The sequence below is a fragment of the Dipodomys spectabilis genome, unplaced genomic scaffold (assembly GCF_019054845.1).
Source record: "Dipodomys spectabilis isolate Male_0828 unplaced genomic scaffold, ASM1905484v1 ptg000009l, whole genome shotgun sequence".
NCBI lineage: Eukaryota > Metazoa > Chordata > Mammalia > Rodentia > Heteromyidae > Dipodomys > Dipodomys spectabilis.
In genome coordinates, this window is record NW_024870686.1 from 30,191,674 (window position 1) to 30,263,762 (window position 72,089).

The 72,089-nt window shown below is 37.7% G+C and overlaps 1 protein-coding gene across 1 annotated transcript; it reads left to right on the plus strand.

Annotated features, from left to right (window-relative positions):
* The first annotated feature begins 911 nt into the window (after positions 1 to 911).
* On the plus strand, positions 912 to 31,373 carry Naf1 (nuclear assembly factor 1 ribonucleoprotein). Its single transcript, XM_042700800.1, has 9 exons — positions 912 to 1,585; positions 1,884 to 2,037; positions 4,487 to 4,661; positions 17,067 to 17,160; positions 18,684 to 18,766; positions 22,305 to 22,465; positions 24,144 to 24,195; positions 26,963 to 27,065; positions 30,534 to 31,373. Exons 1-9 carry the CDS (start codon positions 1,054 to 1,056, stop codon positions 30,968 to 30,970), a joined length of 1,791 nt encoding a protein of 596 aa, XP_042556734.1. The 5' UTR covers positions 912 to 1,053; the 3' UTR covers positions 30,971 to 31,373.
* The last annotated feature ends 40,716 nt before the right edge of the window (positions 31,374 to 72,089 follow it).

The following is a 72,089-nucleotide window of genomic DNA, read 5'->3' on the forward strand; positions in this document are numbered from 1 at the left end:
AAGGATGTTTCCAAGTACTATATCATTTCATATATGGGAATCAAACATCCTCAAATTTTATCTGCTAGAATGGAGAACCAATCTATCTTGAATTTTTAAGGAGGTCTGCTTTACACTTGACTTGAATTTTCTGAGGGCCTACTACTATGGATGGCCTACATTAAATCTCCACTGAATACTTTATAACTATCCTTAGCACAGTTCTCTATGGCTATGCATATTTATTCAGTTGTACCAGATTATTATTACTCAAAGCTACAATGTCAACTTCTAATGCCAAGACCCACTAGGAAACCAGAACATTCTGATCCCTTCCTCATTCACAAGAACTCTTCGCTTGCCCTCATTACAATGTAGAGCGAAGGCTTCCCAGGTTGAATTAGTACTTTCTAGGGTCAACCGGCCCTTCTCTTGAACCAGTGTTAACTATGATGGACAAAGCATCCTCAAGCAGCTACGTCTGTCCATCATGACTGCTGTCTTTATTTTGAGAGAGATTTGGGGGAAGGGAAGATGGGGCAGTGACAGTTATCTTCTGAGACGATGCTCAATGCGCTTTCCGCCTATTGTTCTATCTATCCGTTTCAAACTTAATTTCACCTTAATGAAATGACTGGAAGTTCACTTTTCAAGATCTCCTGAGTCAAGATGCTACTCTACAGAACCTAGCAGTCTCCGGTTAGATCCCTCATCCCTTCATATAAACGTGCTTTCAAAAGCATTTGCTCAGACCCAAACTCAGACCTCATTCCATTCCTTCCCTAAACCTGGGATCAATCCTGCAGCTAGTAGGCCCCGCGGGCCCCGCCCCCGTGCGCGGCGCGGCGCGTGACGTCACACGTTCTCCCGGAAGTGCCGTGCGTGACGCCGGGGGGCGTGTCCCGGCCGCCCCGCGTGTGTTTACCGGTGAAAGGCGGGAGCTTCGGCGCTGGCCTCGGAGCGTTCGTCCCCGAGGTGTGCTTACCGCGTCGGGCCCGGCCGGGAGCCCGTCCGTCTGTCCGTCCGCCTGCCCGCCCAGGACGTGAGGCCCTGCTCGGTGTCGGGCGCGGCGCCATGGAGGTGGTGGAGGCCGCGGCCGCTCAGTTGGAAACTCTGAATTTCAGTAGCTCCGGCTTCAGGGTCGGCCCGGGCCCGGCGGATCCGAGCCCGGCGGGTCCGTGTCCGGACGCCGCCCCCGAGCCCGAGTCCGGGCCGCCGCCGCCGCCGCCGCCGCCGGAGAGCCCCCCGGACGAGCCGGCCGTGGAGGCGCCGCCCTCCGGGGAGCCGCCGCCCGCCGCCGGGAGCCCCGCGCCGCCGCCGGAGCCGCCACGCGTCCTCCCCGGCCCGGACCCCGCACGGCCGGCGCTCGCCCCGCAGCCCCCGGACACCTCGGACTCGGACTCGGACTCAGACAGGTCTGGTGCCTTCGGGTGCGGGGCCCTGGGACGCGGGGTGGAGCGGGGCCCGGGACGGTGGGAGGTGGCGGAGGCCCGCTGCACGTGCGGTCACGTCGCTGGGACCTTCCGCGTCCCTCCTGCCAATCGCCTCTATCAATTTTCCCTTCCCTCCGACGGTGCTAAGCCCGGAGAGGTCTGTGTGCAGAGTGGTAACTTTTAGCTACAATGTGATGGGTTATTTCTCCACTTAGCCCTGTTGTCACAATTTTGGAACATTGTGTCAGATCCTAATTACCATCTTGCCATCAGATCTCCCTCCCCCCTCCCACCCCCGCCCTTTTCTTTTTCTCCCTATGATTGAGGTAGAGGGAAAGAACTTTGCGTTTCGAAGTTCTCCACTGTCACGTTGATTCACAAATCCTGGTAGGGCGCACTCGTTCATGAGATTATCTAGCTGTTTAGCAGTTTGTGAAATTTCCCCTCCCCTTTTCCTTGTGGTGTGAAAAGATTTCCAGCATCTGGGACGTTACAGAGTCTCGCTGAACATGGTCTACAAACACTTTGAGTATGCTGTCTGTGTGGGGTGTGAGGAATGTTCCCAACAGATAGACAGAGAGGAGGTGAGGACTTTGCTTTTTAGGAAAATCATCATTTTTAAGTGGTAATGAAGAAGGGTGAAGGATTTTAGTAGAGGGAGTGTGAATAGACTAGGAGGGAAATAAGCCAAATGTATACGTGGTTAGTTCTGAGATTATAGTTACCATGTGGGTTTTGTAGAGTACAGGTCGCCGGAAAAAGTGAAGTCTGTGGTAGATTGTTTGGGGAGAAGGATTGAAAGTATACTGAGATAAACCATCGAGGTAGTTAAACCAGCCTTTAAGTTGTTCTACATGACTTTTTGGCACTTAGTGGTTGGATGATAGAAGAAGGTACCAAATTTTTGCAAATAATTGTACATTCAAACCATTTGTGTTTTTACTTGTTGGTAAGGTAGTACAGCACAGGTTTCAGGGAATTATGATATAGTACTAGGCAATATATAGTAACAGTTTAAGAGCGTTGTGGGAGTCTGGGAAGGAGGAAATTTGATGAGCAAGTGGTTGCTTTGGAGGAGGTAATGCTTAAGGCAAACATATAAAAAGGAATAGGAATTGTCTAGGGCCAAAGCATTTCAGATCAAGAAAAACACATGTGGCATGTGGAGGTCCATGTACACTGGGTTTCTAAAGTCCTGAGAGTTTGTATGCTAGATTAGACTGTTGGGAGGTAGTAGGAGGTAGAATTGTGAAGGTTACCAGGGCTCTATGGCTTTTAAGTTAATGGAAAAGCCTTAAACTTTTCTGTCTTTGACTATTTTTTTTTAAAGTAGGAATAGTACAAACCCATATAGCCACCACCTTAATTTAACAGTTTTGAAATTCAGTGCAATATGTCTTAAACTCATGTACAGACATCAAGTTACTTTGTCTTTAATTAGAGCATATATTATTGATGAGGACATTCTTTTGTATAAATACACTATCAAAATCATACACAAATATTGCACTATCACATATATAATTAATACCTTTACCTGTTCAGCCGTTTTATTTCTTGGTGCTGGTACGCCAGCTTGAACTCAGGGGCTTGCTCTCTCACTTGACTTTCTTGCTCAATAAACAATTCTTTTAAAGCAAGAGTGTGAACTGATCAGGGTGGAAGGTCATGAAAAGATGAAGGAAGTAAGAAGAAGAGCCGATCACTGAAGGGAGAGGTTATCAGTTGAGTACATAGACAACTGTTTCCGAAAAGAAAGTAAGAAATAAGAGCCTAAAATAGTGGAAATAAGATGAAGACATTGAACAGTCTGATTACCAGGCTGGAGTTTGGACTTTACATTCATCCAATAGTGATTCCAGGGTTTTAAGTACCATGACTAGATTAAATACTAAGCAGGGAAATAAAAGGGGGATGGGAAAGCATGTTCGTAAAGAAAATGCATTTTTTTCTTTTGTTTTTAACTTGTTAGTCATGTGAGGTATACACAGATCAATCATAAGGATTGATCTATGGAGGCAGACAGACATATAGACATATAGTGATACCAGGGCTGAAAGTTCTAGAGTTATGTGCCTGAAGATGGTGATTGAAATTATTGGAATGAATGCAGTTATCCAAATAACAGTGACAGAGAAGAGAGAATCACTGTGCATACATAGTACCCTTGAAAACAGCAGAGGAGCTTGGTGTTGATGGGGGCTTACTCGTTTAATTCTAGCTATTCAGGAGGTTGAGATTTGAATGATCTTAGTTTAAAGCTAGCCCTAGGGAAAAAAAAGTCTGTGAAACTCCCTTCTTCAAAATCACCATCAAAAAGCTGGAAGTGGAGGTGTGGCTCATAAGATAGGGACAGCACCCAGGCCCTGAGTTCAAGCCCCAGTACTGACAAGAACACAACAAAAGCCATGCTGGAAGAGTGTGGCTTGAGGGTTAGAACACCAGCCAAACATGCAAACCAAAGGATTGTGATTTGCAAGTTCCAGCTATGGTTCTTCAGGGGGATAAATGCACATAAAATAAGCTGGAATAGGAGAGCCAGTCAAAAGTGGCTTAACACCTAAGAAGTTTTCAGAGGGGCCATCCTTCAGGAGTTTCCAAGTTGTCTGAAGACTGAGAAGAAACTTTTGGCAAGCAAGTGGTCTCCTCATTGGTGACAAAGAGAGTGGACTTGCTCACTGATTGTCACATGCTTAATTATACTCAAAATGTCTGACATGTGACATGATAGCAATAGTGGATTTCTGTTAGACTGCTTTAAACATAAAGACCACTTCCCTGCAGCAGTCATTTTTTGAATTAGAATAGCAGTAGTTAATAAGGTAGACAGTTCCTATTTGAATCATTTTATTTTAATATCATTGTAATACTTGACCAATGTTTTTTTCTTCTGCAGTGAAACAGATTCAGATAGTTCCAGTTCCTCTTCTTCCTCATCATCTTCCTCATCATCATCTTCTTCCTCCTGTGTATCACTTCCTCCCGTGTTATCAGATGGAGATAGACAGTTCCTATTTGAATCATTTTATTTTAATATCATTGTAATACTTGACCAATGTTTTTTTCTTCTGCAGTGAAACAGATTCAGATAGTTCCAGTTCCTCTTCTTCCTCATCATCTTCCTCATCATCATCTTCTTCCTCCTGTGTATCACTTCCTCCCGTGTTATCAGATGGAGACGATGATTTACAGGTTGAGAAGGAAAATAAGAATTTTCCTCTTAAAACAAAAGATGAGTTGCTTCTTAATGTAAGTACCTAGATTTGTTAAGTTTATTTTTCATGTTTTAAAATGTACTGTTGTGGTACTGATTGATTATATCTGCCTCTCTGCCTCACTCATTTGATATGTCTTCTTCTCAGTTTATGCAGAATATTTTGCCATGCCTTTTCTTTCTTACTCTTGCTGATTTCTAAGGTTGCTTAAAACCCTGGCATTTGATAATGGTTTTTATTGGGGGATTAACTTCAGTTTGGTACTTTATTTTTTAATCTTTCTTAGAAGACTATTGTGGAAGCAATTGTAGCAACCTGGAATGTGCCAGGTACAGTAAACAAGATTAGACCAGTTTGAATTTCCATGCTACATTCTAGAAAGACATGGATAAATAAAGCAGAGATTAAATTTAATTATTACAAGTGGTATTGAAGTGTGTGAATGTGTATTTGGCCCATGAGAAGATTTGATTTTGCTATTATTTACTTTTTTTTTTTTTTTTTGGGGTCTGGTCATGGGGCCTGAACTCTGGGCCTGGGCGCTGTCCCTCAGCTCTTCAGCTCAAGGCTAGCAGTCTACCACTTGAGCCACAGCGCCACTTCCGGCGTTTTTCTTTTTGCTTATGGGGTGCTGAGGAATCGAACCCAGGGCCTCAGGCATGCAAGGCAAGCGCTCTACCACTGAGCCACCTTCCCAGCCCGATTTTGCTATTATTTACTTTTATAACTTGGAAAAGTGAGATGATGTGTTCCTTTTTGAGCTATTTTTATGACATCTTTGGGAAAGAGAAGTTCCCCATCCTTTATATACCACTCAGCAGCTAAAGAGAGATGGAGTTACAGTGAGCTAGCTCTCTGGTCCATCTAAGTCAGAGCCATGATGAATGGATCTGGAATAATACTAGCACTACTTCAGAGTTTTATCTTTGAAGTTCCAGGGTGAAAACATTTTTGTTCTGAATATCAAGAGTGGTATGGCTGCAAGTATTTGGTGAATTTAGGCCTCTGTGTTCTTTGGTAGGATTGGCATTTTGGGTTACTAATGAACATTTGTAAAAGTCAAGGGTAGGACTTTGTGCTACCTTACCTGGAGTCTGGCATACAGCCTTGAACCAGTCTATTGTGGATTCACATTGCTTGGTCATGAGTCACTGGTGTTAGCGTGGGTGAGTGGGAGAGCATGTGTAGGAAAGCAGAAGCTTGACAGAGCGCACACAGGCCAGGAGCATGCTGACAGGAAGCGAGGGTGAATATGTGTATTTTGAGGAGGGTGGGGCTGAGTCTGTGTCATGTGAACTACCTGGGATGTGGTCTCCATCACAGGATAAAGGAGGCTTACATCAATTCCAAAAGATGCCCAGTCAGCAGAAGATTGTCTTTTACCTTATAGAGGCAAATACTGGGAAGCGCTTATCTTGTCTCGCGTATGGTTGTGAAGAGCAGACTCAGATTACTCAAGGGAACAGCTTTGTTCCCTTGGAGTAGGAGAGCCAGTCAAAATGTGTCTAATGCCTAAGAAGTTTTCGGAGTAGAGCAGTCTCTACTCAGCCTGGCTTTTGTGGTGCATTTGTCAGTACTGGGGCTTGAACTCAGGGCCTGGGTGCTGTCTCTTAGCTGTTGAAAGCTTTGTTACTCAAGGATGCAGAAGGCCTTATTACAGATTTTTGCCACTTGGGAATTTAGGCAGTCCTTAGGACTGCCACCTTGTTTATTTCATATGCTTCTTGGATGTTTCACCTGTAGATTCATCCTTTGCAGATATCTTTCTGGATTTCTGTGTCCTAGCTCTGACTATGACCTTTTCATGTGCAGCTTTCCCATGAACTTTGGGGACAGTATTCTTACTTAGCTTGTTTTTTTCTTTTTAGAAAGCGATGATACACTCTTCCTGGGAAGTGTCCCATTTTGCTACAACTAGTTCTAGATGTATGCTTTGGGCTATTTTGTTCAGGACTCTCATTCTTCATGTGGACTCCTAGGAACAGAGGTTGCATGTCTTAGTTGGTATGAAGCTGCCATTTCTATGCAATCTATAGTTTAATTACTTAGTGACATTTTGAAGAAAATTCGTGAACCATTCTATCTGTGTGATCTTTGCTAAAAGGCATATATAAATTAAAATGCTCCAGACAATTTATGGCACTCTTTCTCTCTCTCTCTCTTTCTTTCTTTCTCTCTTTCTCTCTTTCTTTCTTTTTTTCTTTCTTTCTTTCTCTTTCTCTCTCTCTCTTTCTTTCATTCATTCATTTAAGTTTATGGAAGTTTTATAGTTTGTGCTGAACCTTTAGTTATTCCTTGAACATTGACGTTCTCAGTTTAACACAGCTTTATGTCGTGTCTTTTCTGGAGTGTTTTCTATTACTATCTAGTCTGCTGAGCTTCATCACTACATCCCTTTATTCTGCTTGTCAGCAGGAATGTCACTCCTCTGGATCAGCCTCATTAAATCTCTCCCATTGTTTATAGCTTAGTTGTAGGCATCTGTGTGTTGGATGGACATCCCTATTCTGAAAATCTAGAATCCAAAACTTTTCTTAATGCAAATGCGAAAATTCTACTCTGTGAAACTTGCTTTCATCCACAAAGTAGTTAAAACTAATATATAAGGTCACTTATATAAAGTTCACTTATGAAGCAAATGAACTTCATGTTTAGGCAAATACTTCAACAAAAAATCACAAATACTTCTGTTGCCAAGGATTTCTAACTAGAGTCACGTAGCCTGTACTAACAGTACAAATACAGGGGAACTATAGTGAAGTAACTTAGAGGGAACCTTTAGAATTAAACCTTAGCATGAAATTTTAAATCAGCTTATAACCAAATCTTACCATCTCGAGATTTGGTTTTAATCCCATTAGTAGTGTTGCACACCTGTAATCCCAGTACTTAGGAGGTCTCAAGCTACAGGCCATTTTGGGATAGGCCTCAGTAGCACTTTGGCGAGAGCTTTCTCCAAACAGAAAAAAGGAAGGAGGTGGTGAGGGAAGAGGGGATTGTTACTGTACCATAGATGAACTGAAAAAGGAGTCTTCACAAGTATATCTTAAACATAATGGGATAGAACAGTCCCTTTAACCAAGAACCCTGCTGTAACACTGGAAAGGCTTCTATAACCCCACATAGTAACTAATACATCATACAGCTTCTAGCTACACTTGGCCACTGGGTTGATTCCGTGTTTCCATGAGCTGGAAAGTTACTTTCTTTTTGCCGATTCTTTTGATTTATTTCTACTCTGAACTGATTTATACTCTCAAATCTTTGTTAAAAATAAATCAAATAGGTTTGAGTATTTAGAATCACAAGAACATTGGGGCTAGACTGGGAAGGTGGCTCGGTGGTAGAGCGCTTGCCTTGCATATGTGAGGCCCTGGGTTCAATTCCTTAGCACCACATAAGCAGAAAAAAGATGGAAGTGTCACTGTGGCTCAAGCAGTAGGGCACTAGCCATGAGCTGAAGAGTTAAGGGACAGCGTCCAGGCCCAGAGTTCAGCCCCCATGACTGACAAAAAAAGAAAAGAAAAAAGAGCATCGGGGCTATGATATTCTAAACTCTTAACCAGAGTATGTTTTATCAATCAATGCTTATTGCTTTCTTTTCTATATACCTAACTGTAACATTTTAAAATTTTGGAGATAAAAGTGAATAGAGCAAATAGTGATTATAATATGCCACAGCATGACCAAAGGAAAAATTAATGTGAATGAACAATACATGAGAACATTTTGTGTTATAAAAGAAGTGCACTGTATAGTTGAGTGTGCTACTTGATATGTAGTACTCTCTAGTCATGATATTGGTAATGCATACACATCCTAAACATCTTCCTGTGACTGTATGGAAAATCCTTGGCTATCTCAAGTGGTAAGAAGTTGCAGTGAAGTATTTCATACTTGTTCAGTCTCACAGCACCTATGACTTGTTGTTTCCAAATTCTAACTTGCTTGTAAGTTTTGTCCTGAATGTATATTTCTCTTAACTTAAGCTTTTTATGACTATAGGTACATTTTAAATTACTGCCTTCTATTCTAAATATAAAAAGCACCTACTGACATTCAACTCAGAATGCCTTATATTCAAACAGTGGGCTATACTGGAAAGGAGATACCTTTTTCATTAGTACTTGGTGCTCTTCAATACATAGATTTTTGTTGTTTCTGCTGTTTGAGCTCAGGGCTTTAGTGCTTGTTAGGTAAGTACTCTATCACTTAATACCTGCCCGACCTCTTTTGCTTTAGTTATTTTTGAGATAGAGTCTTAAGTTTTTGCCTGAGCCACTGTTGAACCATGGTCCCCAAACCTATACCATTTACAGGACTACAGGCATGTGCCACCATCTGGCTGCTGATGACCTGCCATTTATCTCAGAGTCCCACATCTGGTGTACCTGGCTAATACTCAAGACCTCTTTGAAAAAAGTTAAAGTTTTATATTTTACTGCACAAAATTATTTCCATAAAGTTTATATGAAAGATGAATTGTGGTTAAGGATGTAGCTCAGTGGTAGAGTACTTGCTTGGCATTGCAGAATGCTCTAGGTTTAATTTCTAACAAAAAAAATACTGAAGACACAAATAAATAATTGTTTTAGGTATCATTCAAATAAATGCTATTTCAGTACTATTTTATATTCCTCTATGTGTGTGTGTGTGTGTGTGTGTGTGTGTGTATTGTTGGTGCCAGAATTTGAACTTAGGACCTCATACTTGTCTTCTTGTTTGGTTGGTTCTTTGCCACTTGATCCATGTATCCATCCTAGCTTTTTGTTGGTTTTACTAGCCCCAGACTGCCATCCTTTGGACCTCAGCCTCCTGAGTAGCAAGGATTCTAGTCATAAGCCAATAGATACATCTATATACCAGTATTTAGCTAATTTAGCTGTGTGGGTATTTGAACCCAGCCTTGTACTTTCTAGGCTGGCTCTTTACTACTTGAGCAGGACTCTAGCTTTCCAGTCCATATTTGTGAGTTTTTCTGAGTGCTGTAGAAAATAAAGGGCTGGAAATGTGGCTCAGTGGTAGAGTGCTTGCCTAGCATGCATGAAGTCCTGGGTTCAATTCCTCAGTACCACATATACAGAAAACACCAGAAGTGGCGCTGTGGCTCAAGTGATAAGAGTGCTAGTCTTGAGCAAAAGAAGCTCAGGGACAGTGCCCAGGCCCTGCATTCAAGCCCCAGGACAGGAAAAAAAAAAAAAAAAAGACCAGTGTCTGATAGAGAAGAACATGGATGAGTGTAAATATGCTTATGCTGAAAAAGACATGACAGTGTTGATGGTAGAATATCAGTAGCATATTGTACGTGATGTGAGAAGCTGTAGGATTGAATAAGAGGGGGGTAACTTGAACTGTCATGGTCACAGAAGGCATCCGGACTTAAATTGAGAAAGGGAGCTGAGAAAAAGATGATAGATTAAGAGCATGTGCACTTTCCCAAAAGAATTGTGATTTTTGTCATGTGACAGTAATAGTCTTAATGTCAGTCACATGATAGGAGCTCAGGGAAAGAGTGTTCACGTATCATCCGTAGAGCTATTTTTACCAACTCTAAAATCAACATTTTCTTCATCTTTTAACATTTCAGAAAAGTTAAGACTTAAAGCTAATAATTATAGGCATATTATAGTTAGTTGACAGTGATTTTTCTCTTAGCAATATATAAAATCAGTTAGAGTAAAATAGAATGAAGACATACTTAACTAGAAAAGGAAAATGGAAGACATTCCAAAGGATTGGCTTTTTTAGAGAAAATATTTAATGGGCTACTCAGTTATTATACAGCAGAGTAATTAATGAGGGCATTACTGTTAATTGGTAATAGCTAAAGAAATTGCTGAGTTCCATGGAAATTTGTAAATTAACTCTCCCTGGAGAAATTCATGAATTAGAAGCTAATATTGAATGTGGTCATAGTTGACACAAAGTGTACAGACCTAATCCACTCTTTTTTCTAATATGTTTTGCCAGAAAAAATAAAAATTGCAATCATGGCTCTCAGTACTCCAGGGATTGGAACCTGCTTTCCAACTATATCTGAAAAGTGAAGGCTCACCTAATAGCATCAGGTAACTGGCTGCTAGTCATGTCCTCTGTGCTTTGGTAATATTAGAGAAGTGGTTAGCTTTCTCAGTTCTCCCCAACCAGGGAGCAAAAAAGAGTGGTTTTTGGTGCCATTTTGATCCCTGTCCCTTTCAAAAGTGGAGGGACACTTTTATCATAACTCCTATTTTGTTCTGGGAGTTTTAGACACTCATCTTTTGATTCATGTGTCTATAATTTTAATAGGATGAATTTTTAAATTTAATATGCTACTTTTTAAATATTTTGCTTAACTGAGTAGTCTTGTAGGCCAAATAGCTATTTAGAGAATCAGAATATAATAATATTGACAACAACTGTTCATGAATATTTTAGTAGTGCAGTTAAATATAGTGCATTTTTAATGCCCTAGTATCTTTCTAGAGAATCATAGCAATTAATTTTGTTGTAGTCTGAGATACATTTCTACATTAGCTGTTAGCTGTGTTTACCTGAATTTCAACGTGTTTGGGATTGTGTTGTTAGCCACTTGTATTATTTAGGATTTGTATTATTGTTTTATTCAGCTTCCTCATTACTTGTGGATAAGAAGCTGGTAATAAACAAAGTGACTTTTGTGAGAACATGCAAATGAGGAGAAACAGAATCAGGACTGCTGAGATTCCAGAGTGTGCTCTGCTTTTATTAGCAGCATGTATAACAGTATTGAATTCTGATCATTTTAACCTTCTGATTATTTAGTTTTTAAATAATAATGAATAATAATGTGCATTTTGTCATGGTAAAGGATGTGCATCTAATCTAATGTGTTTATTCTGTATTGCTTCTCAGAAAAATTATGACTTAGAATTGTGGAATGTGGTAGAAAATAAATAATTGAATATCTTTAGTATGTTGATGTTTTGTAGAATGTGTGTGAAATGCTGTGATGTGGCTGGCGATTTATATTCTCATGTGTTCTTTTCTTTGACTGATGTCAATCCTTGCCTACTCTTCAGTGTTATCTTGAGAAATAATGAATAAACCTGTCCAGAAAACCTTTTTTGGTCCTCTTTGATTCTGAGCCAGTAATCACTTTATAACCCTAATGTTACTTACCTCTAGTTATAGATAATGTACATCTAAGATAAGTTTTCAATTCCATTTTAATTGTGGGAAACATAATGAAAATAGAAATTAACTATGTCCTCTTCCTAAATGATAAATTTAGGTAAGCAGTAAGATGTTATAGTAACACAGTACATGCCATTAAAATGTAGTTTTAAAATTTTGGCTGGATGTAGATTGATGCTGCTAATAACGGGAGTGTTTTGTAAAGTATGTTTGATGTTAGAGAATGTGAAGTGTTGTCCAAGACATCTTTCTGCTATCTCCCTGCTGTCTCAGTACTGGAGCTACTGAGTACTTTGTGTCAGGTTGAGGATATATAGGCTGAGGATACATGTAGTTCAGCAGTAGACCACTTGCCTGGCTTGCACAAGGCCTTGGGTTTGGTCCCCAGCACTATAAAAAATTTAAAAAAAAGAATAAAACAAAAAAAGTGTCAAGTGTGGCTGCACATTGAATTTTAAGATATATTTAGTTTTGATCAATTAAATTTAAGTGTATATAGTCATGTACAGTTAAGTGTCTTAGTATTCGATCTGTAAACAAAAAGGATCTTTCCTATCCACTCATCTTTCCACGGTGGTAGTAGGGTAATCCAAGCTCATACATTAATCTTCTTAACTTGTATTAAATACCCTTCTTTTCTTCTTACTGGGTGCTGAAGGTCTCTGTATCCCAGTTCTCCCTCGTTATCTTTACATTAAACATTTCAGTTTGTCAGGATGTCTCTTCTAGCTCTTATGTAGTGTCAAAACAGTAATATCCATAAGTATGTATGTTCTGGCCTTTTTCCTCCATTACTGGTATTTGTGTTTTACCTATGCAAACCCTTTTTGCAGATGAAAAGCAAAGTAATTTTTTACTTCATTTAAAGAAGATTGTATAACTGAGGATATATTCTTATTATCTTATCAGAGACAGCTGCTGTGTTATCATGCAGCCAAATGTTAAGCTAATCATCGTAATAATGTTTGCTGCTGCAAGCCACTGGTATCTATGCGTCAATCCTAGGCAGTAAAGCTCCTTTGGAATTCCCCCTATTCCTCCATTTTCACCCCCAGTGCTGGAGTTTGAACATAGCTAGCTAGAGCTGGCACTGGACCACCTGAGCCATACCTTCAGCTCTTCTTGGCCTGTGCTGATCTGGTACCAAAATCCTTCAGATCTCAGTCTTCTGAGTAGCTAGGAATAGAGGCATGAGCCACTGCCTCCTGGCAGAAGCCTTCTTTTTATTTTAATTTTTGAAGAGATTGTATTTAAGGTGTTTTGGGGTTTTTTTTTTTCATTCCTGGAGGATTCTATATTGAATTATAGTTCATTTTCTGCTTTCTCTTATAAAAACATTCAGCTTCTGAGATTTGATTTGCTTGGACTGATAATATAAGTTAGTTCATTTAATAAATATATAATGAGTACCTGCCATGTGCTAGCCATCTTTCTAACTGTTACAGAAATAAGCACAGTTGAGTAGACCTTGATTCTTGTTAGACCTGTTGTGTGTTCAGGAGAAACAGAAAGCAAGTAAATAAATCACAGACAGTATTGTATTGTGTGGAAGGAAAAGTATCAGGGTGATTTAGTAAAGCAGAGATAGAACTGGCAGTGGTGCTGCTCTTTTAGATTTCTTATCAGAAAAGTGGTGACATTGGCATCCAAACATCAAGACCTGATCTTAGATAGTGCTCATTCTAATGTGGCAATCCAAAGATTTTTTTTTCTTTTGACTTTTTTAGACATCTGTCTCCTTGAAACCTTCTAAAGTTCTGCTTCTTTGAACACATGTCTTGGGTAAGATCTTACTGATTGATTTTGGAGCATTTTTTGTTTTTCATCCTCCTCTCCTCATGCTATGTAAAAGAAAAAAGTAAGATCTGTTTTCTCTGATTCAGTCTCCCAAATGTCTGCCATTCTCAAAGTAAATATATACTTTGTGGCCTAACTGGACATTGAAAGGCAAATTTGTATCAAGCTCTTCTAATAAGGAATTGTACAAGGCTGATTTCATTTACTTACCACTTGCATATATCCTTTTTTGTATACCTCTTAGTTCTACAGAATATTTGGAATCGAAATGTTGTACTATCACTAGGCAGCATCATGCCTTTGATATTTTTTGGAATCCATAGAGAACTGTATACTCGTTGCTTCAGGCTTCTAGTATTGCTAGACTGGAACTGGAAGTATGATAGTAGTCACAGGCAGTGGTGTCTGTTTATGTTTTATCCTTAGGGTTTGTTCTATAGGAAACCCGAAATCTTTCCCCGTTTGTAGTCCAAACTTTTCATTCTTTTAATTCACAGATGAAACAAGTGGCAGTCAAAATTAAGGGGGCCTGGCAGACTCTTTCTGACATTATAGATGTCAGTTTCTGTCTTACCTCAAATATTCTGGCTTTGTGTATCTTTTTTTCTTTCTCTTACAAGTACTCCTCAGAGGAGAACATCAGGATCTCATCTGACCCTAGTGTTTAAAGTATTCTAATCACACATCACACCCACTGTTATCACAACTGCCCAACTCTTTGAAATACCAACCAATATCATTTGGAAAGAAAGGCTATGATGTACTAATGTTGTAAAGGAGTGTGGCGTATTTTTGGAAATAGTTACATTATGATAAAGAAATTAGTAGAAATTTCAGTATGATGTTTACTTATGTTCAAATGATGCCCCATAAAGAGTCTGTTTATAATAGCAATACAAGTATTACATAACTAGAGATTTATAATAGCTAGTAACATGTAAAATAGCTTAGAAAAGACCTAAGCACTTATGTAAGATCTTATAAAAAAAATAATGGTCAGTACTAATAGCACCAAAGGGACAAAAGGATTCAAAAGTTTTTCTACTAAAACATGTGAAAACAGTTTTTTAAAAAAATCCCAAAGTGCCTAAATATTGATAGAGTCAGTAGAGCAACTAGTTCTTCCCAAATACTGAATTTCATTATGAAAGCCACAGTTGCTAAAAGACTTTAGTATTGACACTTAACACAGATCACTGTATTTCAAATCAGTGGGGACGGAAGGGTCTCAAGTTATTCTACAACCTTGCCAGTTGTAGAATTACTTCCTAGTAATTTCTATAAGGATGAAGCCAATATCCACTCCTCTTTAATAGGATGAAATTATGAATGGAGCAAATATATCAATATTCAGAAGGAACCAGAAAAGTGAAAAACTCACTAGTGGATTTTAAAATTGAGCTCAGGAATGGCTATGGTTTGTGAAATAATTAAATTCTGAAAACAAATGACTAGGGAATGTGCCAGGATGTCTATTTCCTAATACCGAAGTTTAAAGCAAGATTCTATTTTATACCTATTTTGTGACAGAGTGGTACAATTATCCTCTAAGATATTAAAGCTCTTCTCTCTGCAATCCCCTAGCATATTTTCTCAATCGTATTTTAAAGGGTTTTTCCATGTCTGAGATACTACACACAGCACTTTGAATCCTCCAGAAACTTGGAAGAAAGGGCATTTGGTATTTAATATGTCAAAGTGGCAAATGGTTGTCCTCTCCCTAAATACACTTAGAAGAATTCTGAGAGATAAAATTATATTTCCCGGCACCATGAAAGCTTTGACCATAAATAGGAATGTTGCTGACTTTTCTCTTCATTTATTTGGTTGTGACCCTTAGAGTATCTCTTAAGTAGTCATTAATGAAATAAAAATAGCATGTCAGCGGGGCCATTGGCTCACCACTGAAGCACTAGCTAGTTGGGAGAGTGAGATCAGGAGACTGTGTGATTCAAGGCCAACACAGGCAAAAGGCTCACTAGGCCCATCTCACCCAGTAACTGGGTGTGGTGGTTGAGTCTGTCATCCCAGGAAGCAAAACAGAAGAGGATCAATTGAAGACTGGCTGGCCTAGGGAAAAAGTGAAACTATCTGGAAAGTAATCAGAGAAACAAAAGGTCTAGAGGTGTTGACCAAGCAGTGGAGCACCTGGATAAGGAAGCCTTGGCTTCAAGCCCCAGAATCACATACACACACAAACATACATGCATACCCTATTTCAAGTATAGCTTGCTTCTGGGAGGCACTAGCATAATAATGCAAGGCTTCATGCTTGCCAGGCAGGTATTCTGCTGCTTGAGCTGTACTTCTAGCTGCCTTGTTAATCTAGTTATTTTTGAGGTAATGCTGTGCATTTTCCCTGAACAGCCTGCATTTACCTGGTCTAGGACCTAGATCCTCCCATCTCTGATCTCCACCCGAGTAAGTTAGAATTTGAGGTTAGAGCAACCATTGCCTGGCTAGATGTCCTCTACTTTGGCTAAATGATTTTGTTTTTTAAACCTTGTTTAAGTTCCCATAGGGGAAAATGATTAGCTGTTGATCTATGTATAGTACGTTTTGTATTATTTAGGTTTTCCATCTTTTCTAATTGTCCTTCAAAAGCTAATCTTTCTCCTAAATAACTCCTAACAAAGACTTTGACTAGAACCTGGTCCTTTCAAAATTTCTTCAGAAAAAAATCTTTCTTTTGCTAGTTAATATTATCAGTAACGGTTACAAACACCCTGTTATTTACTTAATCTAAAGGCTGATGACAGTTTTAGTCTCATATTTCTTTTCAACTACATATCTACTTAGGCATTTGTTTCCATAGCAACTGAGATGCGGTTTTTAGCTAGGTCAAAACAGAGAAAAAACTGTAGGTGTAAAGGAATTTATTTTTTAACCTGGAAAGAGAAGGTATGAGGTAAGACCTTCCCAACTGTTACAGAAGACTATTTCCAAGAATTTTATATTTGACTGAAAGGTGGGTGACCACATTCATTACTTTTTTCCTTCAAGAGCCCATATATTCACTCTTCTGTGCCTAGCCCCAGGAAAGACTGCTGCTTGTGTGTTCTCCTACTTAATTACTGTTAATTAACCAAATTACCAAGGCAACAAAAAGAGAAATCTCCTTCTGTGGAGGAATTATTGAGTTCTCAGTAGATTTCTCTTTGAATGGAATGAATTCCTTAATAATAGATTTGGGTTTTGGTTGGGCGTGTCTCTTGTTTAGGTGTAGTTGGAAAAAAGACAAGGCTAATAACTTGACTCTATTAGAATTTAGGATGCATGTTTTAGAGATAGTAAGTGACTCAGTTGGTGAAATGCTGTAGGTATCCATGCAGCCACTAGAAAAGGCAGCATCAAAGAGGTGTTAAAGAACTTAATATTGTGTCTTCAAAGCTGTGTATAGCACTAAGTGGAAAACATTGTTCATTTTTTAAAGTTAATTGAGGCTGGAGCAAGACTATTATCATTATCATTATTATTATTATTGTAGGAACTACCTTCCGTTGAAGAGCTCACTATAATTCTGCCTGAAGATATTGAAGTAAAGCCTCTTGGGATGGTTTCAAGTATTATTGAGCAATTAGGTATGTAAATAATTTTATTAGCAAAGATTATATCTAAGCATGCACTAATCATTACATCACAAACTTGATAACTAGTAAAGTTTCTTTGAAATATATAACAACACTTTATGCATTAAGTTTGGATGGATAAAATTGAATTTTTACTTCCATGAATACATTATTTTTATAAAAACCTGTTTTCACTGACACGCTGTTTTCCCTTCCCCTCCTTTTTCCTGTTTCCCTCTTCTCTCCTATTTTCACTTTTTGTGTAGCTGGGATACAGGCCTTTTTACTATGCCAAACTTTATTAAGATGGAATCTTATAAACTTTTTGCCTGGGCTGGTCTTGAACTGCAATCCTCCTATTTTCTGATACCAAATAGTTAGGATTATAATCATGAGTCATTGTATCCAGTACATATGATACTTCTTTTTATTCATTAGCTTAACACAACTTCCAAAGGGCTGTTTACCCACTCCCTAAATTATGCATGTGCCTGTATACATATGATACAGGAATTTTCCTTCAGGAATCTGAACTTTAGCTGCTGATAAGACATAATTCTCTCTCATTAGCCCTGGACTCTGAAGACAATTCTTAGTGATTCTCATAGAAATTAACAGTATTTCTGCTTTTAGGTCTTCTTTGGGCCAACACATCTCCCTCTTTCCAGCCCACTCAACGTCTGTCATGCCTTTTCCCCAGACTCTCCAGGACCCTCCTCCTCTCTCCTTCATTCCTTTCCTGAGTGTGCAGATAAACCACTTGAAGACTACTGTAACCACAGTTGAGCAAAGTTATACAGACTCGCCCAATCTGTGGCTGTGTAGTTGTAGAGGGCAAGACTACAGGAGAGGCAGATGACTGGCAGTCAAGAGTCCCAAGGGCTGCCTCTTTCCTCTGCAGATCTTTCCGACTCTTGCAGGACCTAAGTCTTCATTTTGAACCTGAGACAACATTCGTTCACTCATTCAGGGACTGGAGGATTCCTGTTTTTGAGGTAGCCTCCTGTTGTGTCTCCCACCTTTGAGTTTATCTAATAAACATGTAAATTGAAAAAGTCTGTAAAGTGGAGATACATTGCTCAGCAGTGGAGTGATGGTAGCTAGCATGAAGTCTTGAGTTCAAACCCAGTACTGCCAAGAAGCATGTAAGCATTTGATATATCAGTAAATAACTAGTATTCTGTAGGAAAGAATTGTAGAATGAGAAGACAAATTTCTTCTAAAGCAAGAGTTTTGTGACTGGATGATTGTATTATTTTTGCTAATAGTGGTTTGAGATAATGATTGTTGGACTAATGAGTGATTAATAATATATCTTGTTAGATTTTATATTTTAATTCTTCTCTTGGAATTACCGCGTTTTTGTACTTTGCTATTTTATAACTAACTTTTATTTACGGAGGGAAAGTATTACTGAGATATATTATCTGACCTTAAATTACATTGGAATTAAATCCTAAATTCTTTCTAAAATTCTGTATTATCTTCTTATTAAGTCTTGAAATAATCTGATTTTATTTTTGTCTGCTTTTCAGTAATAATTGAATCTATGAGTAATCTGCCTCCAGTTAATGAGGAGACTGTTATTTTTAAAAGTGACCGACAAGCAGCAGGAAAGGTTAGTGAAAAACCCAAGTTATATGGTCTGTTTCCCTTTTGATTGGTTTTCCTGAAATTCACACATGGAGTATAGAATTCTTTCTTAGTATTTGTCAGGTACTTTTCCAGGTACTTTGCCTAACTCCTACCCTCCAGGTACTCAGAGCTCATTGGAGACTTTGCATAGTGTAGTTCTTAACCCTTCTTGATTTGCAAGTCCCTGAGCAGTCAGTGGCTCTGAGTCTGTAGGCTTTGGCTTCCTTAAGGGGAAGAATCTGTTCCAACTGAGAAGAGATTTCAGTGACAGTGAAGTGTCATTGTGAGCACACGCTGGGTAAATACCAATGTGTGTATTTCCATAACTACCACAGGTGGAATCCTATACCTATTACTGTGAGAACAGCCCTTGAGTTTCTCTGGAAAACCATACACTATACCAAGCAAGTCGGCGTTCCTAAGCAGTTGGCAGAGGACAGAAAACCTTCTGAGCTGAAGACTATTAGTACAAGTATTCATTTTTTAAATTAAATCCCAAGGAAATATGTACTGACTAGAAAAGAAGTAAGAAACCAGCTGCTTTTTGTTGGAAAAACAGCTTAATGGGGTATACTTTTTTCCCAAACGAGCAGGAGTTGAATTCTTTTTGTTACAGAAAATAGAATTATGTTGTTAGAAAAACAACAGCAACCAAAAACACCCAAATAATTTTAACCAGATTATTGCTTTAAACTACATTACTGCTTTAACTCGATAACCTTCCTTGACCTCTGCCATTTTCTTGCTGTTTAACTCTAGTACAACTTAGAAAGGGGCCCAGCTTTTCCCAGGTCTTCACTTTCCACCATGCATGTATGCATTTGGGTATATAGGCCAGTTTACCAAGGTGGCCAGTCAGAATTAGTTGGAGTTGATAATCGATAACTTTTTAAAGTAGAATGACTTGTCTAAAGGATAGAGCTATAGTTTTCTTTTCCCTTTAAAATACATAAGGTTGGAGGTTTTTTGCTAAATTTGGGTCTGTACTTTTGATTAATATGTAGAAGGTACTGTATGGCATTACAACCTATTTATTCTGCAAGGTTAGTAAGCATAGATGAGATTCAAGGAGAGGAATTTGGGAGGTAGGTAGATGAGCATGTTGGAAGCAGCTCTATCTCTTTTGGTTCTTCTTAGGAAAAAACAATTTTTTGCCTTGGCAAAAACAAGTAGTTTCTTTGTGTCCTGAAGAAAGTAATAGCAGCAGTGAGGAGGAAAGGGAGAAGAAGCAATTGTGTCTTTCTTTAACCCTCTTGTTACTGGGGCTTGAACCTAAGGCCTGAGATCAAGAATGTAAGTCCTATAAATGCTCTTGCTCTGTTTTTTCACTCATGGCTTGTGCCCTACTGCTTGAGCCATACCTCCACTTCCAGCTTTTTGCTAGCGAACTAGAGAGAGATGCCTGTGGATTTATCTCCCCAAGGCTGGCTCTGAATATCCACTCTCAGAGCTCAACCTCAAGAGCATCTGGGCTTATTGATGTAAACTACTAGCATCACACAAGAGACATAATTGTTTAATTTGCTGAATATGAAGTAAAGTTATTAGAACTGATTGTTTCCTTAAATAACCTTTTATTTATGATTTTCATGACACTTTCCTTTTTCTTGTAGTTATCTTAGACAATTTTAATTTCAAACTAGTCAACCTTTCACTAATTAAATCTCTATAAACTGATTTTTTTTTTACATCTCTCAAAGTGTATTTGAATTTTCAGACCTAAGTAAGTATAACTAATAATGATCATTTCTGCTATCATTTGTCTTTGAAATGGGCCAGATAAAAATATAGCTGATGTTTATGTCCTTTTACTTTAGTCATATGGCATGAGCTTGGGGATAGAAATTACCTCTAACTTTCAGCTTTTCTTGGAGAGGTTTGTAAATTAAGAACTGACACGTACTGAGAAATTGGAAAGCTGAGACAGGAGGGTAATGAGTTCCAGCGCTATACCAGGAGCTTGAGGGTAGCCTGGATTTTGTAGCAAAACCATGACTGAAATACAAGCAAACAAAAAATAGATTTGATTATAAATTTAAACGCTTGGAAATGATTCCTCCAGATGGTGATGGGGCTGAGGACAGATAGAATTGATCTGTCAAACTTGTGACCAGAATCTGCAGAGCATTCTTTTAGATGATAAAAAACTAAATTGGTTGTACCTTCAGTAGCAAACTATTATACATCCTTTCTTTTCCTCTGTTTTTTTTTTTTAGCATGAATAGTCAGTGATATTGGTATTCCTTTCTAAAATTCACTTACAAGGATCTAAAAGTATCTTATTTTAAGACCTAGAATCTTACCAAAAAATAATAATCTCAAAGGAATAAAATTGAACTCATCCAGGCTCCTTTCCAGTCTCAGATGTGTATTTTTACCTTTGCCCTTTACTCCCAGTAATGATCAGTTCTCCCTGATGAGTGATGACATTTATCTCCCTCCCTGGATAGGGAGGGGGGTCTTTCAGTCTCACTTATGTTACAGGATGTGATGACTTTCTGCAGGTCCTGTTTATGGATGCAGTGCAGCACTCTCTCGGTTCTCATGGACCCTTCAACTTGAGATATAGTTATACAGTGGTTTAAATAATCACTCACCTAACCAGTTGATGAGGATACTCTGCTTGCCTGTATTTGCTTCACGTTTATTAATAGAGAGTTAGAAAAGCACAAAGAGATGGGAAAAGATAATCTAGATGGATATAGAGGTTTCTTTACTTATTTTACAGACCAAACATACTTTCAGCCATTCATTAGGCTAGAGACTATAAGTCTTTTGGGTTTCTTAGAAATAAGTAACTTTGGGCTGGGACCATGGCTTAGTGATAGAGTGCCTGCCTAGCATGCATGAAGCCTTGGGTTCAATTTCTCACTGCCACATAAACAGAAGAAGCCAGAAGTGGTGCTGTGGCTCAAGTGACCTTTGAGCAAAAGAAGCTCAGGGACAGTGCCCAGGCCAAGTTCAGGCCCCAGGACTGGCAAAAACAAAACAAAAAACAAAATAAAAGTAACTTAAAGTTCAAATCTACTTCTAAACTAGAACCAACCATGGTTTGATTTTACAGAACTGTTAATGCTGTGGAAACAACAGAATTTACCTAACACCTGTTCAAGGCAGAAGCTTGATTTTATACTTCTATAAGATTCCAAATCCAGACAGCAACTTTTCAAAAGTTACCAGTTGTAATTCTTTGTACCTCACCATTTAAATAAGCAAAATAAATATATTCACAATTGGTATCAAGTAGGTAACAACGAAAATGATTTGAATTTGGCAAGAAACACGCTTGTTAGATTTTTTTCTTAAAAACAATTGGAATGAACTAATAATGTGTTTATAATCAAAACATGAATACATTGAGTAAATAACAATGACAATCACCTATTGCTCTAACATTACTGAAATTACCCTTCTTTAAGAAATTATGGATGTGTGTTGTTGTTTTTTAAAGAAGATACTGCTACTGTTCCAGATGATTATTTTACATCTTCTACAAGGCCTTTATGCTTCTTCTATTTTAGATATTTGAGATATTTGGACCTGTTGCACATCCGTTTTATGTGTTACGGTTTAATTCTTCAGATCACATTGAGAGTAAAGGCATTAAAATAAAGGACATGATGTACTTCGCTCCATCAATGAAAGACTTCACCCAGTATATATTCACAGAGAAACTTAAACAGTAAGTATTGGTTTGATATATTAGTTCTTCACTTATTTATTTTTTTCAGAGTCATCCTCATTGTTGGTATTTTATTTTTTTTATTTTTAATTTTTTTGGTTTTTTTTAATTATTATTTTTATTGTGAAAATACTGTACAGAGGGGTTACAATTACATGGGTAAGATAATGAGTACATTTCTTATCAAGCATTGTAGCCTCCTCCTTTGTTTCCCCTTCCCATCCCTTCCCATCCTCTCCTCCCCCCCCCACCAAAGTTGTAAAGTTCGTTTCTCCACTTAACGACTTGTACATCTCATTGTTGCAATGGATCCACCTGTATTCCTATTTAAACGATTTGTTTTTTCCCTTCCCCTCCACAAATTTTGTTGGTATTTTATAGTTAACTGATGTTTCTCTTCAAAAGAAACTCCAAGAGTTCTTTTATCTATTAACATCTTTGTAGAAATTATGTCTTAATTTTTTTAAATGTTGGCATGTTATGTGAGTTCAAGTAGAATAATTTTTCTATAAAAATAAATGAGTGTTTTGGAAGGATATAATGAACCACTGAAAAAGCATTGTCATATTAGGAATGGAAGAAAAACTGCAAGAAGCAGGGGATCTTACTGCTTACTCCCCAAAGACCCTACACTGAGTTGATACACAAATCCTTTTAAGTTCTAGCATTCCCTTTGGTGGGAACTTAAAAATGTGGACTGTGTATTTTTGTAGATAAGCTTTTGCAAGAAGTAGGAAGGAACTTTTAGTCAGTAAGTTGCCCTGGCACTTTGTGAAAGTATTAGTCCTTGCTGCTTAGCATAGAAGGTTTCTATATGAAAGAGATGAAAATTTTGTCTTACTGGTTTAACTCATTTAAAAATCCACATAATTAGCTGAAGCAACATTTTGCTAAATTGCTCTTCAGGTTTTGTAATGTCAGTTTTCCTAAATAACTGCTGACAGACAGGATGAGTTCAGTAGACATAAAGTCATGAAGATGTTAATGCATTTAAAAATAATGCCTGAAAATAATTAATACTTCATTTTTCTTTGAATGTTAAAGGATGCTATTGTGTATATGTCATATAATTATCCTTTAAAAATAAAGTATATGGCTTGAAATATAATCAAAAAGCTTTTATGAAAATGTGTCCAATTTGATTTTAAATAATAAGAGTAAGCTAAGTGCCAGTAGATTACACCTGTAATCCTAGTTACTCAGGAGGTTGAGATCCAGAACGTTGAGAACCTATCTTCAAAATAACCATCAAAAAACAGGACTGGATGTATGTTGAAATGGTAACAGCACCAGCCTACAAGTCATTTTATTTATTTTTATATTTTCTCATCTGTAGTTGGTGTTAAACATTTGTTGAATAGAATGTTACATGTTTCAGGTATTATGGAAATCAAAATGTCAAAACTCCTATCCTTTCTATATTTCAGATGTAGCTTCTTATCACCTTGACCCTCTAATCCTAATACATGTGTTTTTGTTTTTTTTTTTTTATAAACTACACATCATTTAAATAAACATCCATTATGATTTGGGTTTTTATTTGTTTTGTTTTTGGTGGGTGTTTTTTTTTGCCATTTTTATGTATTATAAAGTTAAAGAAAAGCCCATGTCTTCAACTTTATTTAGATTTCTGTATTGTTGGTTTATAAGCATCTAAGTGAGTCTCATCTTTTTCTAGGGATAGGGGGTCAGATGCATCCTGGAAGAATGATCAAGAGCCGCCCCCAGAGGTAAAAATAATAAACCTGATTACTCAGTGTTATACAAAGTAGGATGTGATTTCATCTTACGTTTACTTATTTACTCTTTATTATTAGCTTACAGTAGTTTCAAGGGGAGGATTTCATTGTTATATCAACATATCCTAATTAATCTCACCCTCTGTCACTCTCCCATACCTTCATCTAACAGTTAATCAGTTGCATCTACCTTGTAATTTCCTGTTCATATCAACTTCATTGATAGCTGATATAGGAAGAGTCATTATTTTTAAAAGGTTTACTCAGTTTGGTCAGTTGATCTTTAGGACATGAAGATATTTATTACACATGCTGCCCTCTTTTTGGAGGTATAAAATCGTTAGAATTTCTCCATGTTTTTTAAAAATACAGTTATCTTTCCACAAAGACACCTCAGTTTTCTTCATCGTATTTAGCAAGACAATAATTTTATACCCCAAGAAAGGCTGATAATCTAGTTGCTCTAACAAGATAGAATGAATTTGAGAGTAGTGTGTAAATGAGCTAATGATTTAATAGGAGTTCGGTTAAGCTCTCCATGGAGATAGTCAAGCAGATTGTCTTTGCTGAGTTCTTAGGAAGTTTTTCAGTATTGGGGAATTTAGATATTTTTCAGATTTTACTTTTAGCATTTTAGACTTATTTAAGCAGTGCCTAAGGTCATGGCACTTAACTAGTGAATGACCCTAGTATAGAATACACACCAAAGTGTGTCTTGTCTAAGTATCGTATACACGTAATTGTCCTTAGGGCTCTGTGCCTCCACTTAATGTTCTCTCATTAGATTTCCAGCACATTGTTACTGAATAAGACTTAAAAGTAAAAATTCCTAGAGGACTTGAAATTTCCTTTGTGATTTTCAGATTTTATAATGCACTCTGGTGTTTCAAGCGTAAGCATTAAAGCCACTAATTCTGTTAATTGCTTATGGTATTAGTTTAAGTTAATTGCAAACTGAAATCCCACATGCTATGTGCTGTTTGTTCTTCCTAGGTGTCAATCTGGATCATGAAATATATTGAGACTTGATTATGTAGTTGTTGATGACATTTTCTAGCCCAGAATAATTACTCTCCTGATGTTAATCATAGATTCGGATTTAATTGGAAAAATTTTGTACTGTGAAAAATGTTGGACAAGCTAAAGAACATAAAAAACTTTTACAAATGCATCTTATTCACTTGATAGTGTAATTCTGACAAATCTATGAGTTATGGTTGAATAAATGCTAAAGGGATGAAAGTTTGAATGACTTTGCAAATAGAAAAGTGTAAATTTCCTTCTGAATTTAGGAAATGTTAACAAAGTTTTCCCCAAGAAATCACTTCAAATAAATTATTCCTAGTTTAAATCCTTTAGCTCCCTCCTTTGCTCTTGAGATTATTTATTTCTTCAGAATGGCAGTATTCTATATCGCCTTTTCTGTTCTCTGATTTTGCTGTGTAAGAAGCTCTTACTGCCTCATTGAGCCATTTTCCCTTTTGTTCATATCATGTTTTTTCGTGTCAGCACATACCGTAACGGCTCCCTGAAGAGTCCCCTTCCTTTCCTGTGTCCCCATAAGATATTTACCTTAGGCAATCCATAGTAACATCTTTGTTTCCTTTTTCTCTTTTTATATTTTTATCTTCATCCTCCTTACACACTAAATTATAGTACTTGTTCATTGTATTATTTTGTCTTATTTTCTTTGTCTTTGTTTTTGTCCCAGAACTGGGGCTTGAACTAAGGGCACGCCCATCTAATTTTCTCTTTTGACTAATTTCAAAAGATGAAATATTTCCGTTTGATTTCAAATACTTTAATGTCTAACAGATGCAAGAATTAACTTGAATTTCAGAATCTTAACAAATTAACATCACTTAAAAAAAACTCACTGAGGAATAGCTGCATAGCAGACACAGGGTCGTGAATTCAACCTCTAAAATTGTACACACATGAAAAATAAATTATTAAATTATGCTGAGCATATCTGTTGTCTTAGCACCAGGAGGTTCAGGCAGAAAGACCATGAGTTCTAGGATATCCTGGGCTATAGAATGATGTCCTATCTCAAAACAAAATTCACATAAGGTACTAAGTTGATGTCTTGAATTTTTAATTATATACTATATGCATTATCTGTGTAACTACACTCAGCCATTAGTCAAAATGGAGTTTTGTGAGCTTTTTGTATTTTGCTCAAGGAGACTTCAAACTGATTGCCAAATCTAAACCCTGAGGAGCTAAACCTAAACCCTGAGTCACTGTCCTTGGCCTTCATATTTTTTTGTATGAAGCATAACATCTGTTTTCTAGTATTAATAGAAAAATAAAATATTCTAATTGTAAGAAACCATGAAAAAAAATCACAGTTTTCTATTGGATCTGAAGAGTATAAAATGTGCTTAGTCTCATTCCTCTTTGAGTTCCTTTGCCAGCTAACATCATGATAAGCCTTAAAGGCTGGGCTGGAGGTTAGACTACCAGTCAGGAGTGCTCATGGCTCAAGATTGCTAAGTGCTGTGATTTTAATTACCTATCTGAAGCTGTCTAGCAATTAAACAGACAAATAGAAAACTTGAGAATGTTACTGATTAATGGCCTGTGTTAATGAAGAGTCAATTAGGCAGTTAATTCAGAGATTAGCTGATAATACTGAGTATTGAAAAGGGAATCTTATTTTCCTGGTCAGCTTGTAAATAGCAGGTTTATTATCACCTCAACTATTGAGTTGACAAATACCTGGAATGTAAATCTGAATCCTTTTGTCTGCCAGGCCTTAGATTTCAGTGATGATGAAAAAGAAAAAGAAGCCAAGCACCGGAAGAAATCCCAGACTCAAGGTCGGAAAAAACTTAAATCTGAACTTGCTGAGCCAGGTGAGTGAATGCATTATATAACCATTCTGCATCTTCATTTACATCTGTGTCATTCATCAGCGCACAGTTGGAGGAGATAGCTAGGGTTGTGTCTCCCAACAACTAGCTAGCGTTGGAGGCGTTGGTATGGGATGGAGGGTGGAGAGGCTCATAAGAATTCATCTATAAACTTGAAAGATGTAACTTTCTTCCCAGGTACCAAAAATTAAGCCTCATTCCAGTCATTTGTGCTATCAGTACTTTTTTTCTGAAGAAACCCGTTTGCTTTATTTTTAGAATATGGTACAATATAATTACTTAACACCTAACTCATCGTATTTTTTTTTTACCATGCATTCCCATTTACTATGCTTTTCATCTTTTCCCTTTTATACAGTTAACCTTTTTGAGATCATTATAGATTTACATACAGTTGAATGCAGTAGTAGAGTGTTGTGTGACCTTCACCTCATGTAATTGCCTGATGTCACAGCCAGGGTTATTGACACTGCAGTCTGTTACAATCAAGACAGCTGTAACATTCCCATCACCAGAAAGCTCAGCTGCATTACCTTTCTATAGTCAAGGCCAAACTCAAGGCAACTACTTGTCTTTTCTGCACTTCTCTAACACTCTTTGTTATTTCGTAAATGTTATGATGCAATATATTACAATTAGGGAATCACTTTTGGATCTTATGTTTTTAGATATCCATTCAAGTTTATATGTATATGTATTTATGTATTAATATACTATATATTTTTTCTCTATATATGTATTTGTTTTATTCTTTTTATTAAATATTTTTATGTCGTCTTTCAGTAGTTGTTCAGAGGAGTTACCATTCAACAAAACAGTTCATGAAAACTGTGCATCTTGGTCAGTGTCAACCCTTCCATCATTTTTCCCCACCCCTTCCAGCCCCACCTTTTCCTTCAATTTTCTTAATTTTATAGCATAATGAATTTATGACCATATTCTCCCCACTTCCTCTCTTCATTCATTTGCCCCTTGAAAGAATATTGTTCCATTGTGAGAATATATCATAGGCTGATTAGCCATTCATCCATGAGAGAATATCTGTTGTTTCCAATTTATCCTTATAAGGAATAAAGCTGAAATCAATATTTGTGTGCAAGATTTTGGGAAAAGAAATGATCATTGATCAAATATTCAAGAGCGCAGTTGCTAGGTCGTAGAGAATTACATTGCATGCTCACTTTCTTAAGAAACTCCCTCCTGCTTTTCAGAATGGCTACAGCATTTTACATTCTCGTCAGTAATACACAAGTGACTCAGATTCTCTATATTCCCACCAGCAGTTGGTGTTGTCATTATTTATTTTATGAGTGTACTTGTATCAAACTGTTGATTTAATTTGCATTTGACTAATGGTTAATGCTATTTTCTTGTGCCCATTGGCAATACATATAAACTCTGATTACTCAAATGTCCATGTACAACTTTTTTTTTTTCCTGGCAGGGCAGGGTGAGGTGGGGGGGCGTACTTGAACTCAGGGACTAGGCACTGTCCCTGAGCTTTTATGCTCAAGGGTAGTACTCTACCACTTGACCCACAGCTCCACTCTGGCTTTTTGGTGGTTAATTGGAGATGAGAATCTCATGGACTTTCCTGCCCAGCCTGGAACCATGATCCTCAGATCTCAGCCTCTGATTTGATGCCATCACCGTTGTGGATGTTTGAATTCTAATAAGGGTATGGTTGCATCTCAATGCTTTAACTAGAACTTCCCTGATTACATAAGACAACAGTATTTTCATGAGCAAATTTACCATCTGAACGAAATACCTGTTGAGGTCTCCAGCCATTTTTTAATCAGATTAGAGTTTTGTGTGTGTGCACATATGGGCACACACAAGTTTTATCAAAGATTTATTTATACTAGTTACTAGTATACAAAGTTTAGTAGAGAAGTAGAGTTGTATATTTTTTATACCAGTCTTTTATTAGTAGGTCTTGCAAATATTTTCTCCTAGTCTGTGATGTTTCTTTCATTCTCTTGACAGTGTTTTTCACAGCAGAAAGAATTAATATTAAAGAAATTCAGCTTAGCAATTCTGTTTTCATATATCTTATGTGTATAAACTCCAGATTGTGTATAAACTCAGTTTTCTCCTATGTCCTATTTTAGAAGTGTTAGAATTTTGCATTTTACATTTGGGTCTGTGATACATTTTGAGTTTGTCTAATGATTGAGTTGGAGTTGAGTGCTGATTAGGGTAACGTTTGTTTCTAAGGTTTTTGATTTTTTTAAAATTTGTTTTTATGTGCTCTTGTGCAGTTGTCCATCCCAGCCCCATTATTGACAAGCCAGCCTTGCTTTATCCCGTTAGCCTGCTCTCCTGTCAGGGATCACTTGGTTTTACTTATGTGGCTCTGTTTCTGACTTTCTTCTCTCCCATTGATCTGTTTGTTCTTTCACTGATATCATACTGTTTTGATCATCATAGGTTTATGACAGTAAGTCTTGAAGTTGAATATTGTCAGACTTCAGGCTTTACTCTTTGTATTATTCATTTCCCTTTCTTTTTCACTATCACTATGTAGAGCTCTGAAATTTATATTTATATCTTTAACTTTTTATCTGATTTTTTAAAGGTGTATTTTATTAGACTGTTCATAATCTTTTGTTGAAGCATCTTTGTGATTGAACTATCTTAATTGATTCAAACATCTGTGGATTGCCTTGATTGATTTTCCTTTTTTATTGGATTTGAAATCTTTTGATTCTCTTGATAATGAGTTATTTTGTATGGAAATCTGAATATTTTGAGTTTATACTATGAAATCTTACATGTCTATTTTAACTCAAGATCGTTTGCTTTTCAAATTCTGCTCTGGCAGGAAAAGGAAGCGGGCAGGAAAAGGTAGAGGTCCACCGAAGTCCAGGTTTTTCAGGTGGCCCCTCAGTTCTCATGGGTAAAGGATAGCTCTTGCCCGTGAAAATGGGGAAGCCTTCTCATCTGCCCTCGGTCTCTTGTGGCTGGCTGAGCATAGGACAACTTCACCACTGATCCTAATGGAGCGCGGGACAATGCCAAGTCAACACTACACTCAGTCTCTTCTGACAGTGTCCCACCACATGAGGCGAGGAAAAACTCCTGCCCTGGTGGAGATGGAAGCTTAGTTTTCCCATTGCAGGAAGGCCTGCATTGGGAGGTGCCTGCTCCCTCTGCCCTCAGCGCCCTCGGTGGCTCCTTAGAACAGGCTGCCAAGGATAGCAGCGCCCCTCCCTACTTACCTTTGGACCCCCAGAGTCAGATGATGGTTTTTTTGTGTGGCGTGGCTGATTATCCAAATGTTTTCTGTCTCATTAGGTAGGTAGGCTTTCTTTTTCCTGACTTTACAATTCGTTTAAAGTGGACTGCCATTTATTAGTAATTAAAGAAAAGACATTGAATTTCAACTAATGCTTTTTGACATACTAACCGTAATTTTAATTTGCTATATTTGTCTCCTGTTTGAAGGTGAAGATTTCTCCGAGGTGCATCAGAATTGGAATGCCTACAGCTCTTCCGAGCATTCAAAGGGCTATCGCAACCGAGAATTCACCAGAGGTTTTCCCAGGGGCCGGTATCCTCGACCCAGCCACGGCAGGCCTCCACCTCAGCAGTTTTATGGCTCAGACCATCTGGTGTCTCCAGAGACTTCCGGATTTCCACCGCAGAGACAAGATAATCCTTTCATGCCCCACTATCCCTTCCCGCCTCCATCCTTCGACATGCATAACTTCTCACTCCCTCCACCTCCACCCCCCTCTGTAAGCATGGGCTGGGCCACACCCAACATGACACCTCACCCCTATCATGTACCATACTCTCTGCCTCCTCCGCCTGCACCTCCACCCCTGCCTCCCCCACCCTCTCCTGGGGATAGTAATTCTCATTTTAGACCTTATTATTAGATGTGTGCATGCATTTCCAGAGAAATGTGCATTATGCAGATTACATGTGTTCAGGATTTTTTTTAAGAAAAAGATTATAAAGCTAGATTTTTGAAAACTATAAAATATTAGATGAGCTGTAAGTTGATATATATATTTGTAACCTTTGTCACCTATTATATTCATATGAAAATTTCATCTCACTCTTAGGGGAAAAAATCAATCATGTAATACTTAATTAAAATTGAATCATGCCTTCTGCTACCCTCAACCCCATGGAAATAAATAAAGTAGTGGAGTGGAGTGAGCATTGTCATGGATTAACATATGTTAGACACCGGTAGCATTTTTTTGCTACCATCTGAAAATAAGATGTTGAAGTCCTATTGAGAGTCTTTAAAATAAACTATTTTTTATAAACTCATACTTTGGAAATTTATTTTGATTTTATTGCAGTTTAGCCGTAGTTATTTAAATACTTCTTTTTAAAAATGTAAGTGAAGGACATCGAGGAGAGAAATCTTATATCCTAGCAGAAGCTCTGAGCTTCGATGAACAGAAGTTAATATCTCTTTGGTTTGCATAAGCAAATTTTTCCATTATGTAGTTGTCCACCTGTGAGGTACTGTTCAATAGTCTTCATTACTTAACCCTTCAACATGTGTTTAGGGATCAGGCATAGTGGTACATATCTGTAATCCCAGCACTTTGGAGACTGAGATTGAATCAGGAGGATTGCTAGTTGGAGGCAGGCCTGAGCCGAATAGGAAGAGCCTCCATGTCCCCCAAAACCATATTTAAGGACTTCCACATTTTTTTACACGCCCACACAGAGTAGATATTTGGGAAATACTATTGAAATACTGAAGAATGTAGATTTTTAAATGAGCAGTGACATTTAATAGCACTGAGCATGTGAAGTTACGAGTTTTAGAATTTTGAGGCCTTTAAAGTAGTCTGGATTATCTTGTTATTAAATGAGGAGCCTCAAAGTAATGCTTCCTCCTGAGCATTCCTCAGCACAGCCTGGACCGGTGTCCTGTGGCACCTGCCTGTGCACTGCGTGGCTGCATTCTCAGGGCAGAGATTGAGAAGCTCTGCCCTGATAAAGGGTGGCTGATCAGCTGTAGTTTTCATTTTTATTATTGGGAGTGTGGTCTTGGCTTGTCATTAGAAGGGTTAACTTCATGATTTACAGAATTGTGTTTCTGGTAGAATTTCTGGCTGATAGATTGTATCTTAAAGCACTAAAATCTCCCAAATCCTGTTCTATCAGAATGGAAAGAACACAAGATGCTAACTAAGTTAAGCAGTTGTGATTATCATGGTTTCCCATGCTGTTATCCAATGACACAACTGCACTGTACCATTTACTTTCAAATAACTTAGTACATTCACCACTTAGGCTCAATTTACCTTCCTCCCTATTAGGTAATTTGTTACCATCTACACTATCACTCAATATACTCAGGGCACTAAAGGAAACTTCCACATACTTGTGCCCCTTTCTGCAAATAATTTTTTTTTCTGTTTTTCATAACAGAGATCTTCCCTGGCTTCCCACATGCCAGGCAAGGGCTCTGCCCTAAAGCTTTTTTTCTCACCCTAAGACTTTAATCTAAATGAATGTGAATATAAAGATACAGATTATATGTACTTAAGTTCTAGAAAGCCACAGAATCATTTATTATCCTATGGCTGAAATTAGAGCTGAGGAATATTTCATTAATACTATTTTCCAGATGAAAACATTTGTTTTCAGCTACTAACACCAGTGATGTTCTCACTTAGTGCCCTGCAAATGAGGTACAAATCTGTATCAAATGGAAAAGCATTTATAAAGATAAGCAATGACGAGAAATATTGAATATTCTTTATACTAAAAAATGTAGTCATGCCAGGCACCGGTGGCTCACGCCTGCAATCCTAGCTACTCAGAAGGCTGAGATCTGAGGATCGCGGTTCAAAGCCAGCCCGGGCAAGAAAGTCAATGGAACTCTTATCTCCAATAAACTACCAGAAAACCAGAAGTGGTGCTGTGCTCAAGTGATAGAGTACTAGCCTTGAGCTGAAGAACTGAGGGACAGCACTCAGGCCCAGAGTTCAAGCCCCATGACAAAAAAAAAAAAAAATTATATATATATATATATATATATAGAGAGAGAGAGAGAGAGAGAGAATCAGGCACATTTCTAAGGAACATATTCAGGAAGTCAGGCAAGTTTGCAAGTTTGAGGCAAGCCTCTAGTCTCAAAAAGCTTAGGAGCAAGACCCTGTTTCAAAACAAAAACCCCAAAGAGCTGGAGGAGTCTGGAAGTGCTGTGTACTTGCCTTTCATATGTTGGGTTCAGTCTCCAACAGTGATATATATACATATGATATACATACATATGTAAAATATATATAGAGAGAGGTAGATATATATATATATATGTATATGTATATCAGTGTCTGTGCATTCAAATAAGGTAAAGCCTGGTTCTAAGAGCTCAGTTGTTTAGCATCCTTCAGTTCTACTTTCACAAGGCTAATGGGATGAGAATGAATTTTACTTTTCAATACCCTGTGGTTAGTCATATCTCTCTATCTGCCAAACAGAACAAATTGACCTTGTTTGTGTGGTGAAGGTTTTTATTTATATTGAGCATAGATGGGTCAAAAATATTGTTTCTAACAAGAGCATGCCCCCAGATAATAACAAAATAGGACAAATACAGAGGAAGAAAGTCTAATAGCATAGAATCTATTAAAATACAGTAAGTAGATGATGGTGGTGTGCAGTGTTTAGATGGTAGAAATGACTAAAATGTTGTCAGTACTAATAGCTAGTACAGCATGTGGAACCTGTTATTGTACCTCTTAACTCTTCAGAGCTTTTATGATGTGTGCCGTGACATCCCCAGAAGCCTTTGAGTTCCCTTCCCCAGCTCTTAAAGTACCTATTTGTTTGTGTCATGCAGTGTTCTATCAGTGTCAGACTCAATTGTGGAAGCTGCCTTAGTGTGTGCTCATTCAAAGCAAATGATGAGTTGCCTTTAACATCAGTTTGGTTTTTGGCTGTGTATAATGGCTGTTATATTCGTTAGTGTCATAATATGAGTTCTGATTATTTCAGTTTAGCGTGACTATGCACAGGGAAGTATTTAAGAGGAGAGAAAAAGTTGCTATGGGCATAATTTTATGGATGTATTCAAATAGCAGTACTTTGAACCACATCAAATTGCCAAAGATGGCAATATTCTTATGGTCCAATTGAATACATTATTTTCTGTATTTGCCTTCATAGCACATCTCCCTGCCCACAGCGCTCCTCGGGGCCTTTGGGAAGTGCTCTTGTGGAGGCTAGTTGGCAGAGATTCGTGGTCGCAGACATTTCTGAGGTACTTCATCTTGCTGAGAAGCTAGCTATTAGATCACAGAGTAAACAAAAAGATAGATTTTTTTTCACACTGTTAAAGTCTGATTTTTAAAGAAAAAACCATTACTATGAGGGAAAAGATTATTCATTTTGCTTTTGTAAAATGCAATGATTTCCAAATCAGAGTTGACAAAGTTTCTCCAAAACCAATTCTAGGAGGCTATTGTGTGAAGCCAATATAGAAGATTTTCAGGCCCTAGAGCAAAGTCCTGGGTTTCAAGAGTCAGATCTGGCTACTTAAAATGTCTAATAGAAGATGAGTATTGGTGAGTGATAAAAGAAGTTTATTATGCAACATAGGCAGCTTTAAAAAATGTTGTTGCCATTCTCTTTAAGAAGGATGGTAAATTGGGACTGAGTGCATTCCTTAACACCACACAGAAATAAAAGACAAATCTAACCGGGTGCTGGTGGCTTATGCCTGTAATACTAGCTACTCAGGAGGCTGAGATCTGAGGATTGTGGTTCAAAGACAGCCCAGGTAGGAAATTCCATCACTTTAATCTCCAGTAAACCACTCAGAAAACTGGAAAAAGTGGCTCTGTAGCTCAAGTAGTAGAGTGCTAGCCTTGAGCTGAAGTGTTGAGGGACTGCGCCCAGGCCCAGAGTTCAAGCCCCACAACCGACCAAAAAAAAGGGGGGATTGAGGTGTCTCAGTGGTAGAGTGCCTTGCATGCATGAATGAAGCCCTGGATTCAATTCCTCAGCACCACATAAGCAGAAAAGGCCAGAAGTGGTGCTGTGGCTCAAGTGATAGAGCGCTGGCCTTGAGTTGAAGAGCTGAGGGACAGCGCCCAGGCCCATAGTTCAAGCCCCACTGCTCACAAAAAAAAAGATAACTCTATGGCCTGTTATGAGGGTTCATTTCTTGTTAATCTTGTAAGATTACATCCATGCTGCATAAATATGACAGGGTTCTAGCTTTTAGAGGTAGGGTAGTGGATGATGTATGTATATATAAGCTTTCCAAGGAGTTTAAGAATAAGAAGGAAACATTTCTATTATTCTTCAAATTCTAAGAGGTATTATTTTCCTTTCAAGACATTCTCTGCTTTATAAAATAGCTTTAGGATAAGGAAGCTACTGGAAGCTATTCACTAGGTTTACTTGTGAAATACAGAAAGAAAAGAATATTAAAAGCAAAAATTCAAAAATACCTTTAAGCAACTGAGAAGTACATATAATTTGCTGCTAACATGTCTATGAAAGACCCACTCAAGTGAGGCTGAATGTTGGTCTGTTCATTCAGTGAACATTTGTTGTGTGGTTGATGATTATTTGTTTGATGATGAGGATACAGCCCTTAGCAAATACACAAGTCCAACAGGTGCTATTGTACTAGGTTATACAGGTTTGTTTATATAGGTTATAGCCTATAGGAACCACAGAGAGAAGTCAGATTTACCCCCAGTGGAGAAAAAAAGTAGGACAATAAATCACAGAAAATGGGATTCTAGGGCTGAATTGTAGAAAATAAGAGATAAACTTGAGAAAAGCTGTGAACTATAAAGCAGCTTGGTAAATGCGGATGCCGGGAGACAGCTAGGTAGGTGTGGGTGGGAGAGCGTATGGAGATATAGTGAAGGAAAGCCATCCCTGAAGCCAGAAAGAACTGAAAGCCAGATGACAACTTTGGATTTTATCCTAGAAGTGATGGGGAGCCCTATCCACATGATTCCCTACTGAATTCATGACTTGTTTTATGTTTTAGAAGTTGTCACTCTCCTGGAGAAATGAATAAGGAAGGGGAGAATGAGAGGCAGGCTAGGAAATGATTGATAACAGCACAAGAGATGGTGAGGAGGAGGACTTACTAGTGGTTATATTGTGGGTAATGAGGTTGCTCAATAGGAGTTCAAGGAACCCGAATTGAATGGGACTTGGAATCCTGGGTTGAGGTAGGAAGGATAAAAGACCTAAGAAAAGTTCTTCAGGATTATGATTTGCAGGTGTCAGTTCATGGAAGGGAAAGGTATGTTTCTGTATGGTTTTAATCCTTTAAACTTCACAACAAATTTGTGAGGTAGATGAAAAATTTTGTCCCATTTCTTATTGCTACATGAAATTCTTTTGAACAGTGGTCAGATTCTGAGATCTTGTAATCACGGCAGGCCGACTCTCAAAGTTTAAAATGTTCAGAAGTCAGAATTGAATGATAGGAAAAGGAGTGTTTATATATATTAGAAATATTCATACAAGCAATTCTATTTGAAACGGATTTAATACATATGCCTTATAACAGGTTTCATGCCCTTAAAAATAGTTCCAGGACAATTCAATATGATAGTTTTCCTTTTTATCAACTTACACTTTTCATTTGTTTCTCTCGGGGTTTCTAGTAAATCTGTGATCCACATTTCCAAGTTTTATTCCTGTGTATTTCAGAGGGTAAGGTGTCACATTTTGGTACTTTTAAAAGTAATTTGTTGGAAAGTTTTATTTTTTAAATAACTTCTAAAGTGGTTCTCTCAAAAGTTGGTATGCAACTTTTAATGCTACCCTTGGTAGCATTCATTCCTATAGCAAGCACTGATGACAGTGTATCTGTTCATGTGTGGTGTCAGTTTTTAAAATATATTGTATTTTCAGCAATAAGTTAGGCTTCCAAGATAGGTTGAATTGAAGCATTTCAACAAATGTATTTGTTTTCTAAACATTTGCTTGAAATAATGCTATTTTTTATATTTTATTTATTTTTTTATTGTGAGAATACTGTACAGAGGAGTTACAATTACATGGGCAAGATAACGAGTACATTTTTTTATCAAGCATTGTTGCCTCCTCTTTGTTTCCCCTTCCCATCCCTTCCCATCCTCCCCCCCAATCCTCCCCTCACCCCACCAAAGTTGTAAAGTTCGTTTTTCGACATAGCGACTTGTACATCACATTGTTGCAATGGGTTCACCTGTTTCCCTATTTAAACGATTTGTTTTCTCCCTTCCCCTCCACAAATTATACCAGCATCAAATGCAGTGAAAGCAGGGGTTATACCGTGGGGGAGGGACATACAAAGCAACAAAGAAATCATCTTATAACTATGTTAGAAACAATTGCATGAAAGGAAAAAAAAAACAAAAAAATTGAATATTTATCTTGGGGTTCATTCCCCTAACATCAACTTATCTGTCCTTTTCTGCTTGACTCAGACATATACTAGTTATTGCAAATAAGGGAAACCATGGGACCTATGTTTCTTTGGGCCTGGCTTAATACTTCACTTAATATAATTTTTTCCAAGTCTTTCCATTTCCTAACAAATGGGGCAATGTCATTCTTTCTGATGTTTTTAAACAAATGTGCTATTATTAATTTTGTTTAGAAAAAGCAACTTTGAAGAGAATTTTTCATAGCAATGATATTAGTTTTTATGACTTGGCAATATGTAGTCTTTTACTTTCAAAATTGTTCATAAAATGACAGAATTACATATAAGTTATAGCCTATAGGAACCATTTATGTAGCATTTATGTACATTTAAAAAGTATAAGTCAGAATACTTAATTCTATTACTAGCACTAGTCAATGATCATTGAAAGGAATTGAGTTTTTCATTTGCAAACTTTTTCTTTTATGTCATTTAAATCAAATATCAATAATATTTATAACAGACGTGTCAGTCAATTAACGGAAACAGGATATCAACAGTAAAAGTTCTGCCAAAAAAAAAGTTCTGCCTTCCAAATAAACTTTTAGAAATAGTAAGGAAATTACATCTAAGCCGCACCTGTGGCTCACATCTATAATTGCAGCTATTCAAGAAGCTGAGATCTGAGGATTGCAGTTCAAAACCAGCCTGGTGGGAAAGTCTATGAAATTCTTATTCAGGTAACAACAAAAAGCCAGAAGTGGAGCTGTAGCTCAAGTGGCAGAATGTTAAACCTTGAGCAAAAAGAGCTCAGGGATAGCACCAAGCCCCCAAGACTGGCACAAAAAAAAAAAAAATAAAGAACACTCACTTGTATATGAAAAATAGAAATATGATTATCATACTGAATGTGGTAGAAGCTACAAAACTACCATTGTCCTACACCACTAATATTAAACTTCATAGAGAAGAACTTAGACTATCAAATGCTCCTTTCTAGACTTTAGTCATCTTCTATTGACTACCAGTTGTCTTCACTTAGATGGCTAATAGAGGTGATCTACCCCAGACAGAATCAGAACCTTTCATTCCAATCTTGCTTCACTGAACATTTCTGTTGTCAGTTGGCCCAGTTACTCCAGCCTCCGATACTCAAAACCACAAGGATTGCATAATGCTTTTGGCTTTATGTTTGGAAATGGGCCAAGAACAGTGGCAGTTAAAGCAAACAACCTATTTTCTAATTTTCCAGAGGTAGCTAGCTCTCTCAATGTTAATGTTTCAAGTGAGTTGGCAACCACCAAAATTCACCATCTTCCTCTTCCCAGGTAACCTCATCCCTGGACTAATAATGTGCTTCTCTTTGTTTAAAATTATATACAATTTTTGGCTTTATGTGTAGAAGAATATATTTACTTGACCCTCTAAGGGGGAAACTGTAAATATATAATAGCTGTAGTTACAACCTGACATTTATTTTTTAAAAGATACTTTTTCCTAGTGAGCTATCAGATAAGGATTTATTTTTGAGGCATCTTCAAATGGTTATTTCTAGAAGTTGGAGGCATGGCTCAGGTGGTAGAGTGCCAGCCAATGAGCAAAAGCATCAGACACTGAGTTTTGAGTCCCAGTGTCAGACTGAAAAACAAAAAAGAATTTCTGGAGTTTAGTTTGCATTTTTTCCTGGGATTTAACATGTGAAAAAATACAATTTAGGGACTGTGAAGAGAAAAGCAAACTCAAGCAGCTTGATCTGTTTTTCAAAGTATGAATAAATCCCTAGAGATAGTAGTTCTTGAGTCTTAAGACTACAGCTATAAATATCTGTGTTATAAAATGGCTAGAGCTTATCAATTAAGGTTTTCAAAAACCCATAATAGAGTTTAACTTGATGAAAAGAAAAATAGGAAACTAAAAAGCAAAACTGAAATTTCCCGATACAGGGATCAGAAAGAGTAATGGAGGGATTATGATAGTCTTTACTTTAGGGAATTATATGCTAATATAATATATGCTAATAAAAATAAATTTTAGCCGGGCACCAGTGGCTCATGCCTGTAATCCTAGCTACTCAGGAGGCTGAGATCTGAGGATTGTGGCTCAAAGCCAGCCCAGGCAGGAAAGTCTGTGAAACTCTTATCTCCAATAAACCACCAGAAAACAGGAAGTGGCGCTGTAGCTCAAGTGGTAGAGCACTAGCCTTGAGCTGAAGAGCTGAGGGACAGCACTCAGGCCCAGAGTTCAAGGCCTACAACCGACAAAAATAAATAAATAAATTTTAAAAAGCTAAAGGCAGCTTTGAATCTATAGTTACTTTCTACTTCTAGTGTAGCCTACTGCAGAACCCTAGATTTTCAGAGCCAAGAGATTAGACCAAATTCACTGAATTCTTTTTTCAAATATTTAGTTTTTTTTTTTTTTTTTTGTCTATTATTATTGTGAGTTCCTTTTAAAGTTACAAGGCGTTTCTGGTCATGGTGATGATGAGTCTCTATAGTCCTGGTCCACCATTCTTCCATATAAAATTAGTAACTGCTATGTCTGTATTACACTTAAATGTTCTTCTTAGAAAATAAAGGCAGGAGTAGTGTGAGGATTGCATCTCTCTTTAAAACGCTCAGCCTAGGCAAAGGAAGAAGCTTGTCTAGAATCAGGAAGTCAGATATGAACCACTGACTGTTCATATTCCTGATCATTTTTATTTACCCAACTCCAGCTCATCTGGAATGGAACAAATGGGAGGTGATTCAAGAAAACACTTGCTGTGTAAAACGATGTCACTTTGCACTCTCCACAGAGGACCATTCTCCTTATGGTGGTATGGTTCACAGCAACATGTATCATGCTTGCCTTGGGCCCTGTGAGATGGGGTTACATCATGAACTCTTTGCTGTCCTGTGCCTGTTCTTTTTGTATTTTACTGTATCCACTCACTCATAGGAAAAGAGCTGAAACAACTATTAAGCCTCATGCTAAGAATAAGTCATAATTGTTGATGTTTCAGTAATAGCATAACCAGAATATATCATTTTTTTTTAAATCATGAAATTGAGCACTTCATTTTTAGGTGATTTCTTGTATAAATTGCAAGCTTTCTATGGTGATAAGGTCAAGATAAACGGTAATAAGGATGGAGAGATGGGAGGTCTACTTGCATTGTATATGAAAGAAGTAATTGTAATCTAGTTGTATTCTCCCATCCTTTGCATTATTATGTTTCTGGTTGGAAGGAAGTAGAGCAATAGAACAGAAGAAAATTCCAACACCTTAGGTGGCTAGAGTTTTGTTTTGTTTTCCTGCCAGGCCTGAGGCTTGAACTCTGGGCTTGTGTGCTGTCCCTGAGCTTTTGTGCTCAAGACTACCTCTCTACCACTTGAGCTGTAGCTCTATTCCCAGCTTTTGGGGGTCATTTTAGTGGACATAGGTCTCATGGACTTTCCTGACCCAGCTGGCTTCAAACCATGATCCTCAGATCTCAGCCTGCTAGTAGCTAAGATTATAAGTGTGAGTCACCAGTGCATGGTTGTTAGTTATTTTGATGAGGTTTATTTCTGCCCCATACAGAAATGCTTTAGAATGTGCAAAATTCCAACTTAAAAGTCTTTAATATTTTATTGTCAACAAATAGCAGATATAGGAGAGAACAGGGAAGATAGGGAACTACATTTTCCTGAGCCTGATTTCACTAAGAAATTCTATCCAAAGGAACAAACATTGGACTCCTGAGCAACTAACCTGAAGGGAGCAGTACAAGGAACAAACAATGGACTCCTGAGCAACTAACCTGAAGGGAGCAGTACAAGAATGAGCAAGAATGGAGACAGCACCAGGTTGGGTGTGTGTTTGCCTTTAGCACATAATGCCTGACACATGGGAGATTCGCGGTGAATATTCATTGAATGAATGAATGAATGATTGAATTAATGGTAGAATAAACTAGACAGTATATTGTTGCCTGTGTTGCACTGATGGTATCTTTTAAATTAGTTTAATTGTACAAAAGTGTTTCATTAGAATGTTTATAAGCATGTGTATAATAGACTTTGGCCAAATTCACCCCTTCTATTACTTTGTTAATCTCTCATTCTCCTCCCTTTCTTAAAAGCAGCTTTTCGTGGATTGCATCATGCTATTTTCATACATAAATACCTCTTAAAAGATCTCCTATAATATTTTATACCCATAGTTCCCCAGATTATTTTTCAGGTAGAGTCTTGCTTTTTGCCCAGGGCCAGTCTTGGACCATGATTCTCCTACCTATACCTCCTGTGTACCTGGGACAGTATGTGTGAACTACTGTGCCTCGTTTGTTTGGTTAAAATGGAGGGGTCTTGATAACCATTTGTATAGGCTAGCTTTAAACCATGATCCTTACAATCTCTGCTTCCTGAATAGTTGGAATTGGAGTCATGAAACACCACACTTGCCTACATAGTTCTTTTAATTATTTACATGAAGCATAGTAAAGGAAAATAGTGTAGAAATGAGTGCCTTATCTTGCTTCAGTTATAACTCTTACGGAAGAACACTATGACTAAATGAAACAACACACCAGTGTAAATCTTCAGTAATAATTACCTTCAAGTACAACTGACTTTTGCATATTTAATGCTTCACCCTTTCAGTAGTAGTTTCTTCTTGAGAGATTGTGAGAGAGTTTAATAATTAAAATTGAGGAATAAAAATGTTTTTCAGTTACCAATGGACAAGTTAGGAGATATCAGAAGAGTTGCAATTAAACTATTGGCTAATATTTAAGTGAATAGCTACTAGAAAACTAAAAATATGCCATAGACTATTCTCTAGGTATTTTCCCTGCCAGGTATATTTCCAGATCCCTTCCTTGTCTTCCTCACTTACCCTTCCCCATTCTTCCATGAAGTAAGGAGTTATGTTAAAATTATTGAAGAATGACACGACATCTCAAAGGTGAAGAAACAGTGACTTCAGACACTGGGACTTCTCAGAAAGCCCTGACATGTTATCTCCCTATTGACGCTGATGTATACAGATACAAATATATGCAGGGAAAATATTTGTTCTAATCCTCTTCTTATTCAAGCAAGTTACTTAAGCTTTGAAATACACATGATTATGGAATGTGACATAATGAAGGATTGGGAAAACAGACTCTGTTTCTAATTCTTCAATTTCTATGTGTCAAGCAAATCTGAGAGGCGGTGTTGCTTCCAAATGGACTTGATTCTTGGAAGGTGAGAAGTTCTTATTCTTTCAAATTTTCACTCTTTTTTATATTAAGCACATATAGATGTACACTGATTATGTACATTGCACATCTGGAGTCTTCAAGTTTTACAGTGAATAATTAGGAAAAATATTTTTAAAAGGCTCTTGGAAGGAATAATAATAAAAATAATAGCCAGGAAATACTACTGTACATTGGGCTTTTATTTTATTAAAGGTTTTAATCCTCTCCAAGGTCCTACCTAATGGAACAAATTGTAGAGAGCTAATGGCTCTTTGGGAAGCAATCTTTTTAATGGTTGAGCCAGGGTAGGTCTCTCAGGTAAAAGCTTGTTTATAGATTGTGCTGAGATCCGAGACTGAAGTGAGGTCACTCTTGTTGGAATTGAAGTCAAATCATTCCTGCAAGACCATCTAAACCCAAAAGGGAAAGAAGGAAAGCATGTCCTGAGGAGAAAATTGCACAGTAAGAGCACGGTGTGCTTGGATTCAGAGTGAAGGAGCAGGGAAAAGACAACAATTGGATCTTACCAAATGGACACAGGGTTCTGGTTTGGGGCTTAGGAAGCCCAAATGTTAGCCAAAGAAATATATTATATCTTGCTTCACTTTTGAAATATATTCAGTAGATATTTCATCCAGGAGGGATGAAGTTTGCCTTTGCTACAATGAAAATGTAATCCACATCTATTGGTTGTCTTAAGATATTATTTCTGCTAAGAACATTTTTTCCTAAAGAAATAAACTATTTTCAACAGAATTTTGTAGCAATAAAAAATATTTCCCAGAAACAATTCAAAAGAATATTTATATCAATTAGTTGAATATTAAATACATTAAAAAATAATCATAAGTAGTAGGTCCAACATAGAAAACCTCCACTTGTATTTATTCTCCTTGTTTTCTCCAACTTTCTCTTCGAGGTCTAATTATAGGCAATATTTGGTAAGCACTGAAAATGATATGTTGGGCCATATTTTAAGTACTAGTTTATTAGAAGTACTAATTTAATAAGTTATACGAGAGTGATTATTACCTGAATTCATTCATGAAGGAAAGCAAAGTTCACAATGATTAACTTACAAAACTCAGCCAGCCAGGAAATGGCCCAAGTGAGCTCTGTATCAGACTGAACTTCAGTCCAGAACACATGGCTCAACTCTTCCCTTCAATAGCAGCTATTTCAGAGGAAGTTTCCAAAATCTAATAGTATTGTGGTAACGACAATAGGGATGCTGCAAATTGTGGTTTAAAATGAAGGGGTGGCAATATGAGGGGATATCTTTGAGCCATATGAAGGATCAAGAAACATTTTCTTGAGCCCAATGAAAAATTCAACTGCTGCATTTCTGAAAGGTTTTGTTTTGTTCTTTCAAATATATAATTTTCCTGATGCATGCAAAAGCATTGAACTAATTGTTGAGTTGAGGATATATAATTACTTGGATTTATCTTACACACAAATTACTTCTTCTAGTCAATTATACTAAATCACTAGGAATTTCACAAGACTTAAGTGATTGCTATTGAAGTCAGAAAGACGACACTCTTACCAAAACACTTGTTCTAATATTATTCAGAAAGTAAAACACTTAATTTCTATTACATTATAAATGATTTCTTAGTGATCTTTCATTCTAAGTCTGCATAATAAACTAATAAGCTCTGAACCCAGGATGAGCAAGTCTCCTTAAATATAAATGCCTATTTTTACCAATGTAATACAGCTAACTAATTTCAGAAGTAAAAATATCAAGATCTTTATATGTCTCTGTTTTGTTATGTTCAGTAAAATTAGGGACAAAATCAAATCATGTTTGGGAAATATGACAGATCAACTCAAATATTAACTGAATTTTTATGGATGTCTTTATAGGGTGTCTTTTCATTGAATAGGTATGTTCAGTTTTATTAACAATCCACTTTTGTGAAATACTAAATACATCAAATTTGGCATTAATAGAAAGTACAAACTACATGTTTATTCTTGTATTGGCAGAACTTTTTAAATTATCTGTGTATCTCATAGTGCTATGTGCAGAGTAGTTCCATAGAAAGTATATTGTTTAACTGCACTAACTTAGGATCTGATGGTAAAGAAGGAACTAAGAAAAACAATCAAAGAAAGATTCCAAGTAAAGACATAGCAATTTTAACGATCACAAACCATGCTGCTGCTGTTGCTTTACAAAGACTCAAGTGAACTGAGAGAAGAAAAAATATATATACATATATTGTATATGCATATGCACATTTATGTTTGTAAATGTGTCATTTTAGATTAGGTGATCAGTGTTACTGTGTGGACCTTTTACTGTTAAAGCAGGTATATAGTTTCTCCTTTTTACCTTCATGTGGCTTTATATAATGGAAGTGGAAACAGAGAGTATCAAAAAGTAGGGAAGTTATTTTCTTTCCCTACCCTCCCACTTTGATAAGTCACTCTATGATAGATGAAAGAGGAAGGATCTGAGTTTGAAGTCACAGCCTGAAGCATGAACTAAAGCCTCGAGGACTTTATTCCAAAAGGGAATCTCAAAGATTGCAGCACTCAAAGTCTTAATATGATAGAGCTGAAAGCATCAGAAAGAGCTCGTTTCTCTGAAGCTAGAAAGAAAAATGGTTAAAGAAACAGAAACAAAAGTGAAAAGGGTATTAACTTTTATCTAGTTTCAAAATTCAGCATAGGCTTTCTGTTTTCTTTTCTATGAGATGACATACTTGACTGTCAGATGATTCAGTTCACCTGTTTAGGAAAGGTTGATTCCATAAAATTCCCTGAAGTTCGTGACACGTGGAAGCAGGAAGTCAGAAGCTTTGTGACTCTAACAGCAGTTCAGTTTCCAATTGTCCTTACTAGAAGTCATGATGCCTGTAACACGGAAGCAAGACTCACAAACAGTCTATAGGACTAAGGAGAATCTGACTATGTGAGTGCTCACCTGAACTGGTACAACCTCAGATGCAGAGGCTCCCAAAGTCCACCCTTTCAATGTGCCAATGAAGACATTAGGAGAGAAGTTTAAATACCTTGAAAAAATACAAAAATTGAATCAAAGCAACCAATATTCAAAAAATTTTCAAAAAAATGTATTCATTACCAGACTGATATAATTGTCATCCCTCTGCACATCACTTCTATAATAACAATAGAGTAAATTAATAATTAAAAAAGAATATTATAGGTCAGGATTTTCAACAAAATACTTAAAAATGAATTTAACAGCACAATAAAAACACTTCACATGACGAAATGGGCTGCAGCTTTGATATACAATGGTGTTTCAACATTTGCAAATAAATATGATAGATCATTTTAACCCAACCCTATGATCCCATGTGATCATCCCATTGCTTGTGAAAAAAAGAATTAGACAAACATTCGACATCTTTCATGATAAAACAACTTCTGCCAATTATGTCTAGAAGAAATGTGCTTCAACACAAGAAGGAACAGAGATGAGAAAACTGCAGCTAGTTATATTCAACTCATTATCTTGCCCATGTAATTGTAACCCCTCTGTACAGTATTTTCACAATAAAAAAATTGAAAGCATCTGCTCTAAGATCTGGAACAGGACAGAGATGCCCCTTCTTGCCATTTTTATTCAATATAGTATGCCACTTTAGGATAAGATTACAGTCTGAGAAATACATTATTGAGTGATTTCATTACTGCGTAAACATTGGAGTATACACATACAAACTAAGATGGCTATTGCACTGGAAAATATAATACATCACCAATGATGTATAACATTCTGTCACTGATCAAAATGTTATGTGGGATCAGATTGAATTGAAAGTCCTTGTCAAAGCAACCAGTAAAAGACATCAAAATAGAAAAAGAAGTGCAATGATCTGTACTGACATCATGGTTTTATACAGAGAAAACCTACTCCATTAGAAATCTGTTCAAACTAACAAACACTGTAACTGCAGGATAAAAATAAACATCTGCAACATTTCTATACAACAAAAATGAATTATCAAAAAAGGAAAATGAGAACAATAGCAACTTAGGCTTGAATTTAACTAAGGATATATAAGAGTTTTACTACTAAAAATTTTAAACTAGTGATGAAAGAATCTGAAAAAAAGAAATGGGAAAGTATTCATGTTCATGTATTAGTAGAATCAAGAGTCCTAAAATGTAAAAATCACATAGTACATTATAAGTACATTAAGAACAACAGCAAGAAAGATTTTTAAAAAACCCTCTTGTGTCCCTATCTTGGGGTTCATTTCATTTAGCATTATCTTATAATAACTAGTATATGTCTAGGACAAGCAGAAAAGGTCAAAAGCATATGGAGTACTATTTTAAAAAGAAGGAAATTCTGTTATTTGAAACCACATGGATGAGAGTGGAGATTCTTGTCATTCTCTAATGTAAATGGAAGAAGCCAGATACATCTTCTCACTTTTATGTGGAATTTAGTCAAACTCACAAAAGGAGAAGATAGAATAGACTTTATAGAGGGAGAGAGAGAGGGATTTGGGATGATGGGTACAAAATCTCAGACAGGAGGAACTTTTTTGAGTTCTTTTGCACATCATGCTCACCACCTAGGTCATACACTGCAAAATTGCTAAAAGAGCACATTTCAAATATTCTCATCACAGAAAAGTATCTGGGATAATGTATACATTAATTAGCTTGATTTAATTATTCCTCTTCATAATTCTAAATCATAACATCACTTTCAATCTCCTAAATTTAAACCATTATGAATCGTCAAATTTGTCATTTAAAAAGTGGAGACAACCCTCTCATCTCTCCCCCAGACAAGTCATTACAGTAGTATAAATTGATTTTGTCCTATTCGTGGGGTAGAACCAATGGCTCTCTGTCAGCTGATGGGTAACTGACATCTCTTAGTTGTACCAAAAGTTCTCGAGTTACAATTGTTTTCTTCATCTAAATCTAATGAAAATGGAAAGGTCACACTTCCAGGTTTATTTCGGTATGGCTGTGTCCAGGTGGATAGGGAGAGAAAGATGTTTTCTCCTAGAGCCTCTTGCAGCCCTGGGCCTACAAAAGTTGCTCTTGCACACAAATATATACATACACAGACACACATAATGTGCACACACACGATCTACAAAACCTGAAGTTTAAATATGTTAGAAACAATAGCAAGAAAGAAAAAAATATTTGTGTCCATATCTTGGGGTTCATTTCACTTAACATGGTTTTATATGGTCAAATGTACATAGTTTTTGACCTTTTCTGCTTGTCCCAGACATATACTAGTTATTGCAAATAAGGGAAACCATGGAACCTATGTTTCTTTGTTTCTTTGTACATTCCTCCCCTACGGTGTACTCCCCTGTTTTTACTGTATTTGTTTCCAGTGCCCTGCATCTTGTATATATACTTCTCTAATTTGGGGAGGGGAAGGGAAAAAACAAAATGCTTAAATAGGGATACAGGATGACCCATTGTAACAATGACACACTATGTTGAAAACCAACTTTACAACTTTGGCGAGGAAAGGGAGGGGGTGGGGGGGAGGTAGTTGTGGAGGTAAGAGGGAAGGGATGGAAGGGGAAAAACAAAGGAGGCAACAATGCTCCATAGGAAATGGACTCATTAACTTGCTCATGTAACTGTAACCCCTCTGTACAGTATTTTTATTAAAAAAAGTACCAAAAAGCCCTGAAAAGTTGACAGAGATGATCACTTCAGTGTTCTCTTTCTTTCCCACAATCCTTACTGAAAGGATTCCCTCCACAGCTTTTCCTCTGACTTCCTCATCTTCTCACTCTAGCTAGATGTCATGATACACAGTAATTCCTTCTCTACAATGTAAAGATTTCTATGATCTAATTTCTTTAAAATTGGTTGAGAAAAAAACAAGTTGTACAAATTTCTCTCAAATCTATCAATCTAGATATGGTTTTGTTCTATAATTCTGACAAGTATACATTTCATTTTATTAGATATATAGCAACAAAATATCGGTGTCCTTCATTTCTCTCTGTCTCTCTTCGTGTTGCAGAACTGGGGTTTGAGCTCAAGGTATCACATTTGCTCAGCAGGCCCTCCACCTCTGTGCCACATCCCCAATCCTGGTTATTTTTGAGATAGGGACTCATGACCTGGGCCATGATCTATGTTGTGTTTCTTATTTTAGCTATAATGACAGGCATGTATCACCTCTTCTTTCTAATGAGATGAAGTCTCCCAGAGTTCTCTGCCTGGACTAGTCTGGAACCATGATTCTCCTGGTCTCAGCCTCATAATGAGCTAAGGTTGACAACATGAGCCAGTGGTGCCTGATCTGTGCTGTTCTTTTTGTATGGATGATTAAAAAGAGAGAGGAGAGAGGGAGAGAGAGGAAGGGTGGAAGGGAGGGAGAGAGATAGAAACAATCCCAAGAAGAATAAGAAATGAATTATATGTGCACACAGTAACAAATTCTATTTTAATTTAACAAAAAGAAATATGCCTCATATAAATTTTTGACCTCTTTGTGTTGAATAAATACTTTTCTGTTTGCACGGAAACTAAACCATAAAGACCAAGTTGAATGAGCTACAAAAGCCTCTGTAAGTGCCAGTTCTCTTTGCATATAATCATCTTTGACTGTCAGAAGTGCTTAGAGATGACTGAAAGAAAAAGGAGACAGGTGTTAGTAGTGCACTCATGCACCTTGTAGGCAAATTGTTGGAACTCAGTAGATTATGCTTATTCTCATGCTCAGATGAATATGGAAGGTGTAATTCCTTTTTTTCTCCTCCTAATTCTCTTAAGGGGTCCAGAAACTACTGCCATCCTTGGGAATTTTATTCCTGAACTCAATGTGTAATACCACCTTCTTGATATTGGAATTCTGTGCTCAAGTGGCCCTTTACTAGAAAAGACGTTAGCTAAATTTAAGTTTTCTCTAACAAACTTACCATTTCTGATTCAAGTCAGCCAACCAGAAGCATAAGAAGACTTACCTTTTTCTCTATTTAAGTAAATGCTTAGTGGGTTCCTGTGTGTTCCAGACCTGGAGACAAATAACTAAACCACGGACTGTCTGCTTCAGGATATTACAGGCCAGAGAGGACAACACAAAAAAAAAGAAGGAAAGCTTTCCATCCAATGGGATGGGTCTCTCAGTGGAAACATTAGAATGCAGAGATAGAGAAGATAGAAGAGAGCAAGAAAAAGACAGCACCTGGGAAGTGGCACCTGTGCTATGTCTCAAAAGGTAAGTGGAAGGAACAGCTTTTAAGCCAGAGAACTTACTGGGACAGAGTGAGGAAAGGACGTTGTGCAAACAGAAATGCACTTATTACCTGACTTATGTACTGTAACCACTCTGTACAGCACCTTCACCATAACAATACTTTTTTTAAGACAAGGAACTTGCATGGACTAAGTTTGAGAACACTAAATCATGATGATCATTGCACTGTTATTCAGTTATACTCTGTTTGACTCTAGAAAATCTGCAATTATTATTTCTTAGCTAAATCCTCTCTGGTGATCAGTATTTAAGAATTTGTAACCAACATCACCTTTATACGTCCTCATATACTGGCATTATTATCTAGCGGTGAAGTTCACCTTTAAATTGCAGCTTTGTCCAAATATTTTGTCATTTTTCTTCTTTTTAATCTCTGTCAAAGTAATAGATTAGTGTAAGTAAGGCACAAAGAAGGGAGGTTTTTTTTTTGAACCATCACTTTTTTTTTTGCAGGAGGGGGGGGGGGTTCCGATCATAAGGCCTGAACTCTGGGCCTGGGCACTGTCCCTCAGCTCTTCAGCTCAAGGTTAGCGCTCTACCACTTGAGCCACAGTGCCACTTTCGGCTTTCTTTTTCTTTTTGCTTAGGTGGTGCTGAGGAATTGAACCCAGGGCCTCATGCATGCAAGGCAAGCGCTCTACCACTGAGCCACCTTCCCAGCCCTAGGAAGGTTTTTTGTGTTTTTTTTTAAGTAAACTTTCTTGTGACATCTATTTTAATGGACACCATATAGACAAGTTTCAAGGAAATATATTCTTGCCCGGGATAGCATGGCTGTCTCATAGATCATGGTGGAATCAACAGAAGAAGCCATTGCTCCTCTGCTCTTCCCACTGGCCTCCCAGCACCTACCTCAGGATGGAGTTCTGCTTGATTTGCAGGTCAGACCCAGACATTAGATTGATCCCTTTCACTATGATGATACATAAGAGCTCAGAACTATTCCCCTTTCTTTTCTATATCGTGTGTGGCTGAGTTAGAGAATTTGCCAGCAAACAGTCAGCTTACTATCTCCCCCGTACCTTGATGTACTTTTTCCATATGGTGTTCATAACCTCTCCAGATATAGATTTGGGTAGGGTAGTGTGAGAACTCTTTTTTTTTTTCTTGCAGTGTGTGCTAGGCTAGCAGTCTACCACTGAGCTACATCCCCAGAAACTTCCTCCCGTTTTTCTGTCTCATTTGTAGTTCAGACTGGACTTGAACATGTGATCTTTCTCATCCTCTAAAGCAGTGGGATTACAGGACTGTACCACCATACCCAGCTTGAAACCGCTTTTGTATCCTTTATCTTAACTCTATATATTCATTAATTTATCAAGACCTCTTGATTATCCTAAAGAATTCTGCAACTTACCAACTCCTTTTTCTCTATCCCCATCTACTTTCAGTTGCAATACTCAGCTGTGTGGCTGTGAAGGGTGCAGCTCACACACACAAATGATTTGTGCATTCTTCACATATCCATTGAATACTGCTTTATGTATATTTATATGGTAAGTTTCAAAAAGAAAGTTGATGATCCCAGATAAATTCCTTTTTTCAAAGGTCCGTTCCTATTCAGACATCAAATGAGTTTGGGGTACTCATGTAGAAAGCTCTCTAAGAACTAAGACATGCCAGCACTTGTAGTGCTCTTAAAAGTATTTGTCTGAGTAGTAGATCTACTTGTAGGTTCTTCAGCCTACCAGCATGCAGAGAGAGCCAGAAAAGACAGAGAGTGAAGAGCAGGTTGTAATGGCTCCCGATCCTCACTAGGCCAGAGAAACAGCCAGCTGAGATTTATTTCTTTTTTTCTTTTTGATACTAGTCATTCTAACTGGGGCAAGGTAATACTTAATTGTGCTTTTGATTAGTATTTCTCTGATGAATAGGGTTGTTGAACATCCTTTTTTATATACATATCAACCATTGATAAGTCTTCTTTTGAGCTAGCCAAACAATTTGCCCACTTTAAATTTGGGTTATTATTATTATTTTTCTTTTGACTTTCATCAGTGTTTTATCATGTTCATTGTAGATATCATTCCATTTTTCAGCTAAAGTTATTCTTAGATATTCTATTATCTTTGTAAGTATTGTAAATCTTATAAAATCACATCATCTGCTATCTTGGCAGAGGTGACTTCCTCCTTTCCAATTTGGATGCCCTTTGCTTCTTTCTTTTGCAAGCTAGCTCTTCTAAGACCTCAAGTATGGTGCAGAGGAACACAGGTAAAAGCAAACATCTTTAGCTTCTTTGTGAATTACTCACAGATAGCCTCTATTATGTCTTTGGTATATATTATCTCTATATCTATTTTTTTAGGTTTTTAAAAAATTAAGCATGGAGGAACACAGCTTCTGACTGATGTTTCATCATTATTTAGTTGATCTATTGAGAGTCTATGATTTTTGTTTTTATTCTATATACAGAATAACTTGCAAGTGCTGAATAATCCTTACATGGATAAACTAGACCTCACCTGATCTGGGTGTATGATCTCTTTGAGGGGCTGCTGGATTTGGCGTGCTGCTTTTCTGCTGATAAGGTATCCTCCTTCTGGGAAATTTCTATTACTCTTGTTTTCCTAATCCTTTATCATATTGGACATCTTATTGAGCTTTAAGCCAGGTGAATATCGATTCATTCCTCAAGATGCAGGTGTGCATTTCTCCTCTGGAAAGCCCTCTTCCTCTTCAAAACCGTTGACCTATCCTGCTGTGCTTAGGTCTGTGCCACTGTTGTAGCACTGTTATAGATGATTCATACTTTTTCCTGTCTAAAACTGCAAGCTCTTTATTCGTGCTTAAATCACCAGTGGCCTTCAATGATGCACAACAGAAGTCTAGGAAGTGGGTTTGTTTTCCTAGAAAAAATAGAAAATAGAAGGAACATCCTTTCAATCTGATCCTCTGTTATTACAACAGCAAGATGAAGGGTTAGGGAAGTGAGACGGCATTTTATATGCAGCTAATTAGTTATCTCAACAACTATGTTAAATTGCATTTGGGGCTCTTTTTTTTACTAGGTTGATCCTCAAACTTTTCTCTACTTTACTACAAAAAAAAGAATATGTTTTTCTTATTGAACATGACATTATTGCTTCTGATCAATCATATAGATAATAAGGGAATACGCTAAGTTTTAGTAGAGATAAGGAAATATATCCCAAGGAGAATCAATGAAGACACATTTTTCTGGTGGTGAAGAATTTATTTACCTATCATTCTTTGGTTATAACGAAGCACTTATTTTATGCTCAAAACTGCCTTGGCATTTTGTGATTATGAGGATGAGGGAAGGCTCTTTGTCTTTGTAATTTACCTACTTCAATACATTCAAAGTATTAGTCTACTTTTTACTTGTGATTTCCAGAAGCCATCAAAGACAAATGAATATATTCAGTGTGTTCAGAGTATCAAAGTGGCATCATAAATGCACTTTGTAGCTCTCTTGTCTGCTGGCAATGACTTCTTTTTGTCATGAAGAGTTTTTTTAAAAAAGAAACAAATTATATTGTCTTTGCAGAAAAAAAATAGATAGTATAGAAGATTTCTTGGATAATTTTTACCTAAAGGTGTATTCTTTCATAATCAGCACATTAATGGCTTTGTTTCTCCTTTAATTTGCCTAAACCCAGGCAAGTAAAAATAACTCATGACTTATCTTTCAAAAATTAGATACTACAATTAATTAGGATTAAAAATGCACTTCTCTAGAATATTTTTTGGCTGTTTTGTCTCAGTGAAATGGCTAATTCTCTTATGACTTACCTTTTGAATAGACTGCAGTATAGAACCAAGAGCCTCATCTTTATAGACCACAGGACTGTGTATCACTTCCATTCTAAGAAGCTGCTGTCGTAACAGACCAGGTTCCCCAGGAAGCTTGACTGAGAAAGCAATCTCCATACACAGAGCTCTTTCAGGAGCCCTCTGGGCATCAGGATATGTCTGGAGGGAAGGAAACAGGATTAGGCAGAGGGAATCAGGAAGAAATTGCTACTCTGTCCTGAAGTGGGTGCCAGGTAGAAGAGAGCTGGGTTATCCTGAAGTTAAGAAGGGCTGGGCTTTTCTATCTTTTCTCTTCTATGTCCAGCAACCAGTCACAGGCTGAATGAAGGGAGTGTGATGTTGGGCAAGTTGTGTATGCTGAAATCAGTCATCCAGTAAGAGGGACCCTGTGATCTGACAGCTGCTAATACCCTCGAATCAAGAGACTCGAATCAAGAGAGAGAGAGACAGAGAGACAGAGAGATAGAGAGACGGAGAGAGACATGGAGAGACAGAGAGAGAGAGACAGAGATAGAGACAGACACACAAAGAGACACACAGAGAGACACAGAGAGACAGAGACAGAGGGAGAGAGAGATCTGTAGTTATAAAAGTCAGAGGTATACATGGTGCAACTCTAGTGAAAATGGAGATGACTAAAGATACCAACGAAGGATCTTTGGGCTCATGTAGGATTTAATCAAGCATTAAAATATTGTATTTGTGCATGCATGTATGGATATATACATGTGTGTATATATGTATATACACAGATATATAGATAGATATAGATGTGTCTCCATTGTGTTATGTACTCTCTCTCAGCAACTCATTCATTCATTCATCTATCCATTCTCTAAGTTCTTCTGTGACGATCATAGAGGATAGATTTCAGGAAATATTTAGTGATAACAGCCTCAAAGGTCAACATTTTCAGGTAGTTTCAGAAAATGCAATATATAACTTCAGACTACACACGTTAATCTCTTGCTAGAAAGGTGACGGAAATGTTTACTGACTAAAAGGAAAGAGCCTTAGGCTTGAAGGAGACTTTAACATCCTTGGAGATAAAGTAAAAAGTTGATTTCTTTGGATTAGTGAAAACAGTGAGAGTAAAATTGTCTTTTCAACGTGAAAGCACTCTGTTGCTTTGTGGTTGTGTGTATGTTTTGTTTCTCTGGAAGGAAGGGAGATTAAAGTCTTGGGGAGAGTTCTTCAGCAAGAAACCCAGTAGTCAGAGGACTAAGAGCCCTACACCCACATTCCTGGAAAGGCACTAACAAAGCACAATAAGTTCTGAATGGCAGCTTCTTCTGAAGCTCCAGGAAGAATGAACACACACACACACACACACACACACACACACACACACACACACACACTTAGATTCTGATTATTAGTATTAATTTAATTTTGCCCTCTCATCACCAATACAACCTATTTATCATATTAAATTCTAAAAAATAGATACTTTATAACAATCAAAGACACCAGCAATTCTACCTGAGTATTTTCCCCTCTTGGGATAACTGGGGAGTGTGAGCGGCTTTGTCACTATGCAGGAGGGTTAAAATGGTCGTACCCTTGTGCATCTTCCTTCCCAGATGGTTTCCTCATTGGCCTCCTGTTCACTTGACTGTGAGCAGCCCACCATTCTGCCTGAATTGAGGAGGGGCCTGTGTGGTGTTAGGTATCTGTTTGTTTGGGTCCTTTTGTTTCTGTGGTGAACAAGGTTACCACAGAGTTTGGTGGATTTTTATTTGCAGCTGCTGCTACAGCAATGGTTTCACTGATCAAAGTCCTTGCTCAGAGCTCCCAAGTTGTTCCTTCTTGGTTGATGGCCTCCCACAGAGACATTGCTTCTCTTTCTGGAGAAGCAATGGAGCTACACTTAGCCACACTCAAACATTTCTCTGTGGGAGCAATCAGTCTCTGACATGGAACCTGTACTCTCTCCATGGGTAGCTTCTGTTTCTGGAGACTTTTATGACCTTTCTGTTACAAGCAGATAATCTTAGCCTATTTGTTTTTAAATATATTGCTCCTGAAGAGCAAGAGAATATGAAGTTTGATCCTGATTCTCCCAGGAGACTCCTCACATCTTCCCTGGTAGTTCTGCCTGCCACGCAGTAATACGGTAACCCTTGTCTCCGGATTACATGTCCCATCTCCCTTCCCACAAGCAGGAGGATTCTCCACATCAAATGTTTGTACAGAGAAGGAAGACTTTCCCATGGACCCCTGGAAGATACCTTGCTTTTATCCAGCCATAGGAAGGGACAGTCTGCAGTGGGTTTTGGGGGAAACGTTTTTAGCAGTTATTTGAACACTTGTTTGTTAGTGAAGGGAATTCTTTTAAAAGACTTTGGCTGGGTGTGGTGGGTCTTTTATCTGACGACATAGTGGCAGAGCTTGCAGAGATTGCAGTTCAAGGCTAATGTGGCCAAAAAGCCAGGTGTGCGGAGAGTCTTCTTGATGTCTCAGCTATGTGAAAGGCCTTGGATAGGAAGATCACAGCCCAGGCGAGGCCTGAGCAAAAACGTAAACATGCAAAACCCTAGCTACATAATAAGCTTTATGTGACATACGTGGCAGATCACCTGCTCTGTAAGTACAATGCTGTGTGTTCAATCCTAGTGACACCAAAAGGCAAACACTTCAGTTTTGGCATCACCTTTCCGATACAGTGATGAAAGGGGTGAAAAAAAAAAAAAAGAGAAAGAAATAGAAACAAACAAAGTGAAAAACAGAACCTGAAAAGTATAAGTGTTAAATGGTAACAGATACACATTCTTGCACCTCAATCACCTATGTGGTCAGAAGGTCCCTAATGTATAGGCCTTTACCTTGAGGCCTCTGTCCCTGTGATGGACCAGGGTGTAAACCCTTGTGTTTTTCTCCTCCCACTGAGGGAACAAAACCTGCATAAGAACATGAATCTTGTTCTGAGAGCACCTTCCAGTCTTGGTACACAATCCTCAGCAGATTAAGGCAGACCTAGGGATCTTTAGAAGTCAACTAAGTTCTCTGTCAAGGTTGTTTCAAAAATATTCTGTTCTATGTAACCTATGTTTGTTTTAAGCTAAAGGTTCTGTTTGCTGTAGTGTTTTTCTCATATGTGTCTGACCTGTTTAGGACATTCTAGATGATACCCGGCTCTATTCTGTACTATTCTCCAACCACACAGGTTTTTTTTGTTTGTTTGTTTCTGCCTTATCTTAAAGGATAGACTTACTTTTCCAGTCTTTTACCCCATCATTATGATAGATAGATAGATAGATAGATAGATAGATAGATAGATACATATCTCAAGAGAGATTCATAGGAGTAATGCAATAAATAAATACCACTTTATTTCTAGAATACTTGAGTTTGTGGTGAGATAGACACTTTTTTTAAAATTTAATTTAATTTTATTTGTGAACATAGTGTACAGAGGGGTTACAATTACATGGGCAGGATAATGAGTACATTTCTTACCAAGCATTGCAGCCTCTTCCTTTGTTTACCCTTCACATCCCTTCCCAGCCTTCCCCCTCCCCCCCAATCCCAATCCTTCTCCTTCCCCCCCCCCCCTTCGAGATAGACACTTTTATCACAGGCATTTTTATCAGACATTTTGACTTGGCAAGTACCTTGAGATAGAATAATGGATGACGTTAGCTGTAATCCTTCAATATGTTCGTTGTTAAGTCAGTCTTTGCTGGGCCAGAGACATCAAATTAACAAGTGTTAATTTGAATATACAATTTTAGGTAAGGGCAGGAAAATGGTATAGATTCTGAAATACACTCTTCCATAAAAGACAAACATGTCTTTTAGACCTAGGAAGACTTTGAAGGGGAATATATTGAATTAGAATCCTGATGTATAGCCAAAGGGGTATGCATATCCTGCATGAACTTACCCTGAACTACCTTCTAAGCATTTGCATTGTAGAGGTTTACAGAGAGGAAAATGCTTGCGATGGTGGCACAAAAATTCGGGCTTCCTTCCATACCCACCAAAGAGAATTTGAATGTTTTCCACTGAATGTTCCCCTTCCTTTATTCTCTCAAATAAAAGCTTCTTTCTTCCTGGTAAAGGGGGGGAAATGCACAGAGATGAAATGTAGCAAAGGAAAGGGAAAGAAATACACAGCTTAGTGCTTAGATGAATCATTTTCAAGCAACTTTTGGCGAGGGATATACTGGGGAATACTTACAGAGTGAAGGAAAGGTGCAGAAGCAAAGTGAGTGTTATTGTAAAAAAGGGAAGTGTGGATCATTTGAACACGTTTGACATGTCTTATCTATTAGTATTGACTTGGGTTTACTGAGTGCAATGCCACCCTATGATAGAAATGTGTGGGTCTTGATGATATTTACAGATAAATAAATCTGAATGTGTAAAGTTGTTACATGTTAGAGAATTTTCCTTGGAGAACAAGTGTCCCACCAAACGGTCTTCCTTTCTCCTTTGCTTTCTTCCTTGGTGGCAGCAATGCTGCCAGTTGTTAGCTGTGGGATGAGGGTGCTACAAGTAATCAGGGCTAGTAGAGAGCTGCCAGTTGTTAGCTGTGGCTTGCAGGTAAGAGTCTGTGTTCAGTGAATGATTTCCAAAGGATTACAGGCTCCCTTGGGAGAATCTTGGTTTGTCTATGGAAGAAAACCTGAGAACAGAAAATTATCCTAATAATCTTAGAAGACAATTTGAAGATGATTATTATTTGAATGTTAAGTGTCAATGGACTTATCTTACAGATGTAGCATGATTTACTAGGAATGTCAATTATGATTGCCAAATATTTTTCCAGGTTCATTTCCTGAATGAACAATCAAACAGAGATAAAATCTGCAACCAGTAAACCACAAAATGACCTGTTATAGGAACTTCAAGCAAATAAAATATTGGAGCTTTGGTACTAATAATAATGTTTTGAAATTTGCATAATCTGTCATCAGCCATTACTTGGGGGTAGTGATTAATTGACGAGGAAGGCTAGGGTAATGGATCTTTTCTTTTTTTTTCTTGTCAGTTGTGGGGCTTAACTCTGGGCCTGGGCATGCCATGGCATCAGAAATAGCTTCCTGGTTAAGAAATGCAGAAGTAAGTGGGAAGAGATGAACAAAGGATCCACAGTGGCAAGTCATGCAGGCTTAAAGGAGAGAAGCCTCTGCCTTCATTTTTCTTTTGGAAACTGAAAGAGCAGCAAATGTAATAATAACAGCCTGCCTGATTGATGACCCGCAGTTAGTTGGGATCTAATTATAATAGCAGTTGGGATATCATTTGCTGTTCCCTCTAAAAAGAAGACACATCCAATTGGAATTCCAGCTGTGTCTCTCCCAACCTTTCCCCCCAAAGATCCTAGCTAAGTACGGGAGAAATCTGTCTAATTACGGCACTTGATGGCCATTGTAGACTGACTCCTTTCCCATCCGTTCTTACTCCCCTGCCTCCTCAGGCATACACAGGTAATGCTGGATCTGCTGTTATCCTCACTCTAGGAAGAAGTGAAGACGTATTTATGACCATGAGCCATGAGGAGAAATCTTTTGGGAGAAAAATAATGCTTATTAATATAATATCCTGCTTCTAAATCTACGACTTATAAACAGAGCCATGAAAGAGTCAGTGGTTTGTTGGCGAGAGTTTACAGACTTTGGAAAAATTATGGAAGCAGTCCTGTCTAGACTGGAAAGAAAATTGATTTTGTTTGGTTTGGATTTGGGTTTTCATTTTGAGGGTGTTAGTCTGCATTGATTTTTAACCTCATTTAACTCTCTGAGATTATCTAGATCCTAAATTTGCGAGACTGACGGGAGAACATTAGCTCATGAATAACTGCGAAAGTTACAGGGAAGAAGGTTCCACATGAGCTTTCTGTATCAATTATATGCGATTGTGTGTGTCTGTGTGCTTGAAAATAGACACTTACGTTTGTGTAGAGCAAAAGTAAGATTATCGGTCTAGATAGACTTACAGACACTGGAAGAATGTATAATCAAGCATCTGAGAGACAGCTAAGACTTTCTCAGACAGAAAGAAGGTTTTCCTCACGCTTGCCTTTCATATATCCTGGCAATCAGTTTGTAATGAGAACATGATTCAGCATGGACAAAGAAGTTGTGCACCAATGTGGGGAGAAGAAGAATCTGCCAATCCTTCCCCCACAAATACTTACATTGGGTCCACTTCATTGGGAAAATCAGGTCATCATTACAGTATATGACACAAGTCACTCTACATTCATTGCTCTGTCCTATGCAAGATTAAGATTTACTCTAAAAATAATAGTTAAAAAGCATTCATGGCAGAAATCTTAGAATATGACCAATTGTAAAACCAGTAAGAATGCATATGTTTATGCTGATAATTGATTCATACCTGGACTTCATGCTGATTGCAGGCTACTCCTGACTGTTTAAATTCTCTCATCTTACCTTTTTGATAGTTTTAGAATGATTCACTAATCAACAACCTTACAATATTTAAAAGATGTACATAGATTTTTCTCATAACTGAAACCCAAGAAAGACAAATCTATTTCTTTTTCCTTTGCCTTGTTGTGTTTACTATCTATAAGTCTCAAAAAATGTTTCTTATAGCTATTTAAATAGACTAAATTGAAACATTATTTGAGTTCCTCAAGGTAATTTAGTAACTTAGGGTGTCCATTGACTTGAAACCTCCATTTCCACTAGGCTAATTTGTGTGTGACCTGAAACCTACAATACAGAGAGGACCTTGGGGGAAAACTCCATACAATTATAAAGATCTTTGAAGTTCTTCAGCAGTTCAAACCATTATCACAGAAACATGCACCAATAAAGCATCTTCCTAATGCAACTTCCTAATACTTCCTAATATTTCCTAATACTCATGCCACACTCAGTTTGTGCTCTCCCAAATAATTAATTAATCTAAGGATTAATCAAACTGTATAATCAAAAGCTAGAATTGCCTTGGGATTTTGAGCATGAGTTTTTTCTCTCTTTTCTTTATCTGGCAGTTTAAGTCATTTGTGTTAGAATAAAACCAATGTGTATCCCTTTCGCGGTAATATTTTTCCTAATCAGTTTCACACAATTGAATCCACAAATATTCTATGAGTAAACCCAGCATTGTATACTATTATACCCTTTCAGCAAGAAATAAGAGTACATGTGTGTTGGGCATGGTGACATATGCCATTGTTTTGTGGTATGGCAAGTAACATGTGAATTTTGTGTATGTGTCTCTCTTTTTGTTTCCTCTTTAAAAATCACGTAGATATAAACACGGAGGAAATTTACTGCTAATGAAAAGTAATGGGATCAGATGACTCCACTTATCCTTGTCCGGCCATCAGGTAAAATGCCACTTCTGACTGCGAAGACAATATATAAGTATTGGTAGGCTCTAGTGGAAGACTGGTAGCAAGCTGACTAATGCTCCTTCCTCTGAGGGGCCGTCATTTCATCAGAGAATACTTTTAGTTACAGGATAGAGCAGATGCTCCATCTACATTTGTGTACTTCAAACACGCTGAAAGCATAAGGCCAGCCTAAGAGCTCTTATGGTGGAAGGAGGAATGCATGGAGGCATGAAATGGCTGGAAATAACAGAAAATATTACAACACAACAGGTTCTTCAAACCCTTCGGTGGGAACACATGGGAAGAATCTGAATGGCAACAATAATGGTGCCTTGCAAAATACATCCAAACCTGGGAAGGCAAATAATTTCCAAATACTGCTCTCTATCTTCGGCTAGGATAACAAAAGCATGGAATGACTGAAGCCCTTAGAGTACAGAAAACTACCGCAGCCTTCACGCCACATTGCTGTGGAGCCTGGCCTTGCCTACAACAAAACGTGTACTAGAGAACATTTCTGGTGAAAATTTGTAATCATGGTTCCATAAAGCTGTGACCTCATATAATAAACCAAATTTCAATGGAAGCTAGAAGATCCCTTAAGGAAGGATGTACTTGCATTAGTTTGCTATGTGACTAAACTGATTATTTTATTTTATTGGGAAGATGCTCTACAGAAGGGTTACAGTTCCATGTGTAGGGCAATGAGCACATTTCTTGTCAAGCATTGTTACCCCTTCCTCTGTTCTTCTCCCACTATTTCTTCCCTCCCCCACATCCTCCCAAAGTTGTAAAGTTCTTTCCAACATGATGTCTTGTGAGTATTGTCGTCCTAGACTAGGTTTTCCATGCCTTAGCAGCACTGCTGTTTAGACTAGATAATTCTGGGCTGTGGGCTTCACTCTGTGCACTACAGCTGATTCAGCTCCTGAGCTGTGAGTGCCTCACCCTCTCTTCATTAGATGCCAGTGCATCTTCTCCCACTCAGATATTCCCACAAGTCCTCTGAAAGGCAAAACTGTCCCCTATGGAGAATTATTGCTCTAGATTCTGGTCCTATCACTTTCTTTTTTAGGATTAATGAGCTAGAATTCTACTCTGAAATTCTAGAATTAGCAGCACTAAACTGTGGATGGTTGATTTCTATCAACCCAATTGTACCAAACTTTGAAACATTTAGAAAGAAAAGAGAGCACTTAAAAAAAAAAAAACAAAACCTTAAATCCACAACTTTATTGAATATCAAAAACAGGAAAAACCTCCCATATGAATACTTTAAGCTAGTATATTCTGCTGGAATAATGGCTGTAATCCATAATATATGCACATGTATCTACATGTATATGTGCTATAGTGTCATGGTGCATATAAATACATCTAACATACATAAACGCATACATAAATGCATACAACTTTTATTTTTCAATTTAAAAAATCCATTAGTATATGGACTTCAGTGCTTGGAAGTCATCTTTTATTCATTATCTAGCTATAGCTTGGCATGCTTTAGCTGGTGCTGCTAACTGATAATGCATTGCAAATGGCATCTTCACTATTATACATCCAATATAGTTTTTTCATTTCATTTTTTACATAAAAAAGCCCTGCATGAAACTCAGAAGTAAGAATAATCTTTCTTTCTTATACAGCAAATGTGCCAATACTCTCTGTTGGTCTAAATAAGCTTAGTAGGAGTTAAATATAAATTTATACCATGTCAAGTGCTACCAATTGTAGGACAGGATAAATCCTCCATTGAAGAGGGCTTCTTTATCAGTGAGGAATTAAACACATGTTTACCCTGAACAGGTATTTCTCCACGTGCACTGATTCAAGATTTGTTGATATCGATTTTCCTGTTATTTGTATTCTAGACAGACTAGGGGAAACGCTTATCTTCCTAAGAAAGTTAAATTATAAAGCAGAACAATGAAACAAGAGCTGTTGACTGGTTATATGGAGAGAACTTATAGTGCAGCCAGGGCTGAAATCTATAGGAGAGAGATCACTGTGGAATCTTAAATAATCACGTGAAATTTGATCTAGATTACCTTTTGGAAAGAGCAATAGCAAGAGCTTCTTGGTTGAAAGCTTAAAGCACAACACGTGCCAAAACGGATGTATGATATAAGGTTGAAAACCTCAAAGACCTGAAGAAATGCCCTGCTTATCATGGGAAAAGTAGTGAGCTGATGAGGGAAAATCAGCACAAGTTAGAAGCTCAGTGGGAGCTGTCATCTCTAAGTTAGGGATAATGGCAAGAAATGCTCTGATTGAAGTGGGTTCATTGTAGCCAAGGTAGAGATAGAACTCTAAGATAATGAATGGTGTGTTATCAGGAAATTGGGAAGGCCTGACCCACAGAGAACTATGGGGATAATCAACAGTTCGTTGCATCTCTACGGGCAGCCAACAAGAATACTGAGTCTATGACCAGAAAAGATCAGTGGTGAATGATAAAGAAGCTGATCGGTAGGCAGCCCAATAAAAAGCAATTTACTTCTTATTAACTTCCTTCCTAAAATTTTGTAGCAAAGACCCATAGCATTATAGCAAGTAAGCACGGCAATGATTTCTTTCAGTGTCTCCAAATGGAAATAAATTCATTTACTCTCAAATTGATACACTAGAAAAGTACTACTAAGTCAGGTGCCAGTGGCTCACTCCTGTAATTGTAGCTATTCATGAGGCTGAGATCTGAGGACTGTTTCAAGTTAGCTCATGCAGGGTAGTCCAGGAGACTCTTATTTTTAGTTAACTACCAAAAGGCTGAAAATGGAAAAATGGAGCTGTGGCTCAAGTGGTAGTACAACATCCTTTAGTAAAAAAAAAAAAAAAAAAGTAAATGAGACTCAGGTTCTGAGTTACCACACACACATACACACACACTCACTCACACACACACACACACACACACACACACACACAAACACACATACACACACACACACACACACTGTAACGTTGAGCATTTTTGGTCAAAGTTTCTGAATTCCACTGATACTCAGTGACCTGAATCTTTAGTTTGGGCTCCTTCTTATAAGTGGCCCTAAATGAGGCACAGAATACAATAGATTTTTTGCTTCTGGATCAATAGTCTTCCAACTGTCATTTCCTATCTCAAATTGTATAACTGGAATCAGCAATATTTGTAATTAGCGGGATATTCCTACAAATGATTGATTACTTGGCTGAAAATGTACTAGCTTTAATGATAAAAATATCATACTAAAGTCCCTAAAATGATTGTCATCTTTACACACACACACACACACACACACACACGTATGTCACATGCGCTCTCATAAACAGCAAGACTTAGCACCTTGAGCACCCCAAGAATGCAAAGTGCAAAGTGATATTCTCTATGCTTGATTTCTGTTGCTGTCCTTGATGTGGGAGTTTTGCTAGAGAAGATGGGTGCAGTCTGTCATTCATTGTAGGCGTTCACTGATGTGAAGGTATGGAGTCGGTGTTATCCATGCCAGGATGTCTTCCCAAAATAAGGAACAAATCATTGCATTTTGTACCTCTTGGCACAGTGATGTTCACCTTGTGATAGGTCTGTTTGCGTTCTGGAAGTAGCATCCACACCTGGGGAAAACTGCTCTGACTCCAAGGAGGATGCCAAGTTTTGAAAGAGATGTAGAGAAGGAATGTTTTCTGCATTAGTGTTTTCTGCTATAATATCAATGGACCTGATATTTGTGTATACAGCCGGGATACACCCCATATTATTAAAGGCATAGAGTTAGAAGCAGGTTATGGCATTTCCCGATGACAAAATTTGAAGGCAGCTCCAAGCATCCAGAGCAAATCAATGTTTCCTCCAGCAGTGTTATACAACCTTACAAAAAATTAAAAAACTAAACTAAACTACATGCTGGTATTGTAGGGACCATGGATGTTATTGTGAGCCTGACCTCTGGGCGCTAACATAATCCTGTGGCCCAACATTCTCAGATGAGCTGAGTTCTTTCTGGGTCATTAACTCCTAAGGCTGCATGGGTCTTGCAATAGCCCATGGGAAGATGGTAGTGGCACATCTGAGATTGGATATTAATAGAAGCGGAATGCACAAACGGGCTGTCTGAGTAGGTAGTTCCCACGTTGACGTGGTAGTGCTGCAGTCTTACAGACTTTAGTTTCCAGACAAGGAGAAGAGTCAAGAACGGTTACTGGAAATAGTGCCAACTTTCAGAAAGACCCAGTGGATGAAGACTCAACATGAATTCTTCCAGGTCCTTCTGTGCTCCTGGTTGCCACACCACTGGTAATTATGTAGAGCACTGGACGTCCTGTCAGGGGTACCTGACGACAATTCTCAGGAGATCTAGAGTGTCATCACGCGGTGGGGTTTGACACTCAACTGTGTGCACGTGGGTGCATCTTGGCACTCCTTTGTCCAATTGTCAGGCCATAGACCTGAGAAGTGACTCACAGCAATAGCACAAGAGCCCTGGAGGTGGAGGATGTGGATGACGTCACCACGTAGGCCTCGCTCACCCAGCAGCGGTACCCATACAAGGTGAACCGAATCTAGAAGAGGTAAGTAAGGAGGGCATGATGGATTTTACCCTGGAGACCAGCTGCATTAAAATGAACTATCGTGTGTCACACAAACTCCTGTGCCTCTCCCTAAGAAAGGTGGCCTATCAGCATCCCAGCGTTGCTGAGTGGCTGAAGGGTAGACACCACTGAATGCTTTTGATGCACCACGCAGTTCTCATCTCAGTTCTGGATAACTTGCTCCAGTTCCTCTTGGAAGAATGCCTTCTGATAGTTCCCAGTTATTTGCCCTCTCTGTCTACCCCTTTCCTGGTGGGCAGGCTGTATCTAACCTGTATTGGATGTGGATGTGAGAGCCAAGGAGTGATGTTTGCTTCACCTCAGGAAATCTCTGAAGATTAACTCCAGTATGGAAAGCCAGTGTCCTTTGTTATAAATGCAAGCACGCACACTTGTGCCCGTGAGGATACCATGTTCGTTCCTTCCCGTTCCAAGATGATTCTGGGAGTATGACATGAAGCTATAATGAGCACTCTAGCTCACAGTTTGCTTCCTGGGAGCCAACTTGCTGCAAACAGCAATCCATTCCTTCTTCACTATTCACTTTGCTTTTGGCCCAAAACACATAAAGTCTCACAATTTCCCTTTCATTTCCCTCTTCTACTCTCCCTACCCCAACCCAGGTAGGTGTTTGAACAAATTACATCTCAAATAAATTCCTACCGTTGTTATGGCACTCCAAGAGACTGTTAGCACACTCTCTCCAAAAGCTGGCAAAAGTGTTCACATTTACACATTGTGCTGTGAAATCAGGTGATTTACATAACAGAAAGTCTGCTTTTAGAAACTGGGAAATTGCTTACATAGTAACTTTCCACCTAAATTTTAGCACAAGTTGTTAGTGAATGACATGAAAAGGTTGCTCCCTCTCTCCCTTTCCTTCTTTTATTTCCGTTTTAGCTTTGTTCCTCCAGAATATAGATTCCCCCCCCAAAAAAAATCTAGGCTTAAATACACTTTCCTATCATTTCACATGGGTTTTTTTCTCTTGAATTTCAGAGTAGCTATTTTGTAAAAGATATGATCATAAAAATATGCTTAGTATAGATTATATGAGAACTCACTGTGAATGATGGGTTATGCAAAAAGAAAAGCAGCACAGTAGTTTCTTCCTATTAAAAGAAATAAAAGTTGGAAAGGATTGAGTTATTTTACCCTTTTTGTTTTACACTCTGAGAGTATAGAAAGTCGTTCTGGTTTTGATATTAAGGTATTAGGTGAGTAAACATGTTTTCTCCATTTCGCTTTATAGGGACTTAGAGTTCACAGCTCACAGTTTACAATTTTAGAATTTTCCTCAAATCAGAAGCAAACACCTACTATTTTGAAATAGCAAAAGAAATATTCGACTTAGTTTTCTTCTCTTCCTTCCTCTCAAAACTTTCCTCACATATATCAGTCTGAGTTTCTTGTGTTAAACACACTTGCAACAAGCTGAAACCAATACCTTTATTTTTGCAACTACATGTGACAAAAGGTCTATGGCCAATGAAAGAAAAATGAAAAATAAAATTAAAGATTTTCTGTACTCACCGTATTTCAATTGGGCACAGAGGAGATGCATTAAGAAAACAATGGAGGGTGGGGGAGGGAGTAAGGGAAGGGGGAGTAAGGGAAGGGATGGGAAGGGGAGACAAAGGAGGAGGCAACAATGCTTGATAAGAAATGAACTTGTTATCTTGAGCATGTAATTGTAACCCCTCTAAAAAGTATTTTCACAATAATAAAAAAAATAGCATTTGGCAAGGTAGGAAAACTATATCTTTTTTTCCTTTTGTGTTTGTTAAGACTTTTCTTTTGTGCAACACTCTGACCTCCACCTCTGAAATTAAAAGCATGCACTACCAAAAAAAAAAAAAGAGAGAAAAAGAAAGAAAGAAAACAGTGGAGACTTTCAGAATTTTGGAGATAACTACCAGAAAAATTTAAACAGAAGTGCTTGGAAGAAATTTCCTGTGGGGATAGGATGGATCAAAGAATAGAGAGTCAAAGATGACTCTCTCTTTGAATGTTTTAAAATATTTGTTCATATTACTTTGATTTGAAAACAGAATCCATATTTTGGATGCTAAGCCCTTAAATAATGTATCATCTGTTAATCAGCAGGCTGTTTAGCAACTTATCAAACAACATGAAAAGATAAAGAAGACTATAAATTATCTATATGTTTATGTCTTTATACTGTTCCTTGTGTCGATCATCTCTGTCCTATAATTTATCCATTTATCTCGAAAGGAAAGGGAAATAAGAATTTTCTCCCTGATACCTTAGTTTTATATTCAGGTCCAATTTTTGTAGGTATCCAAACACCAATGCTCTTTAATTTCTCCTTGATTTAAATTCATTTTACATTGTAGTCTTTCACATGAGGAACAAGAACTTAGAATTTATAACTCAGAAAATAAATTCTGAATTTGAATTGCAGAGTTGACAGCCAGAACAACTAATTTATTCCTCTGAGATATTGCGTAGTATACACAGCTTGCCTGTGATATCTAGAGAACAGGTATCTAAGATGGTTAAAATAATAATCCTCCTGGAAACACCATTATAAACAATTCAGTAATGTTCTAGACAGGTCTTCCTGGAAGCAGACCACCTGTATTTCATGACATTGTTCTTGTATTTTAAGTATACCTGAGTTCATATTACTTACTATAAATTAACTTTAATTATTTTTACAGCACTGACAAAGAGCGATAATGGAATAATAAATATCTCGTGATGATAAGTAGAATTTTATTAACAGTGGCATAGTTTCAAAAATATTACTTACAATTTATGCTTTAAGAAATATTATTTTTTAAGATAATCACTTGCTATTTAAAGTATTGTAAGGGTTTTTAATTAATCTTATTAGAATTCTTTAATATTTTTGGAAGAATATAGCCAGTAAACAGTGGAAGAATATAAAGTAGTCATTATTGCATTACCTTTTTATGAATATTAATAACCTGATTATTTTATTTCCAGTAAATTTGTTAACCTAAGTGGAATTATTATTTAATATTTGGGGTTGAAAGTATATGAGTGAGTTGGTGAATTTCCTAGAGTATGGAATCTGTTTTGCTAATTTGGTATTACAGTGCTAGGGATCCAGGACCCACACATGCCAGACAAGTGCTCTACCCCTGAGCATCTCTGTCAGCCTCAACAGTAACGGAATATTTTCAGAATTATTGGAGAACAGTACAAAGTCTGCATTACCTATTTTTGAGGCTGTCTGATTCAAGGTATTATTCTCCAGGCTTTTACTTGTGATTTTTTTTAAAACTGAACAATGAGAAGATTGGCCTTAATGCTCAGTGATGTTTGATTTGATTTAAAACAGCTCTTAGTGCTACATTCTAATAATTCTGTGAACTCAAGATCCACATTTGGAGTGATATTATTTAGTCTTGATTTTATAGCTGTATAGATTTTTACTAAGCTCCCTTCTTTGTATTGACAGAGCAATTGAGACAAGGGAAATGCCAAAGGATCGACTCTGTGAGGCTCTATCCATGTGACTTTACGTGACCTGCTACTCTTCGCTAGTCATATCAATGCCACCCTTCCCCCTATGATCAAATATCCCCCACTAACATCTAGACAACACTTTGTCTCCTCTGCTCTAAACTGAAAACAGCATTCTGTTTGATTATACTCTTTTCATTCTTTTGCTACAACAGTGAAACCTAGTCTCTAATTTTTTTTGGATGTGATCTACTTATATCTCCTAATTCACTGAGTGCAAACTTACATGCCAATCAAATTGTCAGAAGCTTTTTTCTACCATTGGTTTAACCTTTAATGTCAATTCTGAGTGGCATTAATTTCCACATTAAAATTTAAGAGATAAAAAGAAGGTATAACACAGAAAGGAAATTGCATATGCTCTGTCTTTTCCTTTCCTCCTCTCTTTAGCTTAGAGAAAAAATTCAAAATATCTGTACTTGTTCCCAGATCCAGAGAGTCACAAGTATGTTACTATTTATGGTTAAAAAAGGCCAAGTAAGTGAATGTGGAGACTTGATTCCAAATAAAATGTCTTTTCTTGGCAGCCTAAATACTCCTCACTTTACAAGGAGGAAGAAAAAAATAAAATTCATGAAGTATGACAGTTTAAAGAACAAAACTGAACTGAGGATTAGTGAAATGCTTAGGGATTCTGTAAATCCTAAGAAACCACCCTGAGAGCAAACAGTGAAGAGCCTGTGTGGCCAGGTCACAGGTGGAGCAGAACAGGAGTTGATATGATACCCTCTACGCATGTGAATGTGTTGCTCACAACCAGAACAGAGCCAGGGACAGGTGGCTCAGGCTTGTAATCCTGCCTACCCAGGAGGCTGAGATCTGAGGATTGAGGTCGGAAGCCAGCCTGGTTAGGAAAGTCCATGAGACTCTTATCTGCATTTAACTACGAAAAAAAGGTCAAGAGTGAAGTTGTGGGCTCAAGTGGTAGATCATTAGCCTTGAGTGAAAAATCTCAGGGATAGTGCCCACGCCCTGAGTTCAAGCATTACAACGGGAACAACAACAAATAGTGATAGAAAATGGATGAATTGTAAATGATATAGCCATAAAAGCCTTCAGAAATAATGGCAATACAATACAATAATCACCACAATCTCTTCTGAATCTTCTCTTAATGATATCTCAGAGACTCAACCTAAGGAGGGAATCATGCCTTGCCTATTTCTCTACTAGTCTGTTGGCCCATTGTTATTCATTTTTCTTCTTCTGCTTCACATTTATGCTTGGAGTTTAGTAAATACTAAAGAAATATTTGTGAAATGGGTGGCTGAGAAAGCAGATGAATAGGGAAATACACATGCCACATTATTGAAAGGAATTGGTTTTTTTGGGGTGGGGTTTGTTTTGGTAAACCATCAAAGAAATCAGGTTTTCTTGCTTACTACAAAACTCCAGGAGAGTTTAACTTAAGTGACTAAGTAGTTGAAAAACCATGTAATTGCTTAGCAGGCATTTGGGCAATGAAGAACTTTGTATTAGAATGTCCAAAGCAGAAAGGATTAATAGAATAACCCCTAGTATCTATCTGCTATTTTCAAATGTCTTGAAAGAGGTTTTTGCCTTATTGCCTTCCCTGACACAGAATGCAGAGCAAAGCACTAAGCATCCCAGGGCCTTTTGCAGGATGTGAGATTTGGGGGTAATTTTAGAAGAAGCATCTTATAGGTTGCTGGTTTGGAACCAAGATCAACATTCCACAAAGCATTCATTCCTGATCCAAATGAGGCAATGTTGTTTTTTGGTTTTTGTTTTTTTAAGTAGCAAAATGTGAAGCCACAGAGTTTGGGAACCAAAGGAAAATGTGCCTACAAAGGCATAAAAGGAAGGCAATTGTAGACATGCTCCAAAGAGATCCCAGAAGATGTGTTTTCATGTCTTGCCTTGGGTCTCTGGAGTTGTACTGGAAAGAAAGAGCCCATTGTTGGGTGATAATTCAGGTCTTCCTGTCAGTTTTGATTGGGATACTGAAATGGTAAAAATGCAGATTGCCAGGCTCCATTCCTGACCCCCCTCTAGAAGTAGACATCAGTGGTGTGTTTGTGTGTGTGTGTGTGTGTGTGTGTGTGTGTGTGTGTGTGTGACAAGCTCTACATGTGAGAACTATGCTTCATTAAGTTATGTAGTCATTGATTTCAATGATTGAATCTATTTATTCAATCTTTATACTTTCAGAAATATCTCTTTAGTTTCAGCCTTCAGAGTTATTCAACATGAACAAATAAGCAATAAGCAGTCCCAAAGGATTCACAGCTCTGAACTTCAGTCTTGTGAATAAACCATCAACAGAGGTATATGATGAATACGATATTTTTCTGAATTTCTCATTTGAGCTCCCACCCTATCTAATTGCATTTTCCCAGCAAATAATGTGGGTTCAGGATTTAAAATGATTAATTTAATGTGTGTCCCTTAGGCTGCTCTTACAAGGGCCACTTGAGTGTGGTCACAGAGGGTTTAAGTGACAGCTTTGGGTGAAGTGAATGGTCTTTGGTCAGTGTCTATCCATCCATTCTGTCCTTCCTTGTGATGGGCAATATGATAAGACAGTGACTGCCCACACAGCCTTCTTCCCTGATATTTACTTAAGCCAGTAGCATTTCCTTATAAAAGCAAAACCAGCCAATGTCATATCTGGAAGTACGCATTTAGTACCAGAAGCCTTTTTTCCTCTACAAATTAGAATGGCATACATATCAGAATACATCACATGGCCATCTCTGTACTCTGTTACATTATTAAGAATAGACATTGATGTGTGCTTTGATGGGGCACCAATGCATACAAAGTTCAAACAAAATCAATGAGAGCAAGACTAAAATCCTAGGAAAGTGCTCCCACTGCTAGAGGCAGCGTGGAAGTGTGTGCCTCACTACCATGTACCATGTACCTCACTACTAAACCATGGCGGAAACAAGAGGATTGTGAGTTCAAAGCCAGTCTGGGCTTCCTAGTGAGATCTTGTCATAAGAAGTCACAAAGTTATGCAGAAAAAATTACTAAACATCCCA

What these genes read in the sequence shown, in the direction of transcription:
- Naf1 (XM_042700800.1), top strand. Translation starts at nt 1,054, where the DNA reads ATGGAGGTGGTGGAGGCCGCGGCCGCTCAGTTGGAAACTCTGAATTTC. An exon ending in AAAATCATCATTTTTAAGTG is followed by an intron (nt 2,038 to 4,486) that starts GTAATGAAGAAG and finishes TTTCTTCTGCAG; the next exon opens with TGAAACAGATTCAGATAGTT. An exon ending in TTCACAGAGAAACTTAAACA is followed by an intron (nt 22,466 to 24,143) that starts GTAAGTATTGGT and finishes ATCTTTTTCTAG; the next exon opens with GGATAGGGGGTCAGATGCAT.